The sequence below is a fragment of the Leiobunum rupestre genome, chromosome 6, assembly GCF_980474605.1.
Source record: "Leiobunum rupestre chromosome 6, qqLeiRupe1.1.hap1, whole genome shotgun sequence".
Lineage (NCBI taxonomy): Eukaryota > Metazoa > Arthropoda > Arachnida > Opiliones > Sclerosomatidae > Leiobunum > Leiobunum rupestre.
Genome location: NC_143389.1, coordinates 52,978,768 through 53,050,856, shown reverse-complemented (window position 1 = coordinate 53,050,856; position 72,089 = coordinate 52,978,768). Strand labels below are relative to the sequence as shown.

The 72,089-nt window shown below is 37.6% G+C and overlaps 1 protein-coding gene across 4 annotated transcripts; it reads left to right on the top strand.

The window, feature by feature from the left end:
* Nucleotides 1-16,768: 16,768 nt before the first annotated feature.
* LOC149941502 (calcitonin gene-related peptide type 1 receptor-like) lies at nucleotides 16,769-71,541 on the top strand. 4 transcript variants are annotated; one of them, XM_090177862.1, is made up of 19 exons: nucleotides 17,329-17,715; nucleotides 50,443-50,643; nucleotides 54,779-54,977; nucleotides 55,913-56,038; nucleotides 56,206-56,321; nucleotides 59,386-59,533; nucleotides 60,398-60,514; nucleotides 61,221-61,327; nucleotides 61,391-61,482; nucleotides 61,554-61,680; nucleotides 61,739-61,892; nucleotides 65,240-65,306; nucleotides 65,605-65,668; nucleotides 65,737-65,897; nucleotides 67,425-67,560; nucleotides 67,628-67,669; nucleotides 67,753-67,843; nucleotides 69,845-69,910; nucleotides 71,228-71,541. In XM_090177862.1, the coding sequence occupies exons 1-18, from the start codon at nucleotides 17,698-17,700 to the stop codon at nucleotides 69,871-69,873; spliced, it is 1,995 nt and encodes a 664-aa protein (XP_090033988.1). In that variant the 5' UTR covers nucleotides 17,329-17,697; the 3' UTR covers nucleotides 69,874-69,910; nucleotides 71,228-71,541. The 4 variants fall into 4 exon arrangements, with proteins under 4 accessions (XP_090033987.1, XP_090033988.1, XP_090033989.1 ...); XM_090177861.1 differs by lacking the exons at nucleotides 17,329-17,715; nucleotides 69,845-69,910 and adding an exon at nucleotides 16,769-16,836 and having other exon boundaries at nucleotides 67,753-67,842; XM_090177863.1 differs by lacking the exon at nucleotides 69,845-69,910 and having other exon boundaries at nucleotides 65,737-65,822; nucleotides 67,753-67,842.
* The last annotated feature ends 548 nt before the right edge of the window (nucleotides 71,542-72,089 follow it).

Genomic DNA, 72,089 nt, shown 5'->3' with positions numbered 1-72,089 from the left:
ACCAGTCTATTTGGGATTGGCGGGCAGATAATTTTGGAAACCCGCTTAGCGTAATTCTTGGACTTAAGGGTGCAAAGTGGGATTTCGCTGTGGTGCAGAAAATCCTGGAAATCTGGCAATGTAAAAGGAACAAACTTCGGTCGCTCTCCTAATCACCAATGTAAATATTGTAAATAACATAAATTTCAAAGCTCAAAGTTTGTAAAAAAAGAAAAAAAAGAGCTATTTTACCATGTAAATATTATTTTATTTTGTAATTTTAATGCTGCGCTCCCACTGGAGCCGCCCTGTTTCAAAAGGGTATATTGAATTATAAGGCAACAATAAAACCTAAAACCTATAAATGTACATTCAACTTCGATTTTTAGCGTGATCGAAGCTGGCCGTACCTAGGTAACTATTTGAAATTGTTATGGTATTTATAATAAATTCACACACCCTTTATTCGAGAAAAATGATTTACGAAATAGTAGCAAGGCGCGCCCTGGAAAGTTGAAAAAAAGAGGCAGGGCGCGCCCTGGCAAAATGGAAAAAAGAGGCAGGGCGCGCCCTGGCAAAATGGAAAAACCAAGGCGGGGCGGCGCCCTGCCTTTGAAAAAAGCACCGGGGCGACGCCCTGGCCCGCCCTGGCCCGACTACACCACTGGTTATATTCCCTTTAATTCAAAATTCTAGCAACTCTAAAACCACTATTTGATAAAAACAAGTATTTGGTTTTGTATTTAGGGTAAAAGCAATACCTATCCAATAATGAAAATATGGCATTCAAAGGTTTTAACAAGAACTCAAAATTAAGATACGAGTCAGACCATAAGGAATATAACAACAATAAGTATGTCATTTAGGAAAAATGATCACCGAACTGAGTTTCAGAGCTATTGCGCAATATAGGTTTAGGTCTCAGCACAGAGCCCCGTAGCAGAGAGTGTAAAGATTATGAGAGGCGTCTCTCTTTCAAAAAAGCGTACTAACTTTTTTTTCCCAATAACGTCCACTACTACCGTAAGAGCGATGGCGCCACCAGTGGCGCCGTTCTCACAGCGCGTGCGTTTCGATGTTAGGTTTAAAAGAGAAGCAAAAACTTTCCAATTTTTAATGCTAGTTTTACAAGGTTTTTAAATAATTTAGTATGTCTGGGGTATATTGTTCCGTTTTAAATTGTAAAATATCGAAAACAAGAAATCCTTGTTTATATTTTTTTAAGTTTCCAAAGGAAAAAGACTGGTAAATTCGCATTTTCATTAGACTACGGAATATTTACACGTTAACCATAGAATTTGCGCGAATCATTTCATTGATGCCAGTTTCATGAATATTAGAACTAAAAATAGGCTCACACCATCCGTTGTGCCAACAATTTTCAGTTTTAAGGACTCTTCACCATTGGAAATTTCAGAAAATGGTAATTTCAATTCAAGCCTTGCTACTCCTCTGGGAAGATCTAAAGGATAATTTTGGTTTTAAGTTTTTATTAACGGACAGGATTAGCCAAGCTTTTGTAGATAATTTTCTTGGATCTATAAGACAGAAAGGAGGCAACCGTGATCATCCGAATCCACAACAATTTCGAGCTGCATACCGGGCTACCTCTGTGAATAATCTCTTGAAACCACCGGATTCTAATTGCATTGATGATTTTAAACATTGACACTTTTAAAACTGCAGCTCCAGAACCGGATGAAGATTTCTCCAATTTTGAAAATCTTTTAGTCTCTATTGAAAGTCCAAACCTGCTAAAACAAAATGTTCTTAGTTACATTTCAGGATATCTAATTCACCGCTGCTACTCAAACCTTCAATGCTCAAAAAAGACAATCTAATTGTTGACCCAACAAATCTGCTCTTTTACTTTAAAGCTTTCAAAACAGCAAATAATTCTTCTTTCGGCAGCCTCATCGTACCAACTGATAGTTTCTTCAAATTTGTAATGGAGACAAATGAAGTATTTGACACCAGTTTTAAGCTTTTATCGCACATGACAAATATTAAAGGACGTTTGGAGAGATTCATCATTCAAAGAATTGACAAGAAATATTTTAAAGCTAATGAAGATTCTCCATGTGCAACTGCATACCAAAACATGATATCTTTTTTCATAGAATTCTGCATACATAGTTCCCTTAAAAAACCAGATATCAACCATGAATACATGAAAACCCAGAAAAGATAGATAGGAAACTGTTAAAAATACAACATTAATCTCATTTTACCAACTTTCATGTTTCCTCGTATTATTTTAATTTATACCGCTCTGTTCTCGTTAAGCCTCGGCCATTTCATAAAATTTCCAATGAATTTCCTTGGTTAATCAAACAAATTAATTCTTTTAGTATCAAAATATTATAAATAGTCCGCTTTCTTGTACTTACGTTTCTTTATTTTTCATGGAATTGAATTTTATTAATTTTAAATTAAAATTAGCATAATTCAACTATGTTTAACCATGGACTAATCAATACACATTGATTAGTCCATGGTTTAACAGTCATGACTGATGAAAAATACTTTCCGGATGTTTACAAAATTAAAAAAAATTCCAGTAGCGACATCGTGTGTCGGATAGTATCGTAACCTCTCCTATGGGCGCGCGCTCTCAAAATCTCGTACGAAATTTTAACGTTACGGGAATAGGAAGAGACGCCTCTCATAATCTTTACACTCTCTGCCCGTAGTATCTAAATAGGCCTAAGGCGAAATATACTACTACCAAAAGTGACATAATTACCAAAAGTATGTCAATCGGACCTATTTCTTAATGAATGTTACTAGCGAAATACAAGTTGGGAGGGGGGAAGGGAAAGTATGCCTTGGGGAAGGAAGGAAGTTAAAACCAACAATTAACGTCTCCTAGTGAGGAACGGAGGAACTAAGTAGCACTGGTCAAAGTTAGTGTATTTTTTGATTTTTCGTCGTTCTGTAGATATGCTATCGCCATCTACCTACGATATAATACCATAGACTAAAAAATATCCGGAAAGGCGACAATAAATAGTCTTTTATGTGGTCGATCTCGAGTCGAGCATTCATTAAACCTTTAGTATACGAAAGTACAGGGATTGTCACACTTTTGGTAATTATGTCACTTTTGCTACTACCAAAGACGATAACACGCTACTCAGTTCAGGTGCAAGTTCAAGTCGGAGTTTGGCAAGAATGTCAGTGTCGAAAAAGGTTCGGTCCGGAAATTAATAATAAAGCAATAGGAAGTGTCATACTTATGGTTCTTATGTTACTTATGGTCAGACTAATCTAAAAACCAGAGATAATTTCTTTAACGTAGCTCGACTTGTTTGACTTTTGCGCTTAGCTAGCGAAATGTGACTGTTATATTAGTAAATATATCCAGTAGAAATTACATTTTACATTTCTCTCCCATTGAAAACGTCTTCAAGCCTTCGAAGGTTCGGGTGCTAGATCAAGTCGGAGTTTGGCAAGAATGTCAGTGTCCAATTTTTACATCCTAGTTGGATGCTTCTCTTGTAGGATATATATTATTGACGTCTGTCAACGTATATTACCAATGTAGAATGTGAAAATTACACTGCGTAGAGATATTTATTATTTGCAAACCATATTTTATCTTTGTAATTGCGCTTTGACGTCATGGTATATGATGTCATATATTATATGCTTCTGGAAATACTTGTAGATTTAGAATATTTATGACACAAATACATTTATAAATAATATGTGTCCTAGTCCTACATTACATTTGATGAATAGAGGTTATTAACAAAACCTCACTGTAATACGTTTATAAGTGATTCGCGGAACTAAAATGAAAACTACAAATTCTGGAGGTTTGAACTTTATTTTTAATTCGTGTTTACGTTATATCCGTACGATTTATCAATCTAGAATTTGTAACTTTTTAAAAATTAATGGCAATAATTAAATAGGGTATCGTAAGGTCAGCGTGTTAACGATCATACGGCTCTCCTTGTAAAAATTGTCGGAAAACTTTCGTATAGTAGTTAGTGGCTCACTACCTGGTTAAATGTTTTTCTTTATAAAAAGATAATGGTCTTACGGAGGTGATAATTACATGGTCGAGAGGTATATCAAATTACTTTAATGTTAAGATAAAGACTATTAGAGGGACAAGCATTTTCCTGGTATCACTGGCTACGACGGAGAAAAATAGCTTAAAAATCTGATATAAATTCCCGGAGGTAATTGAGGAAAATATAATCCATAATCTAAAATAATTAGAAAGCCAAGACGGTGTGCGAAATCCTTATTTACGCTTTGCCCGGTTTTAGAAAAATAATCAAATGTTAATCTCGACTTTGACCAAGGTCATTAGGAAAATGTTAAAACAGACAAACCGCGTTATAATTATAAGGCGTCAAGCCATCCTAGCCAAGATAGTTAGGACGTGAGTCATAGGAGGAAAACTATAACGTGGCCTTGAGGTTAGGCGATATTATAAAAGTGGCCTCCTTGTTTTAATTGGAAAGCTAGCTTCTACAATGCTTCAATCGACCTTCCCACCAAAGGCGTATGAATTCATCCATCCACTTTAACTGAAGTCCCACCATTTCAACAAGCTGGCCGGGTGTAGGGTTCTTTATTTTTTCGCTTATAGAGACTTGGCACTCCGTAGCTTTGGCCATGGCCGCCATTGTGGTCATATTTTTCTCCCCACGATAAAAACTATTGAAAAAAACTGTGACGTAGCACTGCCAAGTCCCTATTGGCTACATTCCTTAAAAAAAGTGTGAAAGTACATAAATGCGTAGTTCGTTTTCGGTTCGGGTCTTTCCGGAAATCCCCATCCAACGGTTTCCAAATTTTTAGACAAGATACGATTGACGTCATCTAAAGGCAAAGAAAAGGGAATGCAACGGGATTTCTTTTAGCCCGTGTCTTACATCACGTCGTGCTCCGAGACTGAATGTAACCATTCAAATTTGTATCACTTAAAAATGACGTCAAGACTGTAGAAGTAGAAAATAAAACTCCACGCGAGAAGAAGGGATTATCAAATGACGTAAATTTGACGTATGAAATGGCTCCACTCTTATACGAGCCACGTTTGGAATACGTTATTTATAAACGACTTATATACGAGCCACGTTTCGGTAATTTCGACGTAATTGGAATAGTCATTTAGAATTTAGAAGGGGTACCCTACCAAATTATATCTCTTCCTCGGGCTACGTAATCGTGATTAAATATTTAACGTGCCTTCTAAGACATTTTCGATCAAAGTCATCAATTCGGAACACGAACGTTAAAAATCGAATCTTCAACGTACCTGGGAAGCTTGATTATTTAGTTAATTTACGAACATTTTCGGAGACTACCTTCCAAAAATTCCGAGAAATTGCCGTTCAATGTTTTCCTCGTATTTTCTACCATTAATATATTTAGCAAAAAGCGAAGAAATATTAAAAAAGTAAGGAAAATTTTGGAATAAATAATCATCTTCTCCATTAAGGGATGTTTTTTTTTCATTGAAGAAAATTGCGATAAATATAAGTTTAATATTTCGTATCTCCAAGGTCAAACGATATGCCTAATTTAGTATCGATAAGAAGCGGTTTTGACGAATGGAACGGAAATAAACCCGTATAATAAATGATAGATAATAAGCATTTTATGTAAATTTAGCTTATTCTTTCATTTCTAAGCAATATTATTTTGGGGAATCGTTACTTTTTCCACAAAAAAACCCGTAAAAACCAACCCAATGTAAAAATCGTCGGCCAAAAACATGGGCTTTATTTTTCTATTGTAGCATTTTTATTTTGTTGAAACCCAAACGGGAAAAGATGAATATGTCGAGGTCATTGAAGACGAGTACAGAACATAGTCACGCGTCATTTAGTTTGAAAGCGTATTCTCTCGTACTCTTTACAAGACAGAGTCTAAATCCACACAATAGCCGTTTAGACTTTACCCTCATTTTCCCGTTAAAGTTAACTCTCGGATAACGGTGCGGAAAATAATGATTCGAATAAATTCTATTTATATACTTTAAAGAACCTACAAAAGCGATTGGGTTTATGGTTACTTGGGAGCTCGAACGAAGGCGAGAAGAACGCGCGTGAGCCGCGCTTTTAAGGTGTCAGCTAACCCGAATCAAAGGTCTACAAGCATAAACGTATCAGTATGACAGAGGTGGCTGCCCAAAGGTCGCGGTCGCTTCAATATGACAGAAGTGACTAAACGTAGCAACGGTTCCCAATTTCAATGGCTGCGGAATACGTCATCTCGTTTCTTTTCAGGGAGTCTATCAAATTCGCGAATCGATGGCTAGGGCTACGTCTAGTTCTCCGCAGGTTTTTTGTTTATTATATTTACAGTTTAGGTTTAGAATAGGTTAGGTTGGTTTAGGTTTAGGTTCGATTTTGGTAGGTGTAGGTTCGGTTGGGTTAGGTTTAGAGTCGGTTTCATAGGGTTAGGTTTAAGTTGGGTTAGATTTAGGTTAGGTGTAGGGTTAGGTTAGGTTAGGTTCGGTTGGGTTAGGTTAGGTTCGGTTAGGTTAGGTTAGGTTCGGTTGGGTTAGGTTAGGTTCGGTTGGGTTAGGTTAGGTTCGGTTGGGTTAGGTTAGGTTCGGTTGGGTTAGGTTTAGAGTCGGTTTCATAGGGTTAGGTTTAGGTTTAGGTTAGGTGTAGGTTTAGGTTTGGTTAGGTTTAGGTTAGTTTGCGTTTGTTTTAGTTTAGATTAGGTTGGGTTAGTTTGGGTTGGTTTTAGTTTAGATCTTCTTTTTGAAAATTGCTACATCTAAAATATTGTCTTACTTGGTAGAGCAGCCACGCTCTTGTTGATGCCACACAAAAGGCGTCTAAATCACAAATTTCAACACAACTCTTATTTCTAATAGCCAGTTTTAGGTTATGATGAATCATTTTGCAAAGATAAGTGTTAACTTTAAGTTTTAAAGAGATAATATTGTGAATAAGCCTTGGCTACGGTGCTAAGGGCTCGCGGCTGAGATTTCTCCCGCGTAGTTCTAAGTTTAAAAACGTTCACGCATGGCTTGCGCGCATTCATGATGCATTTCGCGTAATTTATTTCGAAATGCATAGTTGAGGACGTAGCCACTAGGAGGTGCAGATTTTGAATACCGGCCTCTTAATAACGAGTATGTGATCGTCAAAAATTTGGCCTAGACCTTTGCTTATGGGGACCTCATGATAGGCTTATGCTATTATTATAACCAGGTTTGATATAACTTTTATAGGGGTAATAGATGTACTTAGCCCCATACTATTTTTCTTCGTTAATGTAAAATCTGCGATGGTAATTGTTTCAAGCGAATAACTTTAGTACTATCGGGATATGGATACCTTTCTCGTAAGAGATAACTTATATCATTCACTTCCTATATATATATATCCTTCTGGTCACACGTAATATAGCATCCGCTCCAAGGCTCCGGTGCAAACGTAACTCGAAGGGCAGATGGGCCAACGTCGTAAGCCATTCTTCCCGGACTAAATGGACCCGAAACTTAGATCGAGCTCGTCAGAATTATACCGCCAAAAACGGACGAGGGCCTCTTATTTTTAGGGCCAGACGCGAAGATCCATTGTAGTTTGACCCCGTTCGCGCTTGAAAAGGATATCGCAAATCGAGCGGCCACTTTCGATCCAATTCAAAGTCCCCCCCGAATATAAAGTGAAAAGTTTGGTTATTAAAATAATTGGGTATCATAAACGGGAGGCTAAGAGTCAGGGTTAGATTCGTAGCGGACACCGTACGTGATAAGCCTTTGCCCGACGCGTTGCTAGATTTATCACCGGCGTCTAGCTGATTATTATAATTTTGATTTTATTTTTCTTATTTACGACCGCGGAGGGCGGTACGACTCCCACTCGAATACGTTTCGGTTGGACGGTCGCGTTCGTATATACGTCTATTGGCACCAAAATAGAAGCGATTTAGGCGTAGGTGAATTTAGTAGGCGAGGCAACTTGATTAATACGTGACCGACGGTAAATAATAGAGGCATTTAAAACGATTTTATACGCGAGACTTAAACGTATTAACGTAGGCTAACCCCACGCGTAAAACCGTACTGGGTCGATTGGTCGTAAAAAGACCCCAACGCGTATTACAATTCAGTAAATTAGATAGCGGGGAGAAAGGTAAAATCCGCGTCCATCTTCTAAGACAAGCGCCGCCGCGTATACCTTACTCCTACACGAGGAGACAAAGCAGCGGCCATAAGCCGCGCCTATCGTCGTATCTTCAGAAGCTAAACACACACAGTCGGCAAAGAGTTAAATATCGCGGCCGGGTCCAGACCAACACTAACGAGATTTCCCTCCAGAGGGAGCCATAAATACGAAGACGGCGGAAGGCAGGGCTCGGGATGAAGATGAGGATGAGGAGGATGGTGAAGAACAAACTTCCCATAATGGGACGATGGCCGAGAGACTGAAGATGACTCGGAGAGGAGAGCGGAAGGCTGCAACCGTGAGTGTCCGCGATAAATTCAAGGGACACGGAACGTCGGCGCCTGTGTAGATCCCGGAATTATGATAACAATCAGCGAGAGAAGGGGGGGGGGGGTCCGCAAACGAGATTGCCCGCTCGCGCCTAATCCCCCGGGCCGGATTAACGGAAGACGATGAAAAATCATTTCCTTCCTCTACTACGAAAGGGTTTACATAAGGCTCATTTGGTCACCGTCTGGATATCACGCTATTATACGGGCTGATTCCCGGAGAATAAATTAAAAGAGAAACGATATTTTGATGTTGACTAGCTTGATACGAACGGGGGCTGGTTGCGCTCGTAATTATCACCGATGCCGGCTTAAAATGCGGCGCGCTGACGATTTCTAAACGCCGAGCCAATTAACAAACTGTTCGAAGTAATTACGACGCTAATGAGAGGAAAATCAGGCGGCCGTCTTGCCCGGATTAGAATATTCCCCAAAAGTGTTCATCGCTGGCGGTCAGTTTAGATTATATTCTGATAAACGACTCAATTAAATTAGCGGACGTATTTAACACCGTGATATTAACGTAAATAAAAAATAGATGATTTCAATTTGTTATTGCTCTTTAAAATCGCTATTAAATGGACTATCGTATTTGATATTTTATAGGGTCAATGGGCTTCGTTGACCGAATTGAAATTAACTTTAATGTCATAAATATTGTCATAGTCCGTAATTACATTTCTAAGGCGCCTCTCGCTCGAGCCGATATTAATTAGTTGGCAAGCTGAAGACCGACTCTACACCGTTCGCCACTTATCCGATGGCCGTCGTATAAATATTGCTATTTTAATTTCTAGGAAAAATTTAAATTTGAAAATAAAATCTTAAAACACGTAAAGATTTTCCAACGCTTTTCCAGGAAGAAATAACAATAATTTTCAGATCTGATTTACGACTCTCTTTAAATTGTCAAAAGCGGGAAATTCATAATTAAAAAATTAATAAATAAGTGGTGACGCTCTCGAAACTGAAGCCTCTCTTTCTTCGTAAGAGGCCGATGCATTTTACGACAAAAAAATATAAATATTAAACCACGTAAAAACAAATATAACCTACAGGCAAAATGCAAATATCCCTTAGCGCCAAACTTCGGTTTCGTTTGAAGTGTAGCCAATTTTCAAGTGGAGAATATACCATATATTATTTTAAAAGGCTTTATTATTTACTATTTACCACGGTGACACCGTGACTCAACTCAGTCTGGATCTAAATGATCATTTCCGAAGTTAGAGTAAATCGCGAGCATAATGGAAAGTATTATTTCAAATCGTATATAGAATTTAAATTGCCCGTATCCCCAAATAAGTCCAATGTTTTTATCCACTATTTCTGGGTTGCGAAACAGCGCAAAACTAGGCGTTCGTTAAGAATCGTTATAAGTGTTTTTCGTAAGAATAACAATAAAACTATCAAAAACTTCTGAAAAACGTGCAATGTTGGAATGAGCGACCCCAAAACGGAACTCAACCAATGATTAATTATCCGTCTTGAGTTTACGGATAGTATCAGAACTGTCAATACGGAGAACGAATTCTTAGAAAACTCGGTTCGGTGTGTTATATACATTTTTTTAATTGAAAATGTCTACGGGAACATTCCAATTAATATCGAAAATACGAGCTGCTGGCGTTCAAACTAATTCCCTAAGAAATTATAAAAAATGATCATAACAGATTCGTCACTTCGATAGTAGTCGGTTACCACTTCGAGCGGACGGGAAATTTATAGATCGAGATTTACAAAATCGCGCCCGAAACCGAAGCGAATTGGAAAAATTATTACAGTAACACCCAAATTAAGGCGGTAGCTTTACCAGAAGTGCGTAACACATAGCTTATAGAAAAATTTCCATATCAATAAAAATTTTCAAAATACCAAGAAGTACATTATGTGTGACTTTATAAAACCTTTACAAAAATAAAGTATGTTTTATAAAATGTGTAATTTTTACATCGTCGAGGGGGTAATATGCTAAAACCTGCTTCAAACCTTCGAACAGGGCCGTTGCTTAGGGCGTTGTGCTTGGAACACCTATAGAATCGCGTGCCCATACGTAAAGCCGACCCTACCTACGAAGTTATTTGTTTTATTAGTCAGACCTAGATGGTTACTTATCAAACCATAGCTATATTATATACTTATGGTTTAATTAAAACATTTTTTTTTATTAATATGAGATATCTCATTTTCTGGGTTCAAAAAAGGTTCATTCCACGAACGTGACGAGAAAACGTATTTCGCTAGACGTCTATATATATGTGAACAAATTATTTTTCCAATCAAACCGCGAAACAATTTAGACATTTTGGCAGGCATAAATTTCAGTAATGAAGTAATATCTTAGCGAGGGGAGAAAAAAAAAGCGGAAATTTGAACGTCATGTAATTAACATGCCATAAATTGCGCGATAAGTTTCACTGCGAAACATAATCAGCTTTGTTGGTAATTAAAAAAAAGTTGTTTAAGTTGTTTCGTTTAAAATATTAACTCTAGGGGCTGGAACAACTTCAGCGGATGCTTATTTCTTGAAATCTACAAATCCACCAGAAAGATACGGAATTTATTAAATCTCCATACATAATTAAAAAATCGAGAAATTTATTTTGATAATTAGGCCTATTTGAAAAATTGAAATACATAGGAAATATTTGAGAAATACCGGAAATATTCGAGAAATAGCGGAGATATATGAATTATTGGAAAATTGGAGTTATTGGAAAATTGGAGTTATTGGAAAATTGGAGTTATTGGAAAATTGGAGTTATTGGAAAATTGGAATTATTGGAATATCGGGATTATTGGAAAATTGGAATTATTGGAAAATTGGAATTATTGGAAAATTGGAATTATTGGAAAATTGGAATTATTGGAAAATTGGAATTATTGGAAAATTGGAATTATTGGAAAATTGGAATTATTGGAAAATTGGAATTATTGGAAAATTGGAATTATTGGAAAATTGGAATTATTGGAAAATTGGAATTATTGGAAAATTGGAATTATTGGAAAATTGGAATTATTGGAAAATTGGAATTATTGGAAAATTGGAATTATTGGAAAATTGGAATTATTGGAAAATTGGAATTATTGAAAAATTGGAATTATTGGAAAATTGGAATTATTGGAAAATTTTAATGATTGGCAAATTTTAATGATTGGCAAATTTTAATGATTGGCAAATTTTAATGATTGGCAAATTTTAATGATTGGCAAATTTTAATGATTAACAAATTGGAAATATTGAGAAATATCGGAATTATTGGAAATATGGTAAGTATATAAAATATTGAGAAATATTGCAATAAATATATTAAAAATTACAAAAATTAGGAAATCAGAAATCTGATATTTATTTTTTGTTGGAAGTGGGTGGTTCCTGTCACGTCCTTTAATTTACCGACAGCGACAGATACGGCTACACCTTTAAGACATCAAATCATAATATTCCCAGAAATAGGATAAAAACCACAAAAACCAACTCAACCGAAAAATATTGATAGCGTATAATATACCGTAACGTCGTGACCACGAAATATTGCAAAAAATTAAAAATAGAAATTTTAAATAAAAATCGAAACCGATTTTTAATTAAGATTAATATAGGCGTGGCGTCACGGAGGTACAAAAATTTAATCTAGTTTCATCAGATATAAATTAAAACGTTAAAATATATTGAGAGAGTGTGTCTGTAATTAGGTGGAAATAGGAGGGTCGACTTTTAATACAATTATCTTTGCAATTCCCCCTCCTCCCTAGTAAAAACTTAATTGAATAAAAATCCGCGACGGGTCACGAGTAATTCAATATACGTCAGTTTACGCGAATTGACAAATATTTAACGGTGAATTAGAAACTAATTAGTTCAAGTCGACGGCCCCTTTTAAACTGTAGTCGTTTAGAGGAGAGGATTTATTTAGAATGTTTGGATGGTAAACAGAAACAAACCCACGTTTTCCATCACAAAAATCCTTATCTACTATTCAAATTACATATTCCTTGTATTAACTAGGATTTAGTAGAATCTAAGATATAACTATGGGGCTGATCAAATTTTAAAGGTTCGTAGCTGATGCGAAGAGATACTACACTTTGATCTATTATGGCCATGAAAAACACTACACTTTGATCTTAACCAAACGACGAAGCAGCTAATGGAATTTAAACAATATTAAAAATCAATTATTAAAAGCAATATAAGGTTGTGAGTTGTGGCAGGGCTAGCCAAAGCGTTTGAAGAAGCTTATTCTTACACTTAAAATAATACGAAAAGATACTACACTTTGATCTTATCCAAATGACGAAGAAACTTATTGAATTAAAAAAATATTTAAAATAATTATTAAAAACAAAAGTTAGTAGTTGTGCTTAGTCAAAAATAATTATAGATTTTAATTTAATTAAATAGCCATTTTTAACTCCTTCATAACTTTCCACGAGTAAATTTACGAACCATTATTAATAGACGAATTTTGAGTGTGGAGAAAAGCTGGTTTAAATCCCCGTAGCAAATAAACAAAACCAACCTACATTCGCCAACTCCAATAAGCATATTCAACGGAAAGACAGGTTAAAGACGAAAAATGCAGACCCAACACCGTTCCTAAACTTTATCTTAACTTCTAGGTTACGGTAAGAGTTACCGATGGCATAGATTTACGCGACTTATTCCAGCATAAGAACGAGATAAACTTGGAAAAAAAGCTCGGCCTGTAAAAGAAATAAAACGATAGAATAAAAATATGATCATCCATGGGACTCTATTGTAATCTCCTTTTGAAACAACCACTCCGGCGAATAACCCTTTTACACAGGCGGACAAGATAAGAAAACCAGGAGAAATGGGGGACAGACAGCGAATTAAGGTTACCGCCGTCGCGGTTATTATCCAACCGAATTACCCATAGAACGCAGACGCGAGAGAGAAATATATTATTTTAGGCCGCCAGCGATTGGAACAAAACACGAAGATAATCGACGGCCTATTTGATTTGGACACCGAAGAGACGATACAAATCTAAGAAACCCCTCATTAACAAAATAACGACAGACCAGTACCTCGTAACAAAACTTTCAACTATTACGAAAAACAATACATTTCAAGTCTTTTTATGGAATAAATTTGTGTCTTGCTCATTTACTATCAAAGGCAGGGTTTTACGCAAATATAGCCCGCTGATAAAGAGATTGCTTTGAAATAATATTATGTTAAAAATTTTACGTTAAAAATATTGTCTTATATCTAAGTAAAAAATTAAGAGGTTGGTACAAATAAACTATTATAAAGATAAATATTAAAATTGAATTTAAAGTCGTTTGAATTTCACAAGGTTGCCGCGTGATCTACGGAAATAGGGTTGGAAAAATCCCAAAATATTGTAGGCAGGTTCTTCCGCATTTTCAGCCACAATTTTCAAACGCCGGTATGATCCTTTAAACCACACAGTGTGGTTTTCATTTAGACAGCTGTCATTCGTAATAATATCCGTTTCTAAGGCTACCCGGTTTTTAAATAATATTTAAACAACAACCTCACAATGAGACAGAAAACGTTCCAATTTTTTCATGTAAATTAGAATGTTTTTTTTAAGTGCCAAGTCCATAAATTGCGAAATCGTTGTACCTGTGTGGATGTTTTTATTTAAAAATTGCGACGCTAAAACAATAAAAGATGGGTAGAGCCATCTCCTGGCCAGTTAATGAAGTTCCGCGAATGTTAAATAATTAATTAATTTTAACTTTTTAGAGGTCTCTCAAGTAACAATGTTTTCGAGTATAAGCGAGTCGATTCTGGCAATGAAACTTTTTCTTTAATCCTATTAAAATAGTGAAGCAAAAGTCCACGTCTGGAAAAGCTTTTTCATGTTGTTCGGAAATGGGGAGCCAAACAAAATTTCTAAGAGAGTAGATCGTTCCGCGCTCTTCGACTTTTTTTATTAAAAAAATAGTGGAAACTTTTTGTGAGCTTTTCTGGTTTTGGTCGTTTATGTACCCGGACCGGAACATAATCATTGAGCCGCTGCTGGAGGCAAGAAGGGACTAATCTCAAATTTCCACTTTCTGCCAGTTCGTGGTTCCGCTTCTTTTATGTTTTGTTTGACGACTGGCGGTGGACGTAAAAAAATAAAAGTAATTAAATTCCCCCCTCCCCCACTCTCTTCCGTTATTTCAAAAGTAAATTGACAGAGAAAGTCTCGCGCTTGGACCGGGTAGCGCGAAGGGTTATTGGGGGTCCAAATATTTTTTGGGACGCGGTAAAAAGTAGTTCGCTTCTTTATCCGGCTTTATTAAAAAAAAACTAAACTTGGTAAGTGTTTACAAATAAACTTGTAAGTGTTTACAGATAAAAATAAAATTGCAAGTGTTTACAGTTAAAAATAAAATTGTAAGTGTTTACAGATAAAAATAAATTGTAAGTGTTTACAGATAAAAATAAATTGTAAGTGTTTACAGATAAAAAATAAAAATTGTAAGTGTTTACAGATAAACTTGCAAGTGTTTACAGATAAAAAATAAAATTGCAAGTGTTTACAGTTAAAAATAAAATTGTAAGTGTTTACAAATAAACTTGTAAGTGTTTAAAGATAAAAAATAAAATTGCAAGTGTTTACAATTAAAAATAAAATTTTAAGTGTTTACAGATAAAAAATAAAATTGTAAGTGTTTACAGATAAAAAATAAAATTGTAAGTGTTTACAGATAAAAATAAATTGTAAGTGTTTACAGATAAAAATAAAAATTGTAAGTGTTAACAGTTAAAAATTAAAATTGTAAGTGTTTACAGTTAAAAATTAAAATTGTAAGTGTTTACAGTTAAAAAATAAAATTGTAAATGTTTACGAAATTACATTTAATAATATTTTAGATTATTTCTAAAATATCCCATATTTTAATTAAATTTAATAACAGGTTAATTTGACATTATAAAATAGGCCTTAAATTCTTACCCAGAATCGTCTGGAGCAGCGCAATGTTTTCAGAAAAAGGCCAGAGTTTGCGAAAATTTTATTGGCTCTTAGAGTCACGTGTTCTCGGGCTCATTTAAAAACATGTCAAGTGGAATCGGTCCGTCCAAGACTTTATCCTCCTATTTACTTTTGGTGGTTAGTTTGTATACGCGTGGTTTTGCGGGCAGGCGGCAATGTTTCTTCATATCGATTGGTATCAGGAACATAACTGGAAACGATAACGATTTTCCTTTATATATTTTCTGGTCGGACAGTAGAGCCGCGCCATATCGTGATTTCCTTTCCAATAACTAAAGCGAGGAACTCTCTTCTTTCTATGTTTATACTCGTTTCCCGAAAGGATACGAAAAACAATATTTTGAGGACGTCTACTTTTAGATCGGATGTCTATGGTTGAAATGAATATGGAAAGCCTGTAGAACGAGTTCGCTAAGTTTTATGACTAAAAGTACCCCTGGTAGTTCGTTTCATCCGGGACACCTGTGCGCCAAACGATTTTCCATCGATTTTCAAACGCGATGTTTATAGTTTTAAGATTCCAGGTAACGATATTGAACGAGGGGAGGGGTTCAAAAAATCTACACGCGATTCCTGCCCTTCCCCAAACCGATACCAAACAAATATGACATGTCGTTTTGCGCGACTTGATAAATGACCCTAGCTTTCCAAAACGTAAAGAACGTTTAAATAGACGGAGACGAATCGAACGCGAGAAAACAAAAAATGCCATTTTGGGAGATCAGTTGCCGATAAACACAGAGACGCTATAAATATTACCGGAGATTAAAATCTTTTAAATTGATTGACAGTAGTAACTGGTAAGATCGAATTTTGGTATACTCCTTTTATTTGATTAGCTATCATAATATCTCTCTCGACAAACAAAGCGATATTGACAATTACCCGACAGTATCGAGACAGTTATAAATGACGTTCATTTTAAGGCTTAATAGATCACCAGGTTACGTTGAATAGAAAATTTTATAACGAGCCAAACAAAAACGTAGAAACCGATACGTCAAATATAATTTCAGGTTTCATTATTTAAATCGGGAATACGTAAATAAAGTAGCGAACTCAAATTCGTAATGAAATTTAATTTAATAATAATTAAAGACTATTCCAAATAAATGATATTTTAAAAGTGGGGGAGCAAAATGATTAAATTAGGAAGCAAATTAACCCGGCGTGAACTGTCGCGTAAGCCGTATAATGAGATATAACGTTTCATCACGTAAAGTCGTTTAGAGACGCGGATTCATTAAAAATATTCCAATCTTTTAAACACATAGAAAAAAACCCAGCTAATCTTGTTTTACGTAATAACTTTAGGTGCTACCACTTCACTACAATCCGAAATTGGCGGAGAGAGAAAACTCTTATTTCTTTTACTAGTGGATAATAATTATGGTAAGCACGTCTGCCGCGGGGTCCCCGTCAAAAGGCGGGATTTCACCAAAACGGGTTTAACGCCGACGATATTTCATAAAAATGGCCCTATTGGAGGATTTCAATCTATTAAGGTGGGTAATGGGGGTTTCCCCAAAAATGCAAAAACCGAAATATACGGAAAAAAATGTTGCGCGTAATCGACGTAAGAGGCCGCTACTTTCCCTAACAAAACAAAAATCGATCTTTTACGACGAACCGCGACGCGAAAAAGAGGGTGAAGCCTTTTTTCCTCGTGCACGAGCTACTTTCATTTTTATTTCGTTGTTTTTTTTTGTGAGTTCGCGCGCGGTGGCTTTGGTTCTTATTTGGCGCCATTCGCCAGAGTCGAATCCGCCGCGTTCGGCCGCGAGTCGGAAATTTCGCGCGCGAGATAGTCTCCTCGGCTCAGCTTCGGCTGACTTTCGGAGTTCTCGTTTTTTTGCGTCGAGAAAATATCACACGCGAAGAGCAAACCGGCAACGGCAGACACACTCGACGGAACTTCACGGAAGTTAGTTTATCGGTGTCTGTCATCGGATTCGGTACGCGAACCGTTCGTCGCTTCTAAACTGTTATTAATCGCCCGGTAGGAACGTTTTGTTTTAAATGTAATAAATTGTCAACGATTAAAACTTTAAAGCCGTTTTGAAGTTTAATTTAACGAACGAAAGAAGACCAATGCGTTTAAATTATTACGCGAAACAAGGTTCGTTTTGCGCGCCAACAATTTTATGACGTTTAGTAAAAAATGTCGCGTGTTAAACGTAAATTGAACCACGAGCAAACGAGACAATACTTTCTTTAATATTTCTAATTCTTTCATGGATTTTTACCCCGAATATGTCGACAAAAAATGAGGTAATTACCTTTTTACTTATTACTTATTAGTGGCAACGCTTTTAAGTTTAAAAGCTTTATTTAAAATGGTCATCGAAATTTTGCGAAGAAAACCTAAATTTTAAAACGATAAATGTAGAGCGCGAGTTTCGCGTAAAATTAATTTTAAAGTATAGGTACGTTTTTCTATCATACTTTCTTTAAACAAAAACCTATTTTGTGAAGTGATGCAAGAAAAGCTAAATATCTTTTCCTTTTTTTTTAAAAAAAATGTGATATTTTACGACACATTCAAAAAACCGGTACGAACAAAAAGTATTAAAGTATAAATTTTGACAAGGGGAAAAAAACGTTTCCAAAATCTTTTTCCTATTGATGAAATGAATTTGAATAAATTCCAAATCTAATGTATATAAAAAACGCGATTACCTCGCAAACTAGTCACCTTGATTTATGAATTCATTTTTTATTATTTGAAATCGTAATTTTATTTAAAAAAAATAATAAATTATTAGATTTAAAACTTCGTTAACTTTGGTCTCATTTTAAAAGGCTCTGAGAGAAGCAAAAAATTAAAGATAAATTTTCTTTCCCAAAGAGAGAGAGAGAGATACGTATGACCTAAATATTATTGATTAAATAATTGTTAGTGGATTATAGTTTTTGACATTACCCGTTCCCCGGCGTTCAATATTACAAAATATCTCCTCCAACACCCAATTTTTGCACCCGCCTTATTGGGTAACGCGCGCTGTACGCTCAGAAACTCCAGTCCTGTACGTACCATTTCAATTTCATCGACAAGGCGGCCAAGAATTAATTATTCCATGCGGCGGGGTGGCGGAGTGGATAAAACCTTCGCCTCGCAGCGAGAGGAGCCGGGTTCGATCCCGACTTGTGGCACTGGGTGAAAACTCGGAACCGCTCCTTCCGCGTTGAGTTTGCAAGTTCTCTCCGCACTGGCATAAGTTAATGATATCATTAACTTATGGCACTGGTTAAAGTGGTTTTCCCCCCAAGTTCTTCGGTTTCCCCTTCCCATAAAAACTTAAAACATAAACGGTAATAACAAGTGTAGAGTTGACTCTCGTGGCATGAAGGGCTTGCCACCACCCTCCTACGCATTGTCACCCGGCCACCTGTTTAAAGGCTCGATGACTTGGGCCTAAGGTGGTACCAAGGGCATTAGCCTAGCTGATTATACTATATTTGACGAATAGTTATTTAATAATAATAATAATAATAATAATAATCAGCTAGGCTAATACCCAAGGCACCACCTTAGGCCTAAGTCATCAAGCGACTTTTGAAGCCTTTAATTCAGGTGGCCGGGTTACAAGGCGTAGGAGGGTGGTGGCAAGCCCTGCATGCCACGCGAGCCAACAGCTCCCTACACTAACTATTACCGTTAACCTCAACAAGTTTTTATGGAAGGGGAAACCGAAGATCTCGGGGGAAAACCCCTTAAATCAGTAACGTGGCCTTCTTGTTGAAATGTTGCTCTTACGTCACAGACTCTTACATTTACAAGTCTATGAGCGCGCGCTACAGTCGCGAGGAGAATAGCTTTTCTAGCGCGCGTGCAAATCGCGCGTGTGATGAATATACTAATAAAGCTGGGTCTTGTGACGTAAGAGCAACATTTTAACAAGTTGGGCAAGACCACTTTTTATTTTATTAAATCAACTATTCCGACTACTTAAATAATTTATCAGAATGGGGAATTAAAAAAAATAACTGTTGCCTACGAGTAGGTTCAAAGCCAGCGATCCGAAACCAAAGTTAGGATTCTCAGCATTTTTGATAACCTTAGGAACTTTACTCGTTTAGACTATAAGCAAACGTACATCAGCGAAGAGAAATAATTTAATTAAAAACGACGCGCGATGTCGCCAGGGAATGGCAAAAATTTATTACAGTTAATACGTGTATTGTATAGACGACGTTGGATTTCGAATATAGCTAAGTACAGCCAAAAGTATATAATATATTAAGAGGGAAGTATTCATTCCTCTATGCCGTTAATAGTATACGCTTGAAACATGTACCTTAGCAGGCTTACACCGATTTTTCAAAATAGCTAAAAATTATCAGAAAAATATTAATATTTTTTATAAATATTATTAATTTAAGTAAAATATTAATTTTTTTTATAAATATTATTAATATAAGTAAAATATTAATTATTTTTTTAAATATTAACATTTTTTTTAAAAATAATAACATTTTTTTAAAAATAATAACATTATTTAAAAAAATAATAACATTATTTAAAAAAATAATAACATTTAAAAAAATAATAACAACATTTAAAAAAATAATAACAACATTTAAAAAAATAATAACAACATTTAAAAAAATAATAACATTATTTAAAAAAATAATAACATTATTTAAAAAAATAATAACATTATTTAAAAAAATAATAACATTATTTAAAAAAAATATTAACATTATTTTAAAAAAATATTAACATTATTTTGGAAAAAATATATTAACATTATTTTAAAACAATATATTAGCACTATTTAAAAACAATATATTAGCATTATTTTAAAACAATATATTAGCACTATTTAAAAACAATATATTAGCATTATTTTAAAACAATATATTAGCATTATTTTAAAACAATATATTAGCATTATTTTAAAACAATATATTAGCATTATTTTAAAACAATATATTAGCATTATTTTCGAAAAAATATATTAGCATTATTTTAAAACAATATATTAGCATTATTTTCGAAAAAATATATTAGCATTATTTTCGAAAAAATATATTAGCATTATTTTAAAACAATATATTAGCATTATTTTCGAAAAAAAATATTAATATTATTTATAAAAATCAGTAAATCTGCTGAAAATGAGCACCCATTGCAACCTTTCTAGGCCTGCGAGAAATACTTTTCTCCTGAGAGATGTATTATAAACTTGTGAGATACGACAGTGTGATGACGTAGTTAAAAAGGTACCGAACAGTTGCGCAAAAGCTGGCAATGTGGGAAGGAATATTTCTATTTTACATTTAACTTCGTAATAAAACCGGTGTATCGCGGTTAGACCTACTGCTACCGTGCTTTAAATAATATATTGAAACTTTAAGCCACATCTTACATTAATATTTTTTAAATAATAAATGGTTTTAAGGCAAATCTCTGATAGTGGGCCGTAAGCCATTAGACACGAGGTCCCAGTCGAAAACTTACGACGAAACGTTACAAGGATTGTTCTTTTTAATTCCAAGAACAATAAGGAGCAGCAAGGATTGAGGTGTATGAGGTAACGTTGGCGCCGAACGAAAATTCGGCTGAAAATGTCCTATCAAAGATATTATAATTCAAACAAACCTTTAAAACGAGAGACTGCATTTGTATTCCCCGCTGAAAACATTTGTCTGCACGGAAGCTAATTAACGCCTCGAGAAAATTACGAAAAGGACACTAAATTTCGTTTTTTCTTTTTAATAATAGGTTCTGATAAAATTAATAATGGGTTCTGGAAAAATTTCAACTTTGGGAAAGAGGGGGGTGCATTTTTGAAAAATGGGGGACAAAATCTGGCGGAGTTTAAAATACAATAAATCAAGATAGAATGACTAAAAAATATATTTATCATACACATATTGGATTTATTTCATAGCCTCCCCCCCCCCTCTTTAATTTCGCGGTTCCCCCACCGCCGCCATTAGATAATTACTAGCCAAACTTTATATATGGCCCAAAAAGCGAACCCACTGCCGGTTACTTTGGAAAAATAATAATACGATATGGCTCTCAGAATCGGCAAATCGCAAACCCCCTTTTGACAAGAATCCACGAGGCAGGTTAGCCACCTCTTTTTTCCCTCCCTCCCCTCAATATCCTATAAAGTGAACACGGCTATTTGGAAGTTGCTGGTGGACTATTAAGTGTCTCAATCCGCCGGAGACTTATAATTGCTCGTTAATTACGGGGTTGAGCGTGCTAACTGTGTATTATATTACATATCCAATGTTTGGATTGGGGACCTCATTTATGAAAATTACTTTTTTTCTTTTTAATTATCGATTACGTATTTATATTCTAACGAAATAATTTTAAGGTTATAACCGACTGAGTTATTCCAACAACCGACATTATTGCGTTGATAATAATACTAATTTTTTAAACCGCTTTAACGTTTCAAATTACTGTATTTGGAAAACGGCTTGTGAAACTTCGTTTTTAAATAATGGGTTGCTACTAGCAATTTAACAGTCGCGTAACAAAGCGATCAAATTGACAAGGAATATATTAAATTTATATTTCACCTTTCAAATAACCAATATTGATAATACTAATTTTTTAAAGCTAAAATTACACGGTACGTCCAAATACTTTCAACGATATAGATTGCTATTATCAATCATAATCCGAAATAATTTTAAAGTATTCAATTCGGATATTTTTTCGTGACCGGGGCTACAGAGCTGTTTCAAACAAATATAATGAGCTATTTCAGTAGAATTTGTAACTGTGACTTTAAAACTGGTTAAATCAAAGGACAACGATGTTTCAAAAGTGCACAAGAAAATTTTATTTAAAATTTATTTAATAATGTTTTAAATAAAATTTTCTTGTGCACTTTTGAAATATCGTTGTCCTTTAATTTAACCAGTATTTCTGTGCAAGTGGCCAATCAAACACTTAATAATGTGACTTTAAAAAGTCGGTTTCTGTTTAGCCCTTTTTGATTGGTAATTTCGAAGGCTCAGGTCACAAACTGGTTGTTTTGTATATAGCTCAAGTAAGCTACGCGAAGATAATAAATTTTAAAATATAGCATTATTATTAATGGGATATTTACGAAATCTATGTTGTATCGTTATTGTATTGTATACAACGGTTCGTTTAAAAATTTAACCAATAAATTTGTATGGTTTCCCAATCATATCTACATATATAACCAAGCAACTAGGTTTGCAGGTTTGCCAGATAAGTGAGATAACTGTTATCTCTCAATCCGAGCCTCCCTGGTGCTAGAAAATCTAGACAAACCATCGTTCCTTCACACTCAAAAGAGGGAGAGCAGTCGTGGAGGACTTTATAGAAGAGCCTAAGATAACATACAGGATGAAGAGCTTCTCACCGTTTCAAACTTTAAAAGGAGTATGAAGTGGTAGATCAACAAAATTTATCTATCATACTATTATACCGAAATGGGGTTTCTGAAATTAAAATAATACTCCCCTCCCCCTCTTTTCAATCCCCAAAATTTTCAAAACAAATTACACAGGGCTCGTACACGACCTGGAAAACCTGGAAAAGTAAGGGAATTTTAAAATGTTTCTAAAAGGTCAGGGAATTTTAAAATGATTCCAAAAAGTAAGGGAATTTTAAAATGATTCCAAAAAGTAAGGGAATTTTAAAATGATTCCAAAAAGTAAGGGAATTTGAAAAGTTTTCCAAAATGTTAGGGAATTTGAAAAGTTTTCCAAAGTGTTAGGGAATTGGAAAATGATCCCAAAAAGTAAGGGAATTTTAAAATGATTCCAAAAAGTAAGGGAATTTTAAAATGATTACAAAAAGTCAGGGAATTTGAAAAGTTTTCCAAAATATTAGGGAATTTGAAAAGTTTTCCAAAATGTTAGGGAATTTGAAAATGATCCCAAAAAGTAAGGGAATTTTAAAATGATTCCAAAAAGTAAGGGAATTTTAAAATGATTACAAAAAGTAAGGGAATTTTAAAATGATTACAAAAAGTAAGGGAATTTTAAAATGATTCCCAAAAGTAAGTGAATTTTAAAATCATTCCAAAAAGTAAGGGAATTTTAAAATGACCCCAAAAAGTAAGCAAATTTAAAAATGACCCCAAAAAAATCCGGCAAATAAATTTTTGAAAGAAAATATTTTCAAGATTTTTACCTCAAACCATTCATTTATTCTACAAAAATGGTCAGGGAAAATTTGGCAATTTGGTCAGGGAAAACCTGGAAATGTCAGGAAATTTAATTCCGTAAATTTTTGTACGAACCCTGTTACACTCCATTTATTTAATAATTGAAAATTGAAGATTAGATTGTAAAGCGCGCGGTATGGCCTCTTCTCGATGAAGATTCGCGATGGGGTTCCACAAACACGCCGACGGAAACCAATCTGGATCTAGTTATTAGAGGACAATTAGGAAGCCAGCGAGGGACCCTGCTTTTCGTCGAGATATAGCGCTGAACGGTGCGTGTTACGCTAAGTCCCGCTGCTCTCTAATTAATCTTATCAAGTCGCCAACTTCTTACTGAAATACAGTCTTTGATCTGGTAATTAATCGTTACCATCATCGGACATCATCAAATTCATTTGGTCAATTAGGCCTATTCATTAAAGGGGGAGAGTTATATACGAGATCGGAGTTCGCAAATGTTGATCAGTCCGACGAGTAAATATTTAAAAACGCTCACCTCTATTAGAAACCGTACATCTTATACATTATGTCTAAACAATGAAAGCTAAATGACTGTATCGTGAATCGCTTTAATATTTCATGGCTAATTTAACTAAGTACTATTAATCGCCAAATCGACCCATTTCAAAATTACATTGAGGTTCAATAGGCTTATTTACCCACTTTAATACCGTAACCTGGCGAGATATTTTCGAGCGGTTAGCCACTTAGAAAAAAATTGTACACCGGATATCTGATTTCCAAATATTTCCGATATTTCCCAAATATTTCCGATATTTCTTAAATATTTCCGATATTTCTTAAATATTTCCGATATTTCTTAAATATTTCCGATATTTCTTAAATATTTCCGATTTTTCTTAAATATTTCCGATTTTTCTTAAATATTTCCGATATTTCTTAAATATTTCCGATATTTCTTAAATATTTCCGATATTTCTTAAATATTTCCGATATTTCTTAAATATTTCCGATATTTCTTAAATATTTCCGATATTTCTTAAATATTTCCGATTTTTCTTAAATATTTCCGATTTTTCTTAAATATTTCCGATTTTTCTTAAATATTTCCGATTTTTCTTAAATATTTCCGATTTTTCTTAAATATTTCCGATTTTTCTTAAATATTTCCGATTTTTCTTAAATATTTCCGATTTTTCTTAAATATTTCCGATATTTCTTAAATATTTCCGATATTTCTTAAATATTTCCGATATTTCTTAAATATTTCCGATATTTCTTAAATATTTCCGATATTTCTTAAATATTTCCGATATTTCTTAAATATTTCCGATATTTCTTAAATATTTCCGATATTTCTTAAATATTTCCGATATTTCTTAAATATTTCCGATATTTCTTAAATATTTCCGATTTTTCTTAAATCTTTCCGATTTTTCTTAAATATTTCCGATTTTTCTTAAATATTTCCGATATTTCTTAAATATTTCCGATATTTCTTAAATATTTCCAAATATTTCCAGATTTCCATAAATATCAAAAATATTTCCGTTTATTTCTCTAGATTTCCAATATTTCTTTGAATTGCTCGAGATTTCTAATATTTTTTAGATATTTCCAGTTATATCGAAAATATTTATAATATTTTAGCCTGTATTTCTAGATTTCCGAAAATAATTATTTCGATTTCTCACTATTTGTACACCAGATTTCTTAAGTGACTATCACTCGCATATTTTCACGAGCAAAATCAATTTTGAGATCAACAGTTTGAACCGAAACGTTTTACCATAAGTTTATAATCACATTCAGCGTAAGTGTGTCAGTTCCCTATCTACCGTATGATAAATTTTACAGAGTCATTTCTAGAAAGACCATACATTTCTGGTGGACTTCAGACTAAATCGTTGGACCTAATACACACTCTTTGCCACGTCATCATAGTTATGAACGCGTACCAAACGGTACTACCTTCAATTGATAGTATCATTTTTTCCCAGCTAAAGGCGCTTATGATTTTGGGTATGACGTAAATTCTTCATCATTCCGCGTCAGTAATTATTTCTATTAACCGACACACTTACGGAAGATAATCACAGACTTATGGTTCTACAAGTATTTGACTTATTTGGGGTGATATAATTTTCTACCGTTGTGATCGGCTAATATTTGCGATAGAATCTCGTTAAGTACGGTGAACAAACAACTTTCTTAGTTATTTTGTCTCTCTAGTGAGAGATTAACGTACATGGTTGGTTAAATTAATAGGTTGGCGCGTTTTCAAAAACGAGTGCCATTCAAGGTTAGTAGGTCTATATTGCCCGCCAAGTCATTCAATAATTCTGAAAGCAGATTTTATTTTATCGCAACAGAATGCACGTAGTACGGATATCAACTTTTTTTTTAACTTGACGCCTTATATTTTGGACGCGGAACTACCGCATTCGTGCGGTGTGTTCCGTCGTTGGTGTAATGCAAACCCTTGAACGCGTTTGTTTTTGACGCTAACAACATTATACCCGCGACGTATAAACAAAATACGCGCGAAAACACTTGTTAAGCGGAGCATCCCGTTTTTAAAGTTTCTACAGGTAGCGGTAAAATTCGACTACACTATTACCTTCGCGTGTCGCGCGCTTACGTGCCTATCCTATACATACGTCTAAATCACAAATATAAATTAAGATGGTGCGTATAAGAGGGAATACCGGAAAGATACCTATTTCTATTAAAAAGATACCGATCAAAACAATAAATACTCATTCTCGAGATTAAATTACAATTAATATTTTTATCATTTCGGCTGTCCTATATGGTATGTTACCAGCGCCGTCTACCTGAGAGCAAATGTCAAGCGTATCGAGATAAGTGGCTTTTGAAAGAAATTAGAAATACGACTATTCAAGTGTCTCAACATTTGACTGGCGTAATTGTTAATTATGTTAACCTTTAACCCTTTTTGGTGTATTTCCATTACTAGATTATTGTACATTTAAACCTCTTTTCAAATAGGAGTTTTTATAATTAATACATTATACATTTGCTCTCAGGTACATAAATGCCCTTTCATTTTCATGTAAATTTAATTTCTAGCGAAGCAGATAGGTCATTGTTCTATAAAACAACGGATTTATTACTGTAGGAAGTAATTAAATACTGTTTATGGAACAAAACACTCGATAATGATAGCCACTTTTCATTTCCAAATTTCAATAACTTCAATCATGGCCCGGAATTATTTTTGCAACAGATTGCTTGTTTCATAACCACTAGCACTAATCGTCTGTATTATCTTGGGCTAGTTAATATAGGGGACGTTTAGCGCTTCTTCCAATCCCTCTATTGGGAAAAATATGAGTAAAACGACTGCGCATGCGCGAAGGTATCACAAGGAGTTGCCATGTTTAAAAAACAGCAGACGCTGATTTAGCTTCTACTTTTTGTAAACATGGTCCTTGTGATACCTTCGCACATGCGCAGAGTGATTTATGTATTTTGCAGTATCTATAGTAATAGTCCAAGGTACAGCGGTTCCAATTTTTTTTTTTGCTATGGAACCCTAAATTATCCACCTAATTCTGGCGGAACCCCAACTCATTTTTTGTACTTATTTTAAAAGACTCTTGACACAAACAAAGATGGCCGCGCTGCGATTTCTTGGAACCCCTGTGACCCTTCCACTGAACCCCGGGTTTCCGCGGAATACCCTTTGGAAACCACGGCTTTCAGTGTTGCCAAATCGTGATATTTATAATGGCTATTTGGGATAAAGGGATTTTGTAACAAATTTAAAGGGTTTCATGGGATTTTCCATTTTTTTAGGAATTTTCGATGGTCAATTGAACTTTTCCAACTTCAAACCACAACCTCGCCATTTTGAACCACATATTCAATAAAAAAATTACATTTTTTAAGTAAAATCTATATAAAAAAAAATTATTTATTTGTCTCAAAACCTTGTGCCAATTTTCCGAGGAGTTTTCATGAATGGAAGGGGGTATGACTATTGGGTTGCTTTTAGATGGAAAGTGTGGGATTTTCGGGTCTCGAACATTGGCAAAACTGGCGGCTTTAGAATTTTGGTTTCGTAGCAGGGGTGGATACCAAAATGTCGTTACCAGTAATGTTACCACCACGATCTATAGGGGCAAACAATTAAAACTAAATTGCGGAGATTTTTCTCAATAACAAAAGTTTTTTTCAATTTTCTTCGTTTTTCGCGGGAAGCCAGCAGAGCGGGGGGAAGGGCTCAAGAATGTAGGAATGGATGAGCGTGTATCACATTAAGGTTACGCCGGAGCTGCCAAATTAACATTTATAAACGTTTTACCCAAATAAATGCTCTAGTCTAGACTCCCCGAGACCTGTTATAACGCTAGCTTCGAAAGGGACACGACCGCCAAAAAAAAGGCGGAGATGATCATAAAAAATAATTTAAATTTCAAATCTACAACACACAACGTCGTTTCTACAAAGCGTCTAGAAACGCGCAACACCTATCTCACTTTGACGAAATTTCCGTTCTAAAATTTCAGAGACATAATAATATATATGCATCGTATACGCTGTAATATACCCAGTGGTTTTTCAAACCTTGAATATGTCCGGATTTGATATCAAGAGGGAGAGACGAAATGGGAGGAGCTCATTTATTTGCAGCCAGCTTTTCAAACGACGGTGTTCCCCTTTAAGTAATTACTAGAGACGGATTTTGGCGATGTAAATTTAGGCCTAAACATAATTTGGTAGATTTAAAGGGCCACAGAATCGTTTGAAAAATCTTGATCGAAAATTACAGGGTTCCATCAGCCTGGTAAGGGGATGACAGTGGGGGGTGAAATAGCACTATTTTTTAACGCGGAAGCATACAATTTTTGGTAATACGAAACTTTACAAAACACGTGGTCATTTCGCGGGAATTCGGATTTCGATATCGGTCGCAACGGACGGAGTTTTTCTCACCTTGGCCTAGTTTGCTTTTATTGGAATTTAATTAGAATGAATATGGAAAGTGGTTCTTGTTCAAGGAATTGTCGTGATTGATTTTCTTTTCATTTATCATGTATTTTATAATTACCATTAATTTAATTGCTCGACATTGTTAAAACGGAAAATTTTCAAACAGACTGGCGAACTCGCGGAGGAATACTACGCGGTCATCGTACATTCGTTTAGCGCGACGTGCGCCCTCTAGTGGCGGTAATCGAAATCAAAATCCGAACTGGCTGGGGGGGGGGGGGGGCTAGTTTCTCCTCTTACGAGGCTGATCCCTTTAAGTTAGCTCCTCCTCCTCTCGCGTACCTCGTGATCTTATTCTGGCATTGTTCCAGTCCTAATTCCGTCGACCCAGTGGAATTCGGAAGGTTACGGGGCGTTGGGGTCAAAGGGCACCGAAGAGCGTTTACTGTCGTTAATAGCGAAGAAAGTTAGGGATGGTTTTCCCGCGACAAAAACGGCACGACGACGAGCGTCGACGCAAAGCATTCCCATTCTACTCAACGTGTACCAAGGCGTGTCAAAACGTTTGTACGTCCGAAAGATAATTCTTCGTTTCCAATAGATTCTTTTACGCGCGTATTTCATGGGAGTCGCCATTACCGTGCTACACGCGAGAGAACGGGTTTTGGGGGAAAGAACTTTCCACGGTAGAGCTACGTGCAGTACGACTATGACAGCTGCCTGTGGAGCAAATCGTGGGAGGGTCCTTGATGGGGGGAAAGACGCGCGTAAAAGAGTGTATAGCTTGGTTTCTTTACGCGCGTAAACACGTTTGCACACGTTGAGTGACGCGACGCCTTTACGCGCGTAAACACGTTGGCACACGTTGAGTGACGCGACGCGCCTTTACGCGCGTAAACACGTTTGCACACGTTGAGTGACGCGACGCGCCTTTACGCGCGTAAACACGTTTGCACACGTTGAGTGACGCGACGCGCCGTTACGCGCGCTAGTGGAAATCAAGTTTTAAGGGCCACTACGTGGTAGTAAATACGACCAATCAAATTCTCTAAACAAGCGCGTGAAACTCGTTAAATTTAAACGCCAGTGTGTCCCTTTAAGGATGATAAATTTTCCCCCAGTGAGCACCAGCCTTTATCGTTTAAATTGTAAAGTCCCAATTTTCCCTTTCAATTAGAAAAGAGTCTAGACGTCACCGCGAGGGTTACGGATCGGGGCAATCCCCTCTCGTTAACTCGGACGTGTTGAACGCGCGTAAAAAGGTGTCGTCTCTCAATCGTAGTTAGAATGCAGTCGCGGGAATCCCATCACTGTAGAGAGAGACTTGTCAAAAAGTGTCTTATTGTTTTTGTTCCTAGTTTGCCAGGAAATGAAAAGAGCGCGAGCTCATGAACTAGAGTTTGACTCTATATATTCTCGCGTATACGTCACAAACAAGAGTTCGTTCTAGATTTTCTATTAGCGGAAACGCGTGTCTTAAGGCATTAAGAAACGTATTCAATATGTCACCATTCCGGTTACAAAACCAGTACGCCGTTCTAGGGCCTTTCTCGTAATATACTAAGCTCCCACGCAAATACGACTAAAATCCAAGTCGATTTCACCTATAATTAATAAATTTCTCAAATCCCACGATCGAAAATTAAAATTAAAAGTGATAGGTTGACAGTTATTATCAAAAAAACTTCGGCCTCTATATGTAGGTCGAATCGAAAGCTTAGTCGAAGTATCGGCGTAAATTAGTAATTACCATTCGCGTAAGTATAATTTCACCATCTTCCGCAGCGTTGCCAGGTTCTGAAAATGAAATTATCGTACCATGGCCAAAAAAAATATCGTACACCCGAAAATTTGTGGTTAATTTGAATTTTGCGGGTCGAAGTTAGGTTTATGAGAAATAAACATTTTTAATAACGCTGAAATCAAATTCAACCTATTTAAAAAAATTAATGTAGTACGCCGTTGAAATTATCGCAAGGCCTAAAATTTTACACGGAATTATCAAATGTGTACGATAATTATCGTACGTCTGGCAACGCCAGCTGATCTTCCTAAAATGATCAGACTTAAACGCACTCTCGCCAGCTGAATTGTCTCACATAGGTAGCTTTTAGTTGTTTTATTAACAACGAAATCAGTCACGCCAGGGGGCTGAAAATCCTCTCTCCGCTACCTTTGGCTGTACAGCATAGTTAGAGAAACTTCCGCTACTCTCATTGCCGCTACTATCTAATGGCCAAAAATTGAAAGATAATAAGTAGTCCCGAAATCGACGCTAACACAAATTTTGAGCTAGCGAGAGTGCGTTTAAAAGTCGTTGTCTCGTTGTCGTAAAGTCGTAACACTTCGTCGCTTTGGCTATGCACGCGTGGGTGTGACGTCACAGTGCCATTTATCTATAATGCCCGTTCGTGAGGCGTAGATAATTCGTTTAGAATTGTTCTCAATAGAGGCGCTTATCTTTTTGAGTATGACGTCTATTCTACGTCACTTCACACATATATAATAGCGATTAGTAATTTTTTCGACTAACTGACACACTTACGAATGTAATTATAAACTTACGACGACAGTCTGCTAAGAATAACCGTAATTAAAAAAAAGAACGCAATTACCGTAATTAGAGGTCAAGCTAATGAGTCCCTTTAAATAATACCTTTCTTTTCTGGGCAAATCATAAATAATAAGAAAATCCGCGATTTATTTTTGCGCATGGCGGGGAAGCGGGCTTTCAGGAGCGAATGCGCTTCAAACGGGGGTGGCCTCCTTTCAAAAGCGGAGCCGGGAGCCGCGACCATAAGCCTATAAAGTGGATAATAGAATATCATTTATCTAATGACAGCTCGGCGGGGAGGGAGGAGACCCCGCTACGCCTAATAATAAAAAAAGTTTTCCCCGAAAGGAGGTGTTGTCTACGTAGAACTAATTCAAAAGCCCCTAACGAGGCCCCTAATAGGCTTATTACGAAATTTTCTTCTCGCGCAAAAAGCCGAAGAGAATTTTTCCGCTCTTTTTCCCTCGGAGAGATTTTGACGCGGAACACATGTGGTCCTTTTTCCCCTCTCTCCAAAAAGGGAGCCACTGTCCGAAGGTTGCCGAACAGACGGACAGACGAGGATTGAAAAAATATTACCCCGCCCTTTAACCTTAACATTGAAGCTTGAATTTCGCCAAGAAACAAGTAGTCACTTGTCTTAGCTTGAAATAATTTCAAAACTTCCATTGAGTGGTTATAGTTAAGTCAAAGTTGATAACATTATTCCGTAAGTGTGCCTATTTTCGAACTATTTTACGAAGAAATACTATGTGGAGACGATTTTTAGAGTTGACTCGGCCTTTTTTTAGGTCGAGTACTCGAATAATCTACTCTCTAAACTCGTCGAGTACTTGTTTTCTCTCTCCTCGTTGCTTCAAAGTTCAAAGAGGGGTTTTTACAGCTTTTTTTGGGGGCAATAAACCGTACCTACAAAGTTGTGGAAAATGTGGTTCATTTAAATTCAATAAATATTTTTCAGCATTGAAAATTAATTTATACTCATTCAAATTTAATTTCATAATTACTTGAATAAAACCAGTATTCGATAACGCGACTCGTTAAAAATATTACTCGAGGTTTTTTTAGTTCCTCGACTCGAATAAGATAAAGTTTCAACTTAATCAAGTACTCGATTACTCGATTGTAGACCATTGGACCGAAATCCCATTCGTCCGAATGTACCATTCAACCGAATTCCAATCGACCGAAAACCGCGTTTTGCGCGGTTTTCATTCAATATACCGTTAGTGATACATATTTATATATCGTAGGTTACGTGACGATAGTATATCTAATTTGGACTAAACTATGTCTTAAATATTTATTATTTCGTACCGACGTGTATTTTTAGACCTTTTTCCCTTGAAATTTGATATTTTCCGGGTTTAATTTTGGAAAATAACCTTGATAAGACCCGACGTGAAATAGTTGCCTACCATATCTAACCTAACCCAACCTAACCTAACCTAACCCAACCTGAACTAACCTAACCTAACCTAACCCAACCTGAACTAACCTAACCTAACCTAACCCAACCTGGACTAACCTACCCGAAGTGAAAACGAACCGACGTGTATTTTTAGACCTTTTTCCCTTGAAATTTGATATTTTCCGGGTTTAATTTTGGAAAATAACCTTGATAAGACCCGACGTGAAATAGTTGCCTACCATATCTAACCTAACCCAACCTAACCCAACCTAACCTAACCTAACCCAACCTGAACTAACCTAACCCAACCTAACCCAACCTGAACTAACCTAACCTAACCTAACCCAACCTGGACTAACCTACCCGAAGTGAAAACGAACCGACGTGTATTTTTAGACCTTTTTCCCTTGAAATTTGATATTTTCTGGGTTTAATTTTGGAAAATAACCTTGATAAGACCCGACGTGAAATAGTTGCCTACCATATCTAACCTAACCCAACCTAACCTAACCTAACCCAACCTGAACTAAAATAACCTAACCTAACCTAACCCAACCTAACCTAACCTAACCCAACCTGAACTAAAATAACCTAACCTAACCTAACCCAACCTGAACTAACCTAACCTAACCTAACCCAACCTAACCTAACCTAACCTAACCTAACCTAACCTAACCCTACCTGAACTAACCTACCCGAAGTGAAAACGAACCAGATTTAAATTTCCCATTCAACTGAATCCCGCCATGTTGGGCTATAAACGAAAATACTTTTCGGTTCAATGGGATTCGGTCGAACGGGATTCGGTTCAATGGTATACAACCGATTACTCGACTCGACTTCAATATTACAAAACTCGAATACTCGATGAAAAAAAATGTGATACTCGATAATCGAGTTGGTTGCCTAAAACCACTAATCGCACAGCCCTAGTGGGCCCCCATCCCCCTAAGGTCCTTCGCCCCTAATAAAAATCCTATCAGCCCTGTATCTAATTGGTTCCCTGAAACTTACGTCTTCACACGCCGGCGACAGTTGGCCTTCCCCCATTTCGCCCAATTATCATCGCTAAGTACAAATAAATACTTCATTGATTTTACCGATAACTGTGACGTCACCACAGGGAGAATACACCACCTGGCGAGGCGTTGTTGAACGCTATTTAATACCCAAATGAAGCCCGCTATAAAGTCAGGGTTGCAAATAGCTCTCCCTAAAAATGTTGATTTCGAATTTCCATAAGTGTAATACTTATGGAACAATCTTATCGACTTATGGTAATGGCTTTGAAAAAATGTCAAGCGTTCCGGGTTTTGTCAAGTATCCACTTGAGTCGTACTTTCTTCATCGTAACGTAATACTCAAGAGCCTTTCTTCTTGCTCTGATGTATAAAATAAATAGAGACAGCGCGGTTCCCACTTTTGATTTCCAAAAAGCGCCGCAATGAAACGTTTCTTATATTAATCTAGATTTCCCCGCAGCAACGATCATTTCTCTAACCCTGCCGTCACTGATAAATCCACGTCAAAACTGACCCTTTTCCCAAATACTTTTAAAAAATGTTTCTCATTTCTCAGATCAATGGAGAGTGAGTTCCAATGTCAAAATTGCTTACAAATTATTATTACACCCATTTGTGATTTGGGTCGAATTTTCAGAAATCTTTCCCACCCTTATACCCCCCCCCCCTTAAAAAAATAAGATTCCATAAGGGTTGCACCCTGAACCATCTATTATTATCCAAAATCGAGTAATTAATTGTGCGGTGTAAAAATATCAAAAATGTCCTCTTTTTAAAGAACACGAATATGCAAATTTCGCGATAACTCCCCTTAAGTGAAAAGTCATTGTACGACCCCTCCCACATTGCAAAGATGAGTTTTGATAAAGATTGGGAAAAATTTTTGAATGTTTTTTTTTTTGTACGGCAATTTTGTTCCATTATTTATCGTGTTGGAGGGAGGGGGGGACGTTGTAGACACACTTTGATTTCACGATTTTCCGCGGTCCAATTACGATCAATTTATCTTACCGAAAACTTTCATCTACATCGTCAAAATGGTTTTGGATAAAAAACCATTATATAAAATGGAGGAAAGGCAAAATTATTATTATTTTATTTTATGGGCGAAAGGGAATAAAATGCTCGAAACGGTTGTATACGAACCGAGAGAATCATCAATAAAAGAGATTAAAAAGATTATTATTCGTTACTCGTAAAAATGCTAGAACAAATAAAGGGGGGCAGATGAGGAGGAAGGAAAAAAAACCTTCGAGGCTTTTCTACACCATTTACTCTTTATTGACAAACGAAATTCGATTATACAATTACATTTTACATATTTAAACAAACGCTTAAATATAAACGCTCGTAACACTTTTAGATAAAGTTAAAAGTTACATATCCCAGGTCCCCCGAAAAAACGTATTTTGTTAGGACAATGCGAGATTATCACATAATAATAATCAGCTAGGCTAATACCCAAGGCACCACCTTAGGCCTAAGTCATCAAGCGACTTTTGAAGCCTTTAATTCAGGTGGCCGGGTTATAATGCGTAGGAGGGTGGTGACAAGCCCTGCATGCCACGCGTTCGAGCGAACAGCTCCCTACACTAACTATTACCATTAACCTCAACAAGTTTTTATGGAAGGGGAAACCGAAGATCTCGGGGGAAAACCCCTTAAACCAGTGGGGAGAGAACTTGCAAACTCTACGCGGAAGGAGTTGTTCCCAGTGCCACAAGCTGGGATCGAACCCGGCTCCTCTTGCTGCGAGGCGAAAGTGCTAGCCACTTCGCCACCCCAGTTTTCTTTCGCGTTCACAACACTCCACAATGAGTCCGATATTGCCATTTCTACCCGCTAAAATACCTAGCAGATGCAACTCCGAAACGTTCCCCCAATATATATCTCCTACAAAGGGAGATGAGTTAAGTAGTTGCGTCGACCGTAAGGATGCCGCCGCTGTAAAAGCCGATTACGAAACTAGCCATTCTCACCCTCCTAAATAACAGGATACAATAACAATAGTTCCTTAGCAGCGCGCGAACGTAGGGAGGGGAAGGAGGGGATGAGAGTAATTAATAGGCCGTCACATTTTATCAATATTATCGTAGCTCGCTGCGCTAATAAGATGCGGGGAGAGAAAGCGTGGGTGAGAGTCGTTGGCAGCGGCGAAGTAAAAGAAATAGTTAGCCCAAGGGCAAGGCTGTTTAGTTGCCCTCAAAAGAAAATACGAAAACGCGAGAGGCAGGGTGAAAAATCGCGTTCCATTGGCAACCGCGCCTCGCGAGCCATTTCCAACGGATAAATACTAGTGGCAAAAAATAGTTTTTCCCTCCGAAGTTCGCTCGCAAATGTTCTAGTTCGATAAGAGGCGCTGCTTTGGTCTACTCGAACGTTTCAACAGTCGTTCACATTTTAAAAGAAAATAATACTTTTAATTTGTCGTAACTTGTTTGTTTAATTTTCGATGCTACGTGAAAACCCTTAGAATAAGGGCTTTAAAAATTGGGACTTCTTTCCACGTAATACAGTGGTATCTCTTGTGGGTATCCACAGTCTGATACCACTCACATCGTGGAACAGTCGTAAATCGCATACATAGTACGAGCCATGACACCAGGTCATTAACGACTCTGATCAAGACAATGCGGATGCATCACACTGATCACACAGTGCAGCGTAATCGTAAAACGTTAGAACCAGTAAGGAACTTTCGAATGCAATCCTATGGGGGAAGCAGCCTCATCTAATAAAATTAGCTCAAAATCGTCGGATACAATGTACCCGGCGAAAATTCGGAAAATGAGATAGGAATTTGTGTTAAATCCTTACGAAATTGGCGGTACTATAATTCTTGTAATTTACGTACGGTATTGTCTAAAAATTATTTTCAATATTCGCGGGCGAATTGGCCTTTTACGAAGGGAAATCTATAATAATTTTGAAAACAAGTTAGCCAAGTCTGTATACCGTTTCTCCGAGTGTGTCCCGATTCATTTGGTGAGCGTGTCCCGATTCATTTGGTGAGCGTGTCCCGATTCATTTGGTGAGCGTGTCCCGATTCATTTGGTGAGCGTGTCCCGATTCATTTGGTGAGCGTGTCCCGATTCATTTGGTGAGCGTGTCCCGATTCATTTGGTGAGCGTGTCCCGATTCATTTGGTGAGCGTGTCCCGATTCATTTGGTGAGCGTGTCCCGATTCATTTGGTGAGCGTGTCCCGATTCATTTGGTGAGCGTGTCCCGATTCATTTGGTGAGCGTGTCCCGATTCATTTGGTGAGCGTGTCCCGATTCATTTGGTGAGCGTGTCCCGATTCATTTGGTGAGCGTGTCCCGATTCATTTGGTGAGCGTGTCCCGATTCATTTGATGAGCGTGTCCCGATTCATTTGATGAGCGTGTCCCGATTCATTTGATGAGCGTGTCCCGATTCATTTGATGAGCGTGTCCCGATTCATTTGATGAGCGTGTCCCGATTCATTTGATGAGCGTGTCCCGATTCATTTGATGAGCGTGTCCCGATTCATTTGATGAGCGTGTCCCGATTCATTTGATGAGCGTGTCCCGATTCATTTGATGAGCGTGTCCCGATTCATTTGGTGAGCGTGTCCCGATTCATTTGGTGAGCGTGTCCCGATTCATTTGGTGAATGTCTCTTAGTCGAAATCAATGTTACCGGAGTCTACTAAAATGACCATCTGTATCTGAGGTTTATAACTACAATTTTTTACATTGTATATATCATCTGTTTTTAAATAAATAAACAAATGTAACGAAGTTTTTTAATTTTCATTCAATTAACTTGTATATTGAACTCGGAAAATAAATCCCATTAGCCTTATTCATTTTAACGTTGAAGCGGATGTTATTATTAATGACGCTGGTCGAGATTGTGACGTCACTGTTACTTTAAATTTGAATTTTAAGCACAAACAAAACTTTTTATTAAAATAATAATTTTTGTAGCTCCTCTCTAATCTAATTAAAAAATAAATAATAACACTTTAAATTAAAAATTAAAAAGGGGTAATAAAAAATTAATTTTTGACAAAATGGCGAATGAGTCGTCACAGCCAACCCAAAGTTGGGTAGGCCCCAAACCGTTTTAGTCCAGGGCCCCACAGTTGACTGTCCGCCCCTGCTTAGGGAGAACCAATGTGATACCGGGCTGATTTGATTTTTTTACGGGAACGAACTTACTGATACACCGTGAAGTGGATTTGGAGATACACTAAAATTCGTTTATAACTATAAATATAAATAAATTTTAACGTAAGATTATTACCGCTATGGTGAAAAGTGTTTTTAAGAAAATTCGTTTAGCTGTAGCTATAAAAATATATTATTTTCACTGTAAATGTTTTTTAAAGTTCATTATTTTAGCTATAACTTGAAATCTTTTACCATCTTTGGCAATAGAGCGTTCTATAAAATCGGTGTGGTGTGCTTTTCCCCATTTTGAGTTCGGAGGAGGTGAAGGTTTGGCCGGTTTTTCGTGCGAGAGAAAAATATTTATCTGGCAAACCCGTAAGAAATTGAAAGCAGTCGATTTTTAGGAGTAGCGTAGTTGCTAGCCTAGGCTTCACTTATTTCCGGCTTTCCGCACCGTTTTTCTTATTTTAAATGATTTTTGTAATACATTTATGATGGCAAATAAGCAAAATACTAGTCACGGGTTTAAAAATAAACTTAGATCATGAAGATATTCTTAACCCCAAACATACTTCAACACCTAGGGTCCCTCTTACAACTCCTAAAAGGTACGTCTCTAAAATATTCATGTAAAGACAGGATATAAGCCGAATTCTCTTAAACCAAAGAATAACAAATGTTGTTTGTCCTGCTGAACTAGCTCTATACAGGGTTCATACAAACCTGGAGAACCTGGAAAACTTGGAAATATCAGGGAAACTGATTCTTTCCAAAAAATAAGGGATATATCAGGGAAATTTTAAATATTTAACCAAAACCTGGATATATCAGGGAAATTCGTTTGAGTCTGGAAGCGCCTCAATAATGATATATAATTTTTTTCGATTAAACGAAAACATACGGCGCTTTAGCACCTGAAAATATCAGGGAAATTTCCAGGAGAAAACCTGGAAATATCAGGGAAATTAATTTTCCAAATGTTGTATGAACTCTGTCTATAGTCTGTATGAAAAGTTTGGCCGTTTTTGGGCAGATTTTATAGAACGCTCTATTAAATGTGCCTATTTAATTTTCTTTCTTGTAGGTCTGAGTGTTTTAAAGTTTGAATTTGGCCATTGCGCGGAAAATATAACTTAAGTAATAGAAACTTCTATTAACGGTAATAAGCCAATTTGGCGCATGCGCGTTATAACTGATACTCGTTAATCGTGTTGAAAAAGGGATAAGTACTCGTACTGTAAAACACTTGACGTGGGAATATTTTTGCGTTGAATATATTTGGAGGGGATGGTAAGGTAATTGTTATTGTTGAAGGAACGGAATTATAGTACTGGTTAGCGTTAATGACCTTGATGATACCTCGTGGTTTTTCTACTGGGCAAGACACCTCTTATAACTTACATGGTACAAATCACCTGGATGTACTGGTACGATGTGAGACGTCTCTTGGTATTTGTACGGTAGGAAACAGCTCGTGGTATTTGTGCTGTGGAAGACAGCTCCTGTTACTTGGACAGTGCAAAAACATTTCGTGGTACACTTGAACCGTTGTAAACACATAATGCTAGTCAAATTCCGGTTCCTACTTGGCCGTGATCCATGATACAAGGTTAGCTTTATATGGAGCTAAGATTTTCTCTATAATATTAAAAGTTATTATAATTATAATGTAATATAAAATACCCTCATACGTTAAAAACACATATACTTATGTGAAATTGAAATTTGAAAAACCTTGTGTTTAAACTAAACTAAACTATATTATAATCAGCTGGCTAATACCCAAGGCACCACCTTAGGCCTAAGTCATCAAGCGACTTTTGAAGCCATTAATTCTATTATTAAAGTTAACTATTATTAACCATTATTTTATACAGTCTATAAAACCAAGGCAATAAATTAGTAATGTAAGATATATTGGCTTATAGTCAAAATGGTTTTATACAGAATCCAAATGGTTGTTATACAGAATCCAAATGGTTGTTATACAGAATCCAAATGGTTGTTATACAGAATCCAAATGGTTGTTGTACAGAATCCAAATGGTTGTTATACAGAATCCAAATGGTTGTTATACAGAATCCAAATGGTTGTTATACAGAATCCAAATGGTTGTTATACAGAATCCAAATGGTTGTTATACAGAATCCAAATGGTTGTTATACAGAATCCAAATGGTTGTTATACAGAATCCAAATGGTTGTTATACAGAATCCAAATGGTTGTTATTCAGAAAAAAAGTGTATGAATTAGGAGATTGTGGTCCTCTTGATGTTATATTAGAAACGGTTCCCAATTTTCATTGGTAAAAAATCCTTCAGCAACAATATAATTTTTCAACCTAAAGTCTTTAGTATTCATATAGTAAGCTAATTTATCGAACATATACCTAATGTAAATTAATCCAAATAGCACGAAAAATTTGCCCTAGCTATCAATTAGCGATTTCCATAAGCCAAGGAATAGAAACCAGATGACGTAATCCGTAAACAATGAAATTGGGAACCGTTGCTACGTTTAGTCGCTCCGTTTAAAACCAGGAAACTATATGTATACACTTGGAATGTGTAAAGCGTTACGAATGCGTCTGGATAAATAAGCTGGGCTTAAACTACGTTGGATCATTGGCTAGCCGCCGTCACGTGCTGAAAACTACGCCCGTTTCTATGAGAATCAATTAGCCGTCAAAGTCTTCCATAGACCTTCCAAATTAAAACGAATCTAGTTGAAAATGTTAACCGACAGATCGGTATGTTCCCATTTATCCCAATTTTACCTTCTCCCAAAGTTATCAGTTCTCCCAAAAACATGGTGTCCCATTTGTCCCAATTCCATTTCTCCGAACCGGAGTTCATTTAACCCAAAAATATGTATTCCCATTTTTCCCAACGATCAAGTTTCCCAAAACAAAATGAGTCCCATTTCTCCCAACGATCAATATTCCCAAAAATATGGATTCCCCTTTCTCCCAATCATTTTTTTCCAAATATATGGTAATTGCGCGGTTTTAGATCTCATCGGTTCGAGTCGATATGTCGAAAAAAATACAGCGTAACATTTTGACGGCATTATATTTTTTGACGACTTTGTCTAAAAAAATAGGAAGGGGCCCAAAACGAGAAATTTACGCCATAGATCATTTACGAGTAATCAAAAAACGTGCAGTGATTGAGATGAAGACGGCAGTTGAGTCCAGCCCTTTGGAATCGGTAAACAAAGTAAGTTTACCGTTTTGTGAATATGTGAATTGACTTGGCGTTAGGTTAGGTTAGGTTAGGTTAGGGTAAATGAGGAAAATTTGATGTACTTGCATATTAAAATAAAACTTAGATTCATGTTTATACCAAGTGTAATTTTGGGACAAATGGGATTTGGGATAACTATTTTGGGACAAATGGGATTGGGAGAAATGGGATTAGGAGAAATGGGAATTGGGAGAAATGGGAATTGGGAGAAATGGGAATTGGGAGAAATGGGATTGGGAGAACTATTTTGGGCGAAATTAGGGTAAACCGACAGATCGTTTCGAATTTGAGAAGGAAGGATTGTAGTTTGAAAATGATTAGGGTTAAAAATAAAGTCGAGAAGATTATATTGAGCATGAAAATAAAAGTATTTGTTGAAGAAAAGTGGTATTCGGTCCAAACTACCACCGCTGTTACATCACATTTTGTATATAAATTTTTTTTTACAAGCCAATATATTTGATAGTACGGTGATTGGAATACGAGTCACTGCCACGTGTACTCTGGGATAGTTTAAGATTTTTAGATGTTCATATCACGAAACGCCTGTTAAGTTTCGTTTTTCGGATATATACTAAACGATTTTACTCAAAACTTGTAGAAGCTTGTTGGTTTTTGGGAGGGGGAACGTTGTCATGGCTACCGTAAAAGATTCGGAAAGTTGAGCAGAGTTCAAGGGGAGAAAGTGGCCGGGGGCTGGACTCGGAATTCACCTCCTGGTACTTCCGTTTTATAATAACTAGTGGACTACACCATTATCTCGCAAATTTAATACCCTCGGAACATCGTCATTTAGACGCGATTTCGCTTCCACGGCCGAGTGTTCGAGGGGCTCCAACTTCGCTTTGAAGCCGCAGCCTCTGTTATAGCTATAGGATTAAAATCGTCTTTAAAGGGAATATAACCTCTGGTTTTATGTGTGGAACACCAAACTTCGACCATTTCCCGCTCCCTCCTATGACTATATTTTTGGCGCTGTTTAGTGACTTCCCGCCAAAATTGCTTACATAAAAAAGCATAAATAACATAAAAAACGACTTGAGGTTATATTCCCTTTAACGAACTGCAATTATCAGAGCAACGATCGAAATATATCACCCCTGCCTCCCCAATGTCATTTAAAAACGACATTTCAAAATAATCAAATTAAGGATGTTGAGAATTGGCTATTTCTAGGTATTTTATAAGCCTAAATACTTCGACCTCTGGTCTTGAACCAATGAATATAGGGATTTTTCGGCTAAACGCAAACACCAGTCCTCTTCTTCCGATCCCTCTCAAGACTTGGAAATGCCTAACTCACTCTACGCTTGCGCGAAGATATCACAAAGGGTGGCCATATTTAAACCAGATGTCACGGACATTTAAGTACACGCAATCCCCACGATGCATGCGCGATGTATTAAATATATTTTAAATATTAAATTTAAATTTTAACAACTTTTCAATCATCTAGTACATTAAAAGGTCTTTCTATAAACTAAGCTACGCTTGCTGGACTTGTTTTTATGTTGCTCATTCGTCACGAAATACTTAGAAGTTCAGTTCAGTTTATGCTTAAAAACAGGGTGCATCGTCGAATTTACTCTTATGGCCAGGGCTTTTCGTAGTAAAACGTGACGCAGCAGCAACATCAAAACAAGAAGGACAATGCTAGAAAGGTCTATTTAATAAACCCAAGCTGAATTTTATCGAAAATGAATTTCTCGAGTTACCTCGTTTTGGAAATAAGGTAGCGAAACGCGAACGAGTAAGATGGCGCCTGTATCAATTGGCACGAAATTAAAATATCACAACAGTGCGAACACGGGTTATGAGGTCCCGCGAATCGGCCAGAAATATCACTTAAAATTAAAGTTTTTTAAAGCGACCGAAAAACTAGTTCAGAAATGAGCAGCACCAAATAAAAATATAATTTACAACCAAGTCAGCCTTGATTTAAAAAAAGTGTGTAGATTTTAAGTTGAATATCGTCATACAATATAGCACTAAAATTGGCAAATGACCAACGTATGGGCCCCCGATCTCCAAAATTCACAACGGGCTACCGAGGGCATGATATATCCTTTCGATTATGATAACCTTGGCAGGGCTCCCACCAGGTCCCTAAAATGCCTAAAAGCTCCTACTTTTTTCGAGGTCCCTAAACCACCATAAAATCGGGATTTGGTCACTAAATCACCCTATTTCTAATACATTTGGTGAAAAGTACCATCGGCTTAAAATATTTCGTAGAAAAGCGAAAAAAACCCGATTAAATGTGATAGAATTATTACAAAAAAATTATAGTTATTTTTGTGATCGATAAAGGTTTTTAGAAATTAAAACTAAGTAATTTTTGTGATAAAACATTAAAAAAATTAAAACTAAGTCAGTTTTAAAAAATTTGCTGCTTTTAAAAGAATAAAGATCTTATTTTTGTTTATTAAAATGGTCCCTATTTGGTTCCTACTTTAAAATATTTGGTTCCTATTTCAACCTATTTCTAGCCAGAAAAATCCCCTATTTCCCTATTTTTTTTTCAGATTTTGGTGGGAGCCCTGCCTTGGTCCTTCTAAGCCTAATTCTTGGAGAGTTAGGTCGAATACGGCGGCATCGGCTACACTAAATAACAGAAAAAGCTACATTGGCGTCTCCAATTTTTTAAACACGGCCGTTCCTTGTTATACCTTCGCGCACGCGCAGTCGTTGTTACGTCTATTTTCACTATAGAGCGAAAGAGTTTTTCGCTCTTGCTAAAGACATTGTGTTAGGCTTAAATCGAGTGTTAGGTATTTTCAAAAAAATGGGGTTGTAATTGTAGGGCAAGTAATATAATTTTAAATCCCATTTTTACATTCAGCCAAATCTGCACTCCAAAATATGACGATAGTCATTTTTAATCATGGATAAATAGTGCAGTATAATAAATATTTGTAGAAATAGAAGCACCTACAGACTTTTCCTCCTAAAACACAGTAAACAGCGCCCCTATCAGTAAAAACCTCAATTTCGTGGATCCACCATCAGTCGTCCAAATTTATACTTATGCAAATATTATCAAATTATTAGAAGTTTCATTTAAACCTAGGAATATACCTCTGCGTATTGTTCCGTACCAGAGTGACTGAGAAAAATCATATCACCTCGGGCAGGAATCGATCCTACGACCTTTGTGTTACCGTCCCAACGCCACGAATAATCAGGCCTCGGATATCCAATTTAAGAATGACTCGATCTAGTTCACATTATTGACGGGATACATTTAACCCGTTGTTGACGGTGCCGTAGCATTTTACGTCAACTAATTTATAACAGGTCCTTGATAGCCTGTAGTCATAACATTGAGAATTAATTTTTATTATTACGCCTCGGTAGAAATCTATTTATAATGTAATACAGATAACTTAGAATTATCATCGCTTAAGACTTATTCATCTAGGATGTGTATGTAAAAATTATATCGCGTGTGGATACTTAATTTTTATTCTTCCACATCGTATTTGTAAAATCAAGGTGGGGGAGCCTGAGAAGGTACATGTTTCAAACAAAAAAAAACATTAGCCATTTTAATAATAAAAACTGTACACTTAAGCTCCAGAACTGGATAATTTAGTATTTAGAATCGCCTTTTTTAGAAATATTTATTACCCCCGTTATCCCGCACCAACCCAATTTAGAATAATAATAAAAAGAGTACAATTTTTTTTTCTTCTTTAAAATATGTATTTTATACTTTTGGTATTACCACACGATAAATAAACCACAATCTTAAGGTAGCAGACGTTGAATTTTGCTTAATTTCTTAATATTATTTAACGAGGTGAACCGGTAATTGAAATCAATATACCCATAAAGTTTTTCAGGTTTTCTATTAATTTTCTTTATTTTTGTGAAATAATAGACGTTACTTATGGGGAGGCATTGACGTCGAAATTCTATTCTTATCGTGGGTGTTTTTAACGGTGAATTTATTCAGAGAGTCGTAAAACTATAGAGAAAAAATTTTAATATTTTTTTATAGATTTAAATTGAATCGAGACAGCGTTGACCCTCCCGTTAGTGGTTGTCTTTGGCCTCATCCACTTAAACAAAGCGATATTCTTCTTCGAGATTAAAGTCGAGAGCGTACCACCCCCTGCGAAGTTCAATATTTCCCATTGTTATAAAAACTGGTAGTTACTCTGACTATGTCTACAATCGACCCGGCTATAGACCGTATGGAAATAAGGGTCAAAATAAGAATGCAAAATTTGCATTAAGTCCACACAAAGAGAAAGTACCCTGGTTAGGGGGGAAAAGTGGGTTTTAAAGACCCGCTTGTTAAAGGGGGTAATTTGGGGCGTTCTTACGGTTGAAAGGGGGAAAAGGGTGACCCCGGCCGAGTTGGCATCCGGGTTCGAACAAATAGGGTCAAATAGTCAATTAAATTATAGAAATTGTTTAACCCGCCCGAAATCGTGGTTTAAACTCGTCATTCAACCCACAGGCCACGACGTAAGTTTGTTGGTAAACTATAACGAAGAAAAAGGGTTAGGATTTAACCCTTTAGGGACCCCTATTGATAATTATCATCACACGCGCGACATCCCTTAATGCGATATCGGCGCGCGCTACTTTTTAAGTTATCGGAGAGAATGAGAGAAAAATATTTAAAATTCGGTTAACAGTGTTATACATAACGTAATGGCGAAACAAGGCAAATGGGTCGGGGTACTTCGAAAGCGGGTTTAGATTTTTCCCTTTTTTTGTCAAGTTTGACGAGAGCGGCGGGATAGCCGCTAAGGACCGACGCGTTTCCCCATTCTCTCTTTTTTCCGGTTCTAAATTGTCAAATTATACGTCGCCTAAAACTCGGAACATTGTCCCTCCATGGAGTAAAGGTAAGGAGTCGTGTTAAAACTCGGAACATTGTCCCTCCATGGAGAAAAGGTAAGGAGTCGTGCTGTATGAAAAGTTTGACGATTCACCGCTTTTTTAAAGCGCGTTATTATCTTATATTATTGCCCTATTCTCATTGACGTCATCACGCAGCTTCACGCGCGAAAATGTAAGTAGTCGTTAAGTAAATAGACGCTTCAATAAATGCCGCTCTTTTTTCTTTCCTCCCCTACGCGCCTGCGCGAGTTACTGAATAAAATAGTCGAGTGTTTATGCCCGGCCAACTTCGATCTCTCGCGCTACAGCAGCCATCTCATTCGTTGACGTTTCTGTGTTAACCTATGAGCAAAAGATGTGTATGACGTCAGCGCCCCTAGCGGATTATTATTTTTAGTATAGTTTTTACATTGAAGCCAATATAACAACCGAGCGTGGCGCTGACCTCCTACACATTAAAGTACAGTTTATAGGGGGAAAATCCTTGCTCGCGGAATTTCGACGAATGTGTTGGCCGCTGAAGCGCGAACAGCGCGTGATCAAAGTTGGCCGTGGTTTAAGTTAGTTTTAATAGTTGATTTTATAAAATAAAAAGTGGTCTTGCCCAACTTGTTAAAACGTTGCTCTTACGTCACAAGACCCAGCTTTATTCTTCCCACGAGCGGTTTGCACGCGTTCTAGAAAAACCTCTAATTCCTCTGGCGACTGTATCGCGCGCTCGTAGACTTGTAAAAGTAAGAGACTGTGACGTAAGAGCAACATTTAAACAAGAAGGCCACGTTACTTTATAAAAAGATGTATTGTAAGGAGCCAGTGTTGTTCCGGCGCGATTTAGGAATGTACTTTCCACCTAGGTCAAAATGTACTTTTGGAGGATAAAATGTACTTTTCGTTTATAAGATGAGTGGCGCGCGCCATCTATAAGTTTTATTACCAAAAAGCGCGGGAAATTTGAAAACGTTATTACTAAAAAGACACTTCATTTCCGGCATTTTTGTCTGCAAAAAGGGTTGACCCCCCCCCCCCCCTATTGCTACTGACGTGTCAAAAGTCCGAAATTTTAACTGCCTTTAAAACGCAGCTGCCTTTGAAAACCAGTATTCCAGTAAGTCGGACTCGGAGCTATGAGCGGAATGTCGCCATCTATACAGGTGGGGCGAGGGGGGGGGGGGTTACAATGGGAATTCGGAGATAAGCAGAAACTTTGTGATGGTGCAATTTTAAACAATCCCCCAAATTAAGAAATGTACTAAATATATGTCAATGGTATTAAAATATATTTTTGTTTCACATATTTTCACAATGTACTAACTACGTATCTAAAATTTTACTTTTGTATCATTAATTTACAAAATGTACTAAATACGTATTAAAAATTTCAAAATGTATTTATGTACTTCAAAATCAAAAAGGTATTAAAAAAGTACAAATGTACCGCCTGGAACAACACTTTAAGGAGCGTATTTTCTTTCAGGAGGCGCTTGCGAAATTGAACGAGCCCTCCTGTATTGAAATATTAAGCAGCGCGCGCCTTAAAATATAACGCTTTTACAAGTATGTCCTGGCTACATCCAGGCAAATCGGTGCGCAGGTTTTATTTAAGCGTCAAATAATTTAAATTCGTCACCGTAATTCCAGCGGGATAATGGAGATTGACAAGAAAAAGGGTAAGCACCGAGTGTTTTCCTCCCGCAAAGCAGCGTGATGACGTAAATTAGCCAGTAGCTTCCATTCTACCGCTAAAAAGGCCTTACAACCCGACTCCTTAGGTTTCCTCCATTTTCCTTCGAATAAGTTTTGATTAGCATTTTTATCGCCAGGGAAAGATTCCGTTAGAGTCAGCTGCCATTGAGAGTTACGCTCGAAAAAATCAGGGGCGCAGCACGTTAAGATATTATCATAATTTAATGGCGACGTAAATATCAACAAATTCTTTGCGCGCGATGGGAGGCAGAGCGATTACCGTTAGGTTTCTCCGTATTCAATTAAAATACTAAACTATCTCGCAGGTGCGTTTCTTGACGGTGCAAATTTAAACTATGGTTTAGGAACTATGTCTAAAGCATGGGCTACTCAAAAATAATTTTTGACCAAGTTTGACCTATTGAAGTAGAAATGAAAACCCAGAAACTTGGTTTTACCCTTTTATCCTAAATCAAACTATTAGCATGGCACTATGGCACCTAAATCGCTCCGTTTTAGATAACTAGTTTTCAAAACCAGCTTGAGAAATCGGTTCGTGTTGGTTCGGGAAGCGACTTGTCCAAGTCGGTTCGCTTAGAATCGCTTCCAAAACGACAAGGCGGGGAAGTCAAATTGCTCGTATTTTCAAAAATAGTGGGGATAAAATTCTAAATAATGTCAAATAATATTACTGTATTTATAGTAAACACGATTAACCATAGACAGTAGATACTACTACTGTCCTTGGATTAACTAATTGTTTTGGGATAAATTTTAGTCCTTTCAAAATTCTGGTCATAATTCGAAATGGCGTTAAGCCTTGGTTATAAGCAAACCGGGGTGAAGCGATTTCGCACGTGTGAACCAAGAATTATCATCGGTGGTCAAAACTGCCATTCAAACCGACCTAAACTGGGTTTTAAGCTATAGTGTGACCGTGGTTATAGAGTAGTATCAGGGCGGTTACGGGCCTACTGTTAGGCCACTGCCAGCTAAATAGACACCAGTGAGTTCACAGGTGGGCTTATTATTTTGTGGCCCTTAGCGGGATTCTTGGTTTGGCCATATTTCGCAAAAGTGGTGAAATCGAAAAAACCCAATATTTTCCAGCAAGCGAGAAGTGCAAGGTCGTTTTATATTGTTGCGGCTCTCGTAGCGTTTACTGGACCCCTACTGACCTTGTATCCGACCTGGAGGGGACACGTGCATGCCCGGCGTATTTCCCTAAATTCCCCTAAGCCGCTTTCTTTTCTTTCTATTGGACATTCAACTTTCTCTCAATTTCCGCTCCCTTCCTCCCGAATCTGTCTGTTAATGGTCTACTATCTTCTTGAGTAAACAAATTGATTTTTTCCAGAAATACGTTTCTTAGCAATAATACAAATTTCTAGAGATAAAAAAATTCATAAATTGAAATATGTGGCCCTTTTAATATAAATATGTGGCCCCTCTCAGAAATGCAGGGGGGCTAAAGCCCACTTCAGCCCACCCTTAGCGCCGCTACTGGTCCTTGGTGAGAGTCGTATGCGCGGGGCATGCCTTGCAGAGGAGGAAACTCCCTCCCATGTGCTTTGTGTCTGTGATTTTTATGCGGCTCAAAGGTTTGAGCATATTGGTACGCACAGGCTGGAAACGAGCGAAGCAAATCTTGACTGGGCTTTTCCATGTTTAAAAGGCTGGGGCTGCACAATGGACCTCTGGTCGAAGTACTAGGCTGGGCTCGACCCAACCCCTACTATTAATAATAATAATAATAATAACCTATGGACAAAGGACAACAGGGATGCGAGCTAAATATAGGAGTAATTAGAATTTAGTTTAGAACTGCTGTATTGGTAGGGCTCGGCGTTTGGATAGGAAATTTTCTGTTCATTTCTTTTCTATCCATATCCGAATAAAAACTTATTTGTTGCATAATAAATCGTACAATAGTCGCGAATAGTATCCATAAATAAACGGTTTATCGGATTTTTTATGATTAATTGAAATTTTGGCGGTTAGTTTATCAGTTTCCCCGAGCTCTATGTATTGGTGTAGCAGACGAATATACGAATGGGGGGATGAAAACCGTCACCAGTGTCAGACTACCAATGAGATACCGGACTGGGGTTTCTTTTATTAGGGGGAAGTAGTTTACTTTCTGTGTATGAAGGGAAAGGATTGGGGCCAGTCTCAAAAAATTATCTAAACATCGTTAGAAATCCATACCTTTACTTGGAATACTTATCGTGGCAAATTTTCGTCTCAATGGGGCTGACGGTTTTTTTGTGACGTCACTATGTTAACTTAACAAACAACAACGTGAGAGGGGAGCGCGCGCAGAGGGGATTAATTTATCTCGTAGGCGGGGCCAAAGCCGTCAGAGTGATCTTACCATACGCGATACGCCAGGATAAGCATTCCAAGTAGAGTTATGGATTCCTGACATCGTATATATAAAAACATTATTTTTTTGCATTCTTGCTTAAATATAGAGTAAAAAGTTTAGTTTTTACTATCGCGGCTACGTTTCACCAATCCCAACTATTCGCAAAATGACTTCAAAGGGCTATTTGACTTTGAAGGCGACTACTATGACCTGGAAAGCGATCAAATCCGATAACTCCTCTTTACGCTCTGGTTTTATAGGGAGGAAATGCGAGGAGGAATAGAAAGTGTAACCCAATTGTCCTTAATTGGACAATAGTTTACGGTGTAGGGTAATTCTCGCTGTGGAAATTTCGATTTAGAGCAAAAAGTTTACACTTCTTTAGCTCCAGAACAAGTATCTAACTACTAACTACTTACCTGAAAATCGCTGAACCAGCGGAAAGTACGCGGCGAATGTGACTCGGATGACCATACATACGAATTGTCCACGTTTTAGCAATAGGTCGTTAGTGATGTCTCTCCCCATAAACGGAAACCATTATAAATAGGACATTGTTAGAGCAAATCTATTCAAACGTCAGCCTCTTTTTAGTAAGCGTTTCAGTTTCTTTCGTATTTTTTCTTAGAAGTTCGTCCGAGTAAACGGGAACGGGGTATCGCAAAGTGAAGTCACGATCAGGACGAACAAATCACGTTTAATCAACGTCTTTCCATCGAATTTAATGAGACACCGGAAAAAAGGGAATCCACTTCCGAGGAAGGACAGAATTACTTCCGGTCTCTTTTTCCGACTCGTTCCAATCATCATTTTCCTACAATCATTTGAGGTAAGGGAAACCACATACTTTGTTGAATATATTATAATAATATCGAAAGGCAAAATTTCAGCCAGAGATTCCAACAGTAGACTGGTTTCGCCCTTTTGGGGCTCATCAGTACTTTGGCTCTACTCGGAAGTCTGCCGATATCAGTAAAACTAATATACATCCAGAGTGTCCTATATGAGCCCCGAAAGGGCGAAACCGGTCTAATGTTGGAATCTCTGGCTGAAATTTTAACTTTCGATATAATTTATCTTAACGTTGGAATTCAACGGACGCCCGAGCGTAAAAGTTGTCTGCTGTATGGCGACCGCCATAGTGAAGAATTTCACTATAAATTGCAGTGGACTGCTTATAATAAACTTATAGGCACCAAAAGATAACTGTGCGTAATATACTCTTATGAGTACATCCAAATATCAAATTGTAATTTATTAAAACTATAGGCCAATTCAGAATGTAAAAGTTCGTTTCCCTTAACTCGCGCAGACTCACCTTCTCTCATAAATTAATAGGCGACGTTATGACGTCGGGGAAGTGAGTCCGAGGGGATAGTCACTTAAGTAATCAGGTGTACAAATCATAGGTAATCACGCGAATTAACTTAAAATAATAACCGGAAATCACTGAAAAATTAAGTTAAATCACTGATAATCACCGAAATATTAAGATAAATCACTGATAATCACCGAAATATTAAGATAAATCACTGGTAATCACCGAATATTTTACGAAAATCAGAAATCAGGTGTACAAAATATTTACGAGTGACTACCCCCTCGAGTGAGTCTTCACCCACTAACTTTTGGAATCGACTTATTACATCGAGGACATATGGCTTATAAATTAGTAAGTATCACTACTTATATATAGCCTAGATTGGTACTTCTCTCGTACTATATATATTATAAAATTCTGATTAAATTTAAATCTACTATAGAGTGCTAGCAGTTGATGCGTTTTTAAAAGTTAGTGACGTCACAGCCGTAGCTTCCGTAATGGTTGTCATGAAAACTAAAAACTTAAAAAATAAAATATATTTGAATTTTGATTTTGAATTTGAACTCGCGTTTTTTCTCAATAGACGTTTAACATTGGTGACGTCGCAGGGTTTCAAGCTGCTGGCACTCTATAGAGGTGTGCCAATATCATTTTTGGAACTCGAATCAAATATCAAATGTTTTTCTGGCCACGTCTAAATGGAATTTTTGAAACGAATAGCTATGTAGAATATTTTAGAATGAAAAAACAGAGCCAGTACACTGACCAAAATACCTCATTGTATAATTTCGATAACCAAATAAATATGCTCGAAGACCTATTGGGTACGAGTTAGTAGTAGGTTTTTTAAATTCTTAAAATTTGTTTAGGATTTAGCTATATTATCCCTTTTAATTATGGACTTATCTACTTTTTCGCGTATTTTATCATCCTTCTCACAGTCCATAGGTGGTTGCTTCTAACTTAACCAAATAAATGGTCGTATTCGGTCCTGTTTTGGTCTTGGTTTTAGAGATTTAGTTTTACTTTGCTTTAGAAAATTCCAAAACAAGTCAATTCCTAATGATTTAGGGCCCGGTGCAGAGACGTTTTTAAAAGTATCGCAAAATAGCGATTCCTCGCTAAATTAACAGAAAGGGGGCGTGGTTTCGGAAAATCGCGAGCTTCGCGCCAAATTGGTGTGCAGAGACATCTCGATCGCAAAAATAAAAGGACAATAATTGGAATACATGTTTCCCATCATGGCCATTGCAGTATCACACTACGTGTTACTATAGCGAAGTAGATTTTTTTAGAGGGAAATCAAGAAAAAACCTCGCGGTTATTCGACAAGTTTTGTAAACTATTTCAAATACCAAATATTTTCAACCACTCCTTTTCGAATATTCGACTATTTGATCGGGAAAAAAACAAGGTCTATTCGACGTGACGAATCGAATAGCTGATTTGACGAATCGATTGCTCGAGTTGACGAATCGATTGCTCGAATTGTAGAATCGATTGCCGAGTTGACGAATCGATTGCTCGAGTTGACGAATCGATTGCCCGAGTTGACGAATCGATTACCCGTTTTAAAGGGGTGTACTCTTGTACAAGTAAAAAATAAACCTTGAAACCTTGAACCTTGAACCGAGTGGACGAATCGATTACCCGAGGTGACGAATCGATTATTCGAGTTGACGAATCGATCACTCGAGTTGCCGAATCGAATAGCTGATATGACGAATCGATTACCCAAGTTGACGAATCGATTACGCGAGTGGACGAATTGAATAGCCGAATTGGTATTCGTTCGAATTATTTGGTGTAACCAAATATTTTTCAAACCTTAAATCTAATCTATAGTATATAACCAGCGAAACCATCAGCGATTTTACCCTTCAAATTCTAAATCCTAATTTGAGATTTATAGGGGGACGTGTAGGTTTAATATTAAATTAAGCCTTCCGGGATTCTCGGAAGGACGTGAAACTTGGCTCTAGATAAAGTATAAAAAGAATCCATAAAAGCAGCTGTCGTGGACCAGCTCCCATCCTACAAACTAAAAAAAAAAACCCAAAACTTTCTCCGCGAATTTCTCGAACAACAACAAAGTTATAATATTGTAACGAGTTTTAAAGCATCCTACACTACAGCGCACTCTGGCGCTAAGACAGGAAACTATAAAATATAGCCCAGGCAAAGTCGTGAAACGTATTCTAAATAGACTTATTATTTTCGTCCTCTTCGGATTCCGCGCACGAGCCAGCCACTGGCGTTATCTAATTTTTAAAAGCCAGGCGAAGAAAGATGGAGCGACGCGCAAAATGAATACGGAATTATCCGACTCATTGTCGCCGAGCTCGCGTCTCGAAGAGATTCGTACCGAACTAGCAATTGGCGGGAGAAAATTTAGTTTGGGAAGATGGTAAAGTCAGGGTTGTAAAGAGATGGTTCGATCACTTAGCAATTCTACCATAGGAGAGTTTGGCTAAAGAAAAAGTGGCAAATAGATGGCGCGCCCGACACTGTGTATAGCCCCTTCAGATACTAATGGGCATTCCTCCAATGCATAGAAGTACCGAGGTGCAGTCTAATTTATAGGATATAGCGGGAAATTTAAATTTTACAAGCTAACTGGGATTGCTTTAATTTCTGTTTCGTTTTTACACGTGTGAATTTTAAGGAAATTTATTTTTTTAATATTTATAATTAGCGAACATTAAATTTCAGTTTCTCAGATATTTATTTGAACTGAAATAAATATTTTGTACTAGAACTAATAAAATAATAACACTGACCGTAATTTTGCCTTTTGGCTCTTAATTAGCTTAGGTTTGCTTAGATTGTTCGCAATTTCAAAAATTAAATTGTTAATGAATTAATAACAAAGCGACAATTCACTAATTCAGAGATAAAAAAAGAACCGAGATCGATCGACACGAAAACTTGGTAATGTTCCCTTTCCGTAGTTACTCCAGTGTAATGAGGTTAAGCCCACAAAATATCTGTAGGGGCTACTTACAAGGAGAGTACCCGAGGTGTTTATTGCCGATTTAGTTCAAAGTCGGCCGTAATGTGGACCTATATGAGATATGAAATTTTCCAAATGGAGACGTTGCACTACCCATTCGATTTGCCATGGCAACCGAAAATGTTTTTGATCACTTACAACCAAAATAAGATTTTTCCCTTATTTTACCCAAATTGTGTTACAAATTTACCCTAAAAATGTTTCAATTTACCCAAACTTGATGAAATTTACCTAAATGTGGTCCAAATTACACATTTCGTGATTTTCAAAATTTTTCAAAATTTTCGTAGCTAGGACCCTGTGAAACCGAGAAAATCCCATGCTTTTTAAATGGAGATTTTATTGTTTTAAGTGATCAAAAACATTTTCGGTTGCCATAGCAAAACGAATGGGTAGTGCAACGTCTGCTTTTGGGAAATTTCATATCTCATATAGGTCTACATTACGCCCAACTTTGAACAAAATCGGCAATAAACACCTCGGGTACTCTCCTTGTTAGCGTCACTAGCGCCATCCATGGTAGAAACATATTTCGCCAAATTAAAAATCAACGTGATCGAACCATGGTAAAGTCAAGGTTGGTAAAATACTGCGTATAATATGGTGAAGTGAACTTTATATTGGCAGTGTTCCTCCATCAGCAGCCCGGCCGCCATCCCGACCGATTACCGTCATCTAAGTCAAACTAGCAAACCCACGACGCCGACGACCACGATCCAGGACAGCGAAGACGACGTTCTATTAGTCAGGCTGAGGCTCTACTGGGAATGCAAAATTGAACAAAGGCAGCACGAAAATCAGCTGTTGCTTCAGTCAGTCGAAGAAGGCGAGTTTTTTTGAGGGGTCGGCGATGTCTTAAGCCCAGTTCACATTATGCAATTATTTGGGCCACATAACTGTATCCAACTAATTGTAAACAATAAAATTGTATAGTGTGAACAGACAAATTGTAACAATTGTTCCCACTTTTTCTATTCACACTATACAATTTTCTTGCTTACAATTAGTTGTATACAGTTAAGTGGCCCAATAAATTGTATAGTGTGAACTGGGCTTAACTCAGGGAGAAAACGTATAAGGAGTCGTATTTCAAAACAATTTTAACGCGTCACCTGGGGTTTGACGAACTAATCAAAAACTTTCCTTTCGGTGATTTATGGTGTTTCCCTAGTCCCGTAATTGTTTTATTAATCAAAATTATAGCTTAATTCTATAATATTATTTCTATAATTTTATTAATGTTTTACCAAATTTCTAGTTTAATACCGAATTAATTCCGTATTATACTCTTTTGTACGCATTTTCTTTTTCACGCGGTTTAGCTTCTGGAATTTTATTTTTATTGTTAGTTTCTTCTCCGCCTCGAAGGCATATGCGCCGAAGTACCGCGTTTTTTTTCAAATTAAAACGGTTTAACTTAACCTTTGTCCATTTACTGTAATTGGGGGATCTTAAAATTAATTTTGGGGTGAAAATACGCCACCATGTTAGGGTATAAAAGCAGACAAATAAGTCTGCTTTACCTCATAATGTAAAGGTACTGTCACGCGCAAAAACGTAATTTTGAAATCGGGCAATATTTTGACCGTTGGTGGCTTTCCATTGTTTAATCATCCGTTTACCCCTTTTTCTTCTCGGCCCCCTTTCTGCCGCTGACGTCACGGTGACGCGTGAAAATTAATTTACTCCTTATATTTTCTCCGTGTCTTAATCACGAAAATATCTCGAAATTGACCCTATTTTCTTCCGTTACGACAGCAGTGGCGGAATCGGCAAAGACTTGTCCCGTAACCTTCGACGGTTGGGTCTGTTGGGAAGCCGCCGAAGCCGGATCTCACTCGGTGGTCACTTGTCCACCATCCTACTTCCATAACGAAAATGAAAGCGGTAGAAAATTTACACCATTCTTATATTTTGAAGACACCGATGTCGCGGAGTTACTAGCCAATAAATCAACGCATTTATTCGTCGGTAGCTCTCGGCATCGGGCGTCGAATTGCGCGCGTAGTTACATTGACAAAAAATCCCTTGATCTCTCTTCCCCGTCCTTAAAGTCAGGTCGGCCATCAGATACTGCAGCGCCAACGCCACCTGGCAGGAAGTGGTGGAGAGCGAAAGCGACCAAGAGACGCCCACGGCGCATCCCTGCTCGCCGACCCACACGGAATCGGTAATTATCCTATTCACGGCGCTAAATGGGTTCGCGCGTTCTGGACGCCGATAATTCTTTGCCGCCAGCCGCCGATGCGAGGATTACACCGAGCTCTTTACTATTATTTTTTATTACCATCCGGAATGGATTTATTTACACTTACAATTATTAGGGATAATGGCTAACAAGGAGACTACCCGAGGTGTTACACACCGATTTTGTTCAAACTCGGGGCATTGGTAGACCTTCATCGCTTCATGTAACTTGAAAAATCCTAAAGGGATTTTATTCAATGGGCAACGGGTTTGCCATGGCAACGAAAAATGTTTTTGACAACTTAAAATGGAAATTTTCCCATTGAAAATAACATGGGATTTTGACCGATTCCAAACATTTTACCTAATTGAAAAAAAATAAAAATACCAAAATTATAAAAACAAAATGATAAAAATTGACGAAAAAAATAAATTTTTTAATTTTTTTTCACAGGGAAATCGGTCAAAATCCCATATTATTTTATGTTTTCAAAAACATTTTTCGTTGCCATGGTAAACCCGTTGCCCATTAAATAAAATCCCTTTAGGATTTTTCAAGTTACATGTAGGTCTACCAATCTCCCGAGTTTGAACAAAATCTGTGTGTAACACCTCGGGTCGTCTCCTAGTAAGTGTAAACGACTCTTAGTGTTAGTCCCAATCCACCTTACCCTCCTCCCCTTAAACGTCAATCAAATCAAAAATAATATTGATTCGAATTCTGAGAGCTTTCCGACGGTTTTGTAACGAAGCTTTACCAGTGGCGTAACGACAAAATTTGGGCCCCCCCCCCGCAGGATATCAAAAGGGCCCTTTATAATTTTTTTATTTTATTTTCCCCATTTTTACAAGTTCTCTGAAAATATTGCCAGATTTCTACATTTTTACCAATAGTTAAAGCATAATTTTTTTAATAAAAAATCAATACTTAAAACGAAAGGGCCCCCTATTTCGTGAAAATGTCATGCCCCCCCCCCCCCCCCCCCACGGACGCGGGGTCTGCGGGTCCTTAGTTACGCCACTGAGCTTTACCTACTTCCGGCATGTTACAGGCTACGAAAATTCGGCCTCCATCGATTGCTGCCATCTAGGAGCAACCAACCCAGCACCCCACACAAGTAGAACGCAACCTGTCAAAAGTCGCGCATTTTCTCGCGTACAGTTTTCATTGGTTAGACGCATTATCGCCTGCTGCCGTCGGAAGGGGAAAATTCGAAAATTGTCTTCCCCCTCTCCGTAAAACATTCAGCGTAAAGGTTCGTCCAATGAAATTTGTACACGACACTGACAATTTTGAGTTAGCGGGTTTAAAGGCTAGCTGCGTTCTCCTTGTGTTTGTTGCTCCTAGCTTCCATAGTCTTATCATGGCCAACTTGTAGAGGTTAACGGTAATAGTAAGTGTAGGGAGCTGTTGGCTCGCGTGGCATGAAGGGCTGGCCACCACCCTCTTACGCATTGTAACCCGGCCACCTGAATTAACGGCTTTAAAAGTAGCTTGATGACTTAGGCCTAAGGTGGTGCCTTGGGTATTAGCCTAGCTGATTATTATTATTATTTTTATTATTTTTTTAAGTTGACCGTGGTCCAATCTATAGTCGGTTACCATGGTAACTATGGAGCTAATATTGTTCGGAGTTCCGGCAGGAAGTGGGTAAACGCGATTTATTACCAGCGCGGCTGTTATTTCGAATCTATGGTACGAGGTTTATATCATCTGTGATCAAATGGACCCTTAACACTTAAACGCACTCTCGCCAGCTGAATTTTCTCACATAGGTAGCTTTTCGTTGTTTTATTAAAAAGAGATGGCGATGGAGTCTATCGCGACGCGTGCTACGAGCTATTCCAATCTCAATTCAATCTTTATCGTGAAAGTCGAACCTTAGAGTAAAAGTATATGTGGGAAGGAATGAACTATATGCCCCGAAGCGTTAGAAATCAGTCACTCCAGGGGGCTGAAAATCCTCTCTCCGCTACCTTTGGCTGTACAGCGTAGTTAGAGAAACCTCCGCTACTCTCATTGCCGCTACCATCTAATGGCCAAAAATTGAAAGAAAATAAGTAATGCCGAACTCGACGCTAACACAAATTTTGAGCTTGCGAGAGTGCGTTTAAAGGGCAACGCAAGTGACCATGCAGGGGGGTAAATTATCTTATAGATAAAAAGAACGACTGCGCTATCTGCCATAGCCTTTCCCCTCTGTAAAAAAAGCAGAACCATATTTGCCGAATTTATTTTGTATAAATGCGCCTCTCGCGGTTTTTACGCAAAATCCATGCATTCTTTAGTCGCGAAAATGGCCGAGGAAAGTGAAGTCTCCGTGCTTACCGACAAATCGGATCCTAAACTTCTACAAAATAAATGTAATAAAAAAAGATAAATATTCTGTCGGGGTATAATGATAGGGAAATTGTTAAGGGAGACGGGATATAGGAGTGTGTGTGGGGTTGAATTTTCTTAATCCAATGTGAGGCTAGCGGCAGAGATTTACCGCGTCCAAGGCCTAATGTTCAATTCACAAATAATTTTATTCCAAAACATTGTTAAATCGAAAATATCAAAGTCCAACTCTCGGAAACTAACCCAGTTCTTTTCTCCATAATAAATAAATTAAGCTAGGCCTAAATTCCTGGGTTCGTTGATTGCGAGCTAACTCAGCGAAGAAAATCGAAAAATTCGCGAATGAGAGGGAAATTGCGCCACGTGGCTACACCAAGGAGAATAAGGCTTTCGCGCTGTATAAAATCATCCTTGGAAAACCTACTTACGGCTTGTTGATGAAAACATAGTTCCCCCCACTGCATGATCACTTGCGTTGCCCTTTAAGTAATCCGACCGCCCCGTGACGTTTCTCCTTCTCTCGACGAGAGGTAACTAGACCATGGTGGGCGCGGGGATCGACTCCAATATATTCATTCAATAACTACATTCTAGTCATAATAATAATTGCCGTTCCTCAATTGATTCGCTTCGGCTTCGGGCAACGGCGTTCAAATTCGGGAAAAAAATGAAATGTATCCATTCATCGTTCCGATTTGTTACGCAGTTACGAGACGACAACGTGTTCGGGATGGTGATCGCCGCCACCAGCGAGATCGAAATCGATCTGTACCCGTATTCCGACGTTGTCATCGCCTCCATGTACGAAGCTTGCGTCTTAAGTACTCTTTCCAAGCCGCCTAACGTAGGACACGGTAAGAACTCTGTCTTATACAGGGTGTTTCAAAAGGTTATGCGAAAATTTCAATTAGTTGTGGGGGGTGAGTTGAGAAGTATGCCTGTTTTTTCCCCATTTTCCTACGATGAGTTAAAAGAGCGCCAGAGAGCTTCAAAGTGTGGCCTACTAGCCCCTGGAAGTAGGCTGCAACAAGCGCGAAACCAAGCAGCTGGGAAACGCGAACATTAAGGTTTGGGTTCGTGTGATAGGTAAAAAAGGACTTTGTAAACAAATCGAGGCGACCAGCGTAAAAAAGTAAACTTAAACAGTATTCAAAGTCGTGATGGACCGCGATCTCTCATCACTCTCAAACTGAAACCTAGGAGCAACAAACACAGCACCCCACATAAGGAGAACGCAACCCATCAAAAGTCGTGCATTTTCTCGCGTACAGTTTTCATTGGTTAGACGCTGCCGTCCGGAAGGGGAAAATTCGGAAATTGTCTCCCCCCCCCCTGCCCGTAAAACGTTCAGCGTAAAAGCTCGTAAAATGAAAGTTGAACACAACACTGCGTTAGCGTGTTTAAAGGCTGGCTGCGTTCTCCTTGTGTTTGTGGCTCTTAGCTGCAACATTGGAGTTCCCTTCGGAAGAACTGGCGGATATTCATTTCGTGTATGGAATAGCGGGTGGCAATGCTTTGGCTGCTCAACGTATCTTTTAACTCATCGTAGGAAAATGGGAAAAAACAGGCATACTTCTCAACTCACCCCTACAACTCCTTAAGATTTTTGCATAACCTTTTGAAACACCCTGTACAGTATATCAACGGAATAATGATATAATGACGAAAGCGCGAAACTAATTATCGTTCCAATTTCTGTTCTTCAACGACCTTCGCAGGAGTTTCCTTTTGTCCGCGAACCTTCGACGGATGGAGTTGTTGGAATGATACTCTTGCCGGCGAGATTGCCAGCGTCAATTGCCCCAGTATCGGCATCATCGGGTTCGACTCCAAAAGTACGCTTCGGTCGCTTTAAAGGCGGGACAGGTCGGACATTCGCCAAAATCCCGTACACTCTACAGCAAAGATATATAAATCTTGACTATTGGGAATATTAATCTAGAGGTCCAATCAAAACGTCGGATTTCAGTATTTCGCGAAACAAGTTTTTAACAAACAAGAATACTGCCGTCTGCTCCCAAATGACGAGAAAACTTTATCTTTCAACCCGTGGCGCCATCTATCTCTCAATGGTTCGTTCAAATAAGACGCGTTTTCCGGCAAAAATATATTTTTTCAAAAATAATGGAGGGCGCCACGGGTCATATGATAACGTTTTCTCGTCATTTTAGAGGAGACGGCACATTCGTAATTTTCAAAAACTTGTTTCGCGGGGAGCAGATTTGATAGGATCTCTAGATTAATATATTCCCAACTCAATGATCTTGACATAAACTTGAAAATTTGGGCGAAAATCATTTCAAAAATTTTAAAATACCATAAAAAAAGCAACACGGAAATCGTACTTATAAAATCTCAAAATCAGCATAAAATAACGCAAAATCAACACAAAAATTGTACTCTTAAATCACTTCCAAATTCCATTAAGTAAACTTTGCAATTGTCCGACCTATCGCTTTAACTAGACTAAAGATCATCTCTAAGTTTGAAACGCGCATAGCGCCCTTGATTCTAACTGTAATTTTTCTATCTTAATAAAAGGACTAGCCCATAAAGTTTGTAACGAAGATGGAAATTGGTTTCGCCATCCGCAGAATAAAAGAATCTGGTCTAATTATACCACTTGCGTCGATACCGAAGACCTTCGAGTAATTTCGGCAAGTACCGGGCCGTCTTTTAGGTAAATTAACGTTTTGGTTTTCGTTCGTTAGTTTCGTCATCAAATAAACAACTTGTACATAACCGGATATTCGATCTCGGTTACCGCCTTGCTCATATCCATGGTCATCTTCTTCGTTTTTAAGTACGTCCGACGACTCCGATATTAGCGGTGACGTTCGGCCACAACTCTTAAAGATTCTCTTCCAATTTTAGCTCGTTGAAATGCGGCCGGGTGACCATACACAAGAACCTCTTCACGTCCTTCATCGTGAATAACGTCTTGTGGATCATTTGGTACACGGCTATCTTACCATACCCGGAAGTCTTACAAAAAAATCCCGTAAGTCATCTACGCCAACGACGTGATAAGTTTCACGAGATTCGTCTTAAATTTGCAGGCAACGTGCCAAGCTCTTCACGTGGTCCTTCAGTATTTCTTGGTCTGTACCTACTTTTGGATGTTTTGCGAAGGACTGTACCTGCACACGCTCTTAGTTCTGGCATTCGTGTCTGAACCTCGTATCATGAGGCTACTTTACGTTATCGGTTGGGGTAAGCTTCGTACCGAAAGTATAATAATAATATCTTACGAACAGTAGCGGCGCTCAGGTTTTTTCACAGGTGGGCTAATTATTTTGTAGCCACTAACAATTTTGTGGCCCTTACAATCATGGAGTGTAGCTACACTCCATTTTACAAATTTAGTGACCCCTTATAAATTTTCCAGGAAGCGAGAAGAGCAAGGTCGATTTCTTGGTGCGGCTCTCGTCGCGTTTACTGGACCCCTATGACCTTGTATCCGACCTGGAGGGGACACGCGCATGCCCGGGGTATTTCCCTAAATTCCTTTTCTTTTCTTTCTATTGTCCATTCAACTTTCTCTCAATAGACCCATGTTGAAAGTTGGGGGGTCGAAAATTAACATTTTTACCTGGCAGCTCGGCATTTGGACGGAACATCCGTTTCCTTACTTCCGCATGTATATTTCGATGGCGGCCACGTGGTTCAAAACGTCACAAACAGGATGTTCCGTCCAAAGGTCTCACTTAAGCCTCGTCTGCGGCCCCTCTTTTGTTGTGGGTCTATTTCCGCTCCCTTCCTCGCGAATCTATCTTATTGAGTAAACAAATTGATTTTGAAAGTTTTTTTTCCAGAAAAATTTTTCTTGGCAATAATTTAACAAATTTCTAGAGATAAATAAAATTCATAAATTAAAATATTTGGCCTCTTAATTATAAATATGTGACCCCTCTCAGAAATGTAGGGGGGCTAAAGCCCACTTCAGCCCACCCTTAGCGCCGCTACTGCTTACGAAGGCTGCGTTCAACAACTCTAAAATAGCTCAGCGCTGAGCTCAACGGTCAGCGGTTTTTTGTTGAACGGGTTTTTTGACTTCCGGTTTTGACGTCACGTTGATCATCGGAGACTCAGCGGGAACATCGGCTGAGCGAGATGGTTTTTCCGTTGCTCATCGGTGTCGTGACGTCATTCGACAAAGTTAAAGGAGGGGTAGCAGATGATATTTTGTTCGTTAAGTCAGCGAACTATATAAATCGTACAACAACTTTATATTTTTGTGACGTAGCGTTGATTAAAAGAACTCAACGATAACTCAACGGTTTTTCTCCGTTGATAGTTGTTGAACGCAGCCGAAGTATCTCCCATTGCTGCTAATGATATTAGCTTGAAGCGTGTACCTTCGCGAAATCCCGTTGAAATGAAAATACATTTCGGGAGAAAAACTAGTGCGTGGCAAAATACGTCAATATAGTGATTTTCAAACGGTTTTAATATAAGCAAATGTGGATAATGGGGGAAGTATGGAAACCGCGATTTACTGCTTGTAGTATTCATACGCGGTAAAGCGGTCTCAATCGTCTGCTATAATATCTGATGTTGCCGAGGTTGTCTACTCTGGGGAGACTTGGCCTCGCTTTTACATGGAAGAGTGTAGTGTAGTGATTATTTGTGATATTATGGATTTAAACAAACAGTTTTAAAGAAAATGTCCTTCCGCGCGATTAGAGTTAGACAATGAATTTTTGAACAAATATTCAACTTTCCAAAGGGAAAACTTAGGCCTGACAGGCCTTCTTAAAAGGCTACATGTATGTCTTAATTTTTTAAGTAATTATGACAAGATATCTCTTAACCCATTTGGAAGTACGGCCTCGAGGCATCAACGTAAGGTAAAGATAACAAATACAAAATCGTTAATTGATTGGTATAGCAGCATAAGTGAAGATTTCCCGTCAACGTTTTTTAACTTTTGTGGCGTTAATAACTCCTATAAACATGTTAATAGTTTATAGAAAGCGGTGGCGATTAATTAATATAGAGTAATTTAAATGATAGTAGATAGTCAAATATAATTATTTTAAGAAATATATCTTTAAATGAAAGTTGAAACTAACAAATGTGTTGTAGCTTTATTATGACCAAGGCTTAAATTTACCTGAGGTTTCTCTTGGGGAGTTCTTCTGTAATTTCGGGACAGACACAAATATGATCTCGTTTCAACAATACATTTTATTTGACAGTTGTTTGTACTAGTTGTGATTTAAGTTCTGGGCCAAACTGGGAAGAAAAAGTCGCCGTCGTTCGTACCTCCATTTTTTCAAACCCCGGTTGACGTCACTAGCCGCTGCTAGTCCATAGAGTAATATCGGCGTGACGTATATCAACGTCACCCATGCTTTTTCCTATAGATAAAAAAACTGCCGTCCAAATGGCGGCCATAGCCCAAAGCTAGAGCTCGGCAAAACAGATAAATTAACCGCTATAATTTCGATTAACCAAAAAAATAACGATTAACTGTTTATTCGTGGATATTATCCAGACTAAAAAGCAATTTAACATTTAAAAATAATAGATTTTTTCGGATAATTTGTGGATAAATGTGTGTTTTGGATAAAAATGAATAAAGTGATTAATTCTTATCCAAACGCCGAGCTCTACCCAAAGCTACAGAGCAATACTACTCTATAGCTCTCGGAGTGAATTATGTCCTTTTTTTAGAAACTTTCACGTACGGGATTTTTACCATTGACTCTACTTACAAGGAGACTACCCGAGGTGTAACACACCGATTTTGTTCAAACTCGGGGGTTAAGTAGGCCTTAATGAATCATGAAAATTCCTAAAAGGAAAAGTTTCAACGGGCATTAGTTTTGCCATGGAAACCGAAAATGTTTTTGACAACACAAAATAGAAAATTCCTTGTAAACCGAAAAAAACATGGGATTTTGAAAATTTATAAGGGTGCCCCCTTGGAAAATTTGATCAATATAAGTTTTTTTCGTGAATTTTTATAAATTTTTTCTAGTTTTTGCATTTTAAAAATTTTCAAAATCCCATTTTTTTCGGTAGGGAATTTTCCATTTTGTGTTGTCAAAAACATTTTCGGTTTCCATGGCAAAACTAATGCCCGTTGAAACTTTTCCTTTTGGGAATTTTCATGATTCATTAAGGCCTACTTAACCCCCGAGTTTGAACAAAATCGGTGGGTAGTCTCCTCGTTAGCGTTTCATACTACCAACCTATTATCCGCGCCTGATATAAGCAAATATCACTACAGAGTTGTAAATGTTCAGTACACGTACGCGATTTGTCAAGAAAGCAGTGGCGTAGCCAGGAGGGGGGGCACAGGGGGCACATGCCCCCTCCGAAACGTGTGGTCATACGTACAAATATTTTTATTTTTTTACTTTTTTTCAATTGCGTGCCCCCCCCCCCCCCCGAAATGCAATCCTGGCTACGCCACTGCAAGAAAGTCGCTTCAATTGGAATACGCGAAGGTACATGTTTCATTTTTAATGCCCCTAGATATAAGATACATTATCAACCTAAGTCATAACTAATAACTAACTACGATAATTAAAAATTAATAACTAAATTAGGCGTCCCTTTGATTCTCATCATCGTCTACGCCAGCGTCAGAATGTCCAACGACCAAGCTATTGAATTGTGAGTATCGGAACATTTATATTAATATCATTATTTAATATTAATTAATTATAATAAAATCAAATATCAACACTTTAAAATAAAATATTAACACGTTTAACCAAAATATTAACACTTTAAAATCAAATATTAACTCTTTAAAATAAAATATTAACACGTGAAAATAAAATATTAACACTTGAAAATCAAATATTAACACTTGAAAATCAAATATTAACACGTGAAAATCAAATATTAACACTTTAAAATCAAATATTAATAAACGTCATGATTTGAATATAACGTTCGAAATTTGCAGTTGCTGGATGGAAGAACACGGTTCGACGTGGATTCTATCGGTTCCCGTCGGTGTATCTATGTTTGTAAGTGCAGAACGAAAGCTAAGAGGACACCACAGAGTGGATAATTTTAATCTTTTCTAACTTGGCAGTTGAATTTGGCGTTTTTAATCAACATCGTGCGGGTGCTGGTTACCAAGCTACGAGCGGTTAATTCGCCAGATAACCATCACACGAGGTACTACATTGATACTTCTGATAAATGTGATATTAGTCAGTTCCTAAAACGCTTCCAGACAAGATCACTTATATGGTAGGAGTGCGATACACGTATACACTAGTTCTTTGAAAAACACACGTAAAACTATACCCCGTAGTATAATTATTTTATCACTTCCATCACGAAATAAGCGGGCAGGATTTGATTATACCTAAAATCATAAGCTTATTAAAACCGTAACATAACGGAAGTGTGACCCTCACTATTATCCCTGAAATTTTTAATGATTGTCTGTTTCCTCTTCCAAGGCAAAAACCCCGCGAAATTATTCAGTGTCATACTTACGCTATTGTGTTACTTATGTAAATATGTTTCAAATAAGTGTGTCAGTCCCTTATCTCTGGCACGTGAAATTTTTAAAGAATTTTTAGTCATTAATATTAGTGTTAAATGCTTTTAATATTAGTGCTATATGCAGTGGCGTACCCAGAATTTTTTCGGGGGGGGGGGGATGAGTCCCAAAACATTTTTATGTAATTATAAGCAAAAAAAAATTGTAAAGACTTCGGTCATGCTTATTTTCTTCTTCTTTCTGGGTGCGCCACTGGTTATATGCTTTTAATATTAGTGTTATAAATATGCTTAATGACGTAGTAGCATTCCGTAGTTTGCCCGTTAATTTGAGATGATTTCTCTATAGAAAAAAAAACGTGGGTCAAAGTGCACTTTGGGGAGGATCAACACGTCATAATTTAGGTTGATTAGGTCTCACTAGAGTCGATTATCTATTTTGGTATGAATTCAATTCTACGTCACTCCACAGTAATTATGTTGGGGGCCCTGCAGAGACATTTCGGGCCCGGGACACATGTCGTCGCGAGCCCTTCTTACTGAAATTACCAAGGATGGGTGTAAAGGTTAAGGCCGCTATCGTACAGGGCCCCTAAATAGCGTGTCTGTGGGCTTTTTCCCGCGGGGCCTCAGAGCTCAGGGATTTTGAACCCTGCCCTGCCCCGTGTGCCCGATCAATTGACACACTTATGAAACGTAATTATACAGGGTGTTTGAAAAGGTTATGCTAAACCTTTAAGGAGTTGTAGGAGGTGAGTTGAGATGTATGCCTGTTTTTCCCCATTTTCCTACGATGAGTTAAAAGAGAGCTTCAAAGTGTGGCCTACTAGCCCCTGGAAGTAGGCTGCAACGAGCGCAAAACCAAGCAGCGGGGAAACGCGAACATTAAGGTTTGGGTTCGTGTAATGGGTAAAAAAGGACATTGTAAACAAATCGAGGTAACCAGCGTAAAAAAGTAAACTTAAACAGTATTTAAAGTCTTTGCTGCTTTGTTGCAGCCTACTTCCAGGGGCTAGTAGGCCACACTTTGAAGATTTCTAGCTCTCTTTTAACGCATCGTAGGAAAATGGGGAAAAACAGGCATACTTCTCAACTCACCCCTACAACTCCTTCAAATTTTTGCATATCCTTTTGAAACACCCTGTATACTCCTATTGATATCTAAAGCAGTCGCGAACGTTTACGGTGCCGTATTAGTCAGAATGATGAATAATGCGGCACTGACCGCTTGGCTAAAAACTGTAAAGAATGTCTTGGAACGGTTTTCAGGAAAGCAGCTAGAGCGACTCTGATTCTCATACCATTGCTGGGTCTTCATTACGTGATCGTACCGTTTCGTCCGGAGCCGGGCTCGCACGGCGAAAAGATCTATCAAACGACGGCGGCCATCGCCACTTCTTTCCAGGTAAGAGTACGGTCAAGCTCTTCGTATCCAATCCGAAACGCTCACAAAGCCATTTCTCTCTTCGTAGGGGTTTTGCGTGGCGCTGCTATTCTGTTTCTTCAACGGGGAGGTAATGTACATTTTTTTTATCAATATTTGGCCAAATGGCTCCACCCAGAAACCCGGTATAACTCGAAAATCGTGACTCGACAGGTCATAGCTCTAGTCCGGAAGAGGTGGAAACAAGAAATTATGATGCGCCAGAAGGACAGGCGGACGTCGTACGCCGCCACCACCGTCTCAGTAAGTATTTATAAAACGACTCGATATATACGTACACCCATTGAATTGGGAATAATTCTGCTAGAATTACAATTACGATTTCGGTTGCCATGGTTACGCGGGACCTGGGGGGCGATTCTGTAAAAAATCGAATGGGGATTCGATCTCGATACCCTATAGTCCTATACCATGTCGAGATCGACTTCGACAATTTACATTGATTTATGCTTATTCGAAATCTTTACCGAATACCATTCGTCGAGATCTCTAAGTTCGAAATCTAGTTTTCGATTGAAAATTGGATTTTGAATATTTACAGAATAGGCCCCCTGTTCTGATAAGACTGTACGAAATTGATCTTTATAATTAGGTGGTAGCGCCATCTATATTTTGTAAAGTTATATGGCTAAAAATAAATAATTATTAGCTAACTCACCGTAACTTGAGTTAAAAAGGATCGTGTTAACAGAATAAAATTATTTTTAAAGAACTTCAAAGGTTTGTTTGTTACGAGTAATCATACATTTCAATTTCGCATCAGATTCGCGAAAAAATTCAATTGCAATATAGTTGCTACCACCAGAGACAGATGCCGCCACGGTAGAGCGATAAAGTTGATAAAGTCTCCTTATTGAACGAAATTGGTCCCGTGCTAGCCAGATTTAGTTGTACCTTTATTTATTCCCAACTCAATGCGTACACCTTTGATAGGGGGAGACGATCCTTTCACGGGGGTAACGTCATTAGAGGGAAATTTTTAAAAACTCGAAGTTTTAACAGATGGCGCCAGTAGTCTGATACGTAGAAATTTAAGTGGTTTCTTTTTGCCTGTTCTCGGACTAAAGGTGTACTCTTTTTACACTAAAACGTTTTATTCGCCTGTTCCTGGGACGATAATTACTTCGCCCCATAAACTATTCGATTCTTCCGGAGTATTAGGGCTACTCTTTTTACTCCTTCTGGAAAGGAGGTGTAAATTAGTAAATCGGATTTTGTCGTCTGCTAGCCTGTGGCCTTTTTAGCAGTTAAAACGTTTTTACTCCGACTCGAACTATTCGCCACCACAGAATCGGAGTAAAATGACATCATAGCGTTACTCTTCTTACCCTACTCCGAAATCTCGGAACAAGCGAAAAGAAACCACCTATTATAAATATCGCGAAAAATATTTATTTTCGTTTTTCTTAATATGCCGTTTCATTTCTGAGATGAACTTAGTTTTTACAGAATAACATCGCTTAATGGCTGTTAACACGCGCTAAGTAATTTATAATTTGGCGCCATCTATGAACCTCTAACGGGTTCGCTCTAGAGGTTTTTCTGATTTCGTCTATTAACAATAACGAAAGACGCAATCGAACTAATTAGAGAGGTTAAGCAAAGCGCTCTAGAAGTTTTAACAACAAAGTCGGTAGTACCTCGAAGTTCGAGGCGAAAAATTCTTTAAAATCAGTTAAGCGCACTTTCAGTTCGCAATCAAGTACGTTTGCAATCGAATTTCAACAAATTGCACACTTTTCTCAGGGTACACGAAGAATTAAAAACGTCGTTTGAACAATACTAAAACAGGCGTTATGTATGTAAAAATGAGTGTGCTCGGGTGTACCACGAATGTCTCTCTTCGTATATTTCGCCAAATTAAGTCTTAATTTTACAAGGCCTAGCTGTATTTCAATTCAAACAAGTATTTAGGCTTTTTAGTTTTTAACAAGTAGGCTGCTAGATAAATAGTAAGTTGTCATAACTCTGTCTCAATTTGTTGAGACGGAAAATTATAATTATCAGTATTTTTATTTAAACAGTATAAATATATTACGACGTGTCACGTAAGCTCGACATAAGTTGTTAAAGATTTGACTCAGAAGAAAAAATTGGGAAGAGTAAACGTCTAAAATGTTGACGTGACTACCAACGTTCAAACTTCTCGAGCGTTCTGCTTAAGCTCTGCTCCATTCGCCCGTCCAACTCACCCTTCTAATCCAATTTCTAACTCTCATTTTTTTTGCTTCTTTAAAAATAACGGAATGGGATGGACAGGATACATCTCTTTAAAAATTCCTTCTATAAAAAAACTGCGTAGATTTAACAGGTAGGCAGAGTTCATCATGCCTCCTCTAGCACCAGAAGTTTATATTATTATAACTCTAACGAGATAAGTATCCATATAAAGGCTGCTTCACACGGGCAGTGTTTTCCTGGTTTTCTCTATTAGTTTTACCGCCTTTTCCTGTTGCTCTGGCACACAGGAAAACGACTGTGCACACGGACAAATTTTTCCGGATTTTACCGCCGCGAGCGCTGCCGGTAAACGAGAAAACTGAGAAAAAAAAATTTAAATATCTCTACTTCATTTTCCCGATTTTTTTTAAGCACTTTGAGCTCGTGCGTTACGCTGTCATGTGACATAAGAGACGAATTTGAAAATCTTTAAAAGTAGGCTTACGAATTTTTGCGTCTATCACGTGACGGCATAACGCTCGCTGATTGGTCGAGTCCAACGGGCAACGCGCCTCAAAAAAAGGCCCGCCGTATTCTCGTTTACCGGCAGCGCTCGCGGCGGTAAAATTCTGAAAATTTAGTCCGTTTGTACAGTCGTTTTCCCGTGCGCGAGAACAACGGGAAAAGTCTAGAAAATAGAGAAAACCAGGAAAAAACTGCCCGTGTGAACCAGCCTTTAGCCGAATATAATGAAACGCGTAACTTCGCAGGTTCGTGGAACTTTTTAATGGGAATAAATTTCCCGCCTAATCGCGGATGTGTACACCGCATCACGGCTATAAATTTACCTCGTGTATTGATCTGTAAAACGATGTAAAATGCAGATATTACGGATATTTATTTAAAAGCCACTTCATGAAATCTATTTGACGTAATGTTTCCAGCGAATAACATTAGCACGACAGGGAGAAGGATACTTCTAGCGTATGAAATTATATACTTCTGCTAGCACTAACCCAAACACCCTTCACTTTTAATACATTCCACCATAAGTGTAAAGTATTTTACATAAGTGTGACACTTCCTATTTTTCACATGCCAAAGTTTTACTGAGAGCTATTCTTAAGATAGTCTGCATTACGGGCTTCGTCGCCGTTTTGTGTCCGTTTGCTAACGCGTCACACGTAGCTTTTGACAGCGCCTCGCTAGAGGGAGATTTTCTTCTTGAGATGAAGTCACTCCGTTACTAGCTCTCAGTAAAATATTCCCCAAAGTGACAAACTTATGAAACAATATTATAGACTTATGATTCCACGCATCCTTCCTTTTCACATTATTTGTCTATTGGCACAATGAGCATTTTCGTAGCTAGCCCACTTCCAATTGTGGCTTGCGGGGGTTTGTAGCGTTACTTTATACGCCAGAAACAAAATTATTGAAGAATTAATCATTTCAAAAATACTTACAGAATGCGGCTCGTCATCTTAACTTCGAAGATACAATGTCGTCCCGCGCGTCTCAAGCTAGCCAAAAGCTCATGTCCGAACTGTGAATGAATTCTAGTGCACCGTATCCCTCCCGCGCGACATCTACTTCGAACTAATAATATTACCGTTTCCCCTCAAAACGCGCCATTTTAATCAAACGTAACGCGTTTCGTCCTCCCAACAAAATGGCCAGACCTAGATGAAACGCTAAAAGTACGATAGGTGATATCGGCCTAATGAACTCTTGTAAATATTTCGTTTTTTTTTCCGGGAAATAAAAAATTTGGGAAATTTACGTTTGTTTTCTAGTTTCATTTCACGATTGACATATTCAATTGCGACTTTCATTTTACCAAATACACAATAATACCAATCTAAGACAGATAGCGTTATTGTTACAATCATAGAGATAGAAAAGAAATAGAGGCACTATTGTATCTGGCGAAGTTGACCGCGAGTGCCGACCCCTTTTCGCCGATGTAGGAAGCCATGAGATGGGCAGATTACGTGGCGCCATCGACGCGCGGTGAAATTAAATACATTATGCCTTTTGGAAAATCAGCTGTCATTTGATGTAAACAAAACAACGATAGATGGCAAATTCTGCCCATCTCCGCTTTCATACATGCGCCGGGGGGGGTGAATTTTCCCGGTCAAAAACAGGGGTGCCTTAACGCGGTAATCTTCCCTCTATTTCTTTTCTATCTCTATGGTTACAATTTCAATTGCGATTTTAAGTCACTGTCTGACCACGGACTATATTATACTCGGCTCGACGTGGAGAAGCTCTTTTTTCATCAGATGTCGCCCGCGTCGAAATCAAAACAAGATACTTGACCCAGA

Bases quoted from the DNA above. Each gene is read 5' to 3' on its own strand.
- LOC149941502 (XM_090177860.1), top strand. The intron at 59,534-60,397 runs GTAAGAACTCTG...CGACCTTCGCAG, and splicing joins GCCGCCTAACGTAGGACACG to GAGTTTCCTTTTGTCCGCGA. The intron at 65,307-65,604 runs GTGAGTATCGGA...CGAAATTTGCAG, and splicing joins AACGACCAAGCTATTGAATT to TTGCTGGATGGAAGAACACG.